The sequence below is a fragment of the Stegostoma tigrinum genome, chromosome 34 (assembly GCF_030684315.1).
Source record: "Stegostoma tigrinum isolate sSteTig4 chromosome 34, sSteTig4.hap1, whole genome shotgun sequence".
NCBI lineage: Eukaryota > Metazoa > Chordata > Chondrichthyes > Orectolobiformes > Stegostomatidae > Stegostoma > Stegostoma tigrinum.
The window spans coordinates 10,086,252-10,158,340 of record NC_081387.1 but is presented as its reverse complement, the minus strand read 5'-3'; positions in this window follow the sequence as shown (position 1 = coordinate 10,158,340).

The window sequence follows — 72,089 nt, the reverse complement described above, 5'->3', positions numbered from 1 at the left end:
TTGTTCATCACACTGTAGAAAGACAGTGATTTTGCTGGATGGGGTGTGGAGGAGATTCATCAAGATGTTGCCTGAGATGGAGCAGTTTAGCAATGAAAATGTGCTAGAAAAGCTTGGGTTGTTTTCTTTACAGCAGAGAAGGCTTGGAAGGGACCCCATTGAGGTGTATGAAATTATGAGGAGGTGGATAGTAGGCAGCTGTTCCTTTCATTTGGGTTGAAAGGTCAATAGCATGTTGCATAACTTTCACTGTTATGTGAAAGATATAAAGTTTACATGGGATTTGATTTTTAAAAAGTCTTTTTTTTATCACACAGAGGGTGCTGGGAATCTGGAGTGCAGTGCCTGGGAGGGTGTTCTGGCAGAAATCTCATAATCTTTTAAAAAGTACTGGGATGAGCACTTAAAGCATCACCGCACTCAGCTATGGGCCAAGTGTTGGAAAGTGGGATTAGTGTAAATTATTATAAATTTGGTGATATTGGCTCGATCGGCTGAAGGGCTGCTTCTATACTGTGTGATGGGTTTATTTTATTTTCACAACAAACCTACCATATTCTAAGTGCACTTCTTGTTTTGTTGATAGCTTTAGGTTCAGTTGTAAATCTAAATCTACAAGTAATTGAACATGGAACTACTGCCAGAATGAGGGATGTTCTGTAAGAACTTAAGGCTCATTGAACAGATCTTTGAAATAGCCAACACAGAATTGTTTGACCAAATAGCCTCCGACTGTACTGGATTATTCCAAGACACACAACGAAAAGATAAACACCATTCATTTATCTCACTTTTTTTCAAGATGGAGGTAGTTAAATCGGCAACATTAAGGCTCCTCAGCTCAGTCTCATCAGTCTGTCTGCTTTCTTCTCTTCCTTTTATTCCTCTTTTTTAGATATGGTTTTAAACTGTTTTATTTTTCCTGATAAGAAAACTTACTTTGGCCCAGCCAAGAGCCAGAGCAAAGCAGGCTGGAGGCCTGGAGTGGGGCTGGGCTGCTGAGAGCTGGAACGGAGCAGGCTGGGGGCTTAGTGTGGCTGCGAGGAAAAGCAAAGTGGGCTGGAGGCCTGGTGTGTTGCAGAGATGCTGAGAGCTGGAATGAAGCAGGCTAGAGGCCTGGAGTGGCTGAGTGCTGGAATGGAGCAGGCTGGAGGCCTGGAGTGGCTGAGAGCTGGAACGAAGTGGGCTGGAGGCCTGGAGTAGCTGAGAACTACAACGGAGTGGGCTGGAGGCCTGGAGTAGCTGAGAGCTGGAACGAAGTGTGCTGGAGGCCTGGAGTGTCTGAGAGCTGGAATGAAGTGGGCTGGAGGCCTGGAGTGGCTGAGTGCTGGAACAAAGTGGGCTGGAGGCCTGGAGTAGCTGAGAACTACAACGGAGTGGGCTGGTGGCCTGGAGTAGCTGAGAGCTGGAACGGAGTGGGCTGGGAGCCTGGAGTGACTGAGAGCTGGAATGGAGTGGGCTGGAAGCCTGGAGTGGCTGAGAGCTGGAACAAAGTGGGCTGGAAGCCTGGAGTGGCTGAGTGCTGGAATAAAGTGGGCTGGAGGCCTGGAGTAGCTGAGAACTACAACGGAGTGGGCTGGTGGCCTGGAGTAACTGAGAGCTGGAACGAAGTGGGCTGGAGGCCTGGAGTAGCTGAGAGCTGGAACGAAGTGGGCTGGAGGCCTGGAGTAGCTGAGAACTACAATGGAGTGGGCTGGAGGCCTGGAGTAGCTGAGAACTATAACGGAGTGGGCTGGTGGCCTGGAGTAGCTGAGAGCTGGAACGAAGTGGGCTGGAGGCCTGGAGTAGCTGAGAACTACAACGGAGTGGGCTGGTGGCCTGGAGTAGCTGAGAACTACAACGGAGTGGGCTGGTGGCCTGGAATAACTGACAGCTGGAACGAAGTGGGCTGGAGGCCTGGAGTGGCTGAGTGCTGGAACAAAGTGGGCTGGAGGCCTGGAGTAGCTGAGAACTACAATGGAGTGGGCTGGTGGCCTGGAGTAACTGAGAGCTGGAACAAAGTGGGCTGGAGGCCTGGAGTAGCTGAGAGCTGGAACGAAGTGGGCTGGAGGCCTGGAGTAGCTGAAAACTACAACGGAGTGGGCTGGAGGCCTGGAGTAGCTGAGAACTACAACGGAGTGGGCTGGTGGCCTGGAATAACTGACAGCTGGAACGAAGTGGGCTGGAGGCCTGGAGTGGCTGAGTGCTGGAACAAAGTGGGCTGGAGGCCTGGAGTAGCTGAGAACTACAACGGAGTGGGCTGGTGGCCTGGAGTAGCTGAGAACTACAACGGAGTGGGCTGGTGGCCTGGAGTATCTGAGAGGTGGAACGGAGTGGGCTGGGAGCCTGGAGTGACTGAGAGCTTGAATGGAGTGGGCTGGAAGCCTGGAGTGGCTGAGACTGGAACGGAGTGGGCTGGAGGCCTGGAGTGCAGTGGGGGTTGTAGTTCATTTAGGGCCTGGCCTGGGCAGACAGTGGCTGGCAAGGCCAGTCAGAGCACTTCAGAAGCCACTTCACTGCAATGTAGTGTTTATCTGTAATTTGTTTATCTGAGTGTAATGTTTATCCTTTTAACCATGTCTTATTTCAAACTTATACTATGAATCACTGTAAGGTAATAAAAAACATTTTCTTGTTATTATTTATTATTTCCTTGTGATATAATTATTCCTCTTTTTGTATCTGACATTTATACCAAGGTACTTTGTACTTATGATGTTGCCAGGAGAGGCTATATTGTAAATCTTTCACTGTACTGCTGTAATCCTGTACTTGATTACACATGACAATATATCCCATTCTATTCTATGCTGGTCTAAAACAAACTAGTTAACAAACTTAAATTCAAACTGTGCAGACACTGACAAATTGGCTGGAAGACAGATTGTAAAAAACTGTAGCGACTGGCTCATGTTAAGTCTGGGCCATTGTTATACAGCGGTATCCTCTCAACTCCGATGTCATAAGTCGAAACTTTTCTCAAGCATTATTGACATGAGGTGGCTGTACAAGGTACCTGAGGACAACAAAGGAAACATTCAGGGCAGAGAAGCAGCCACAGCCCATAGTTTGGTAACATTGGCATTCCCTATGCTGATTCAATTTGAACACGTGAAATTTAAATCAATGCATTTTGTGAGAAAGAATAAGGTGAGATATAACAAAATCGAAGGGAAATAAGCAAGAAAAACTACTTTGATGTCGATGGGAGCTAGTGGGGTGTGAGGGAAAGAGGATGACTTGAGGGACTCAATGTGCCTTGATCCAATTTGATAAAAATACTGGTATTCCCAGTTCAATGGGGGAAATTTTCTTGATTTACTTTTTTTTCTGCTACTTCTTCCCATTTCTGGCATCTTACTCACCATTTTATGTTGCAGATTGTCTCTCAACTGCTGATCCCGCTCATTGAGGAATCTGTGCAGAACAGAAAGTTGCTGTACAACACGGTCAAATGATTACAACGCCTTCCCCCGACTATTGAGTGAGTGCTGCAACATGTTAGCGTTACCCACGGCCGTTCGACTTCGAATATTCTCGAATCTGGGGTTTCTAAAACACACTTAAGTTTGCATAAATGAAACAATGTTGTTGAAACAGCGACACTTATTTTCTCTCACTGAGGCTGGAATCGTTCACGACAGCGAGCAACATTGAATTTGCTGAGCGGCCAGTTATTGCTAAAATAATAAAATGTGAGGCTGGATGAACACAGCAGGCCAAGCAGCATCTTATTACTAAAATGTGAGGCTGGATGAACACAGCAGGCCAAGCAGCATCCCAGGAGCACAAAAGCTGACGTTTCGGGCCTAGACCCTTCATCACCCTCTCTGATGAAGGGTCTAGGCCCGAAACGTCAGCTTTTGTGCTCCTGGGATGCTGCTTGGCCTGCTGTGTTCATCCAGCCTCACATTTTATTATCTTGGAATCTCCAGCATCTGCAGTTCCCATTATCTCTGATCTTATTACTAAAGTTTGCTTTACATAACAGCCAGCAGGAATCTAGAATGGAGCAGCGCAGAAAAACACCATTTATCCTATCACGTCTGTGACAGCTCTGTGAAAAAAAAACTAAATACTTTGGTCCAATTCCCCTCTTTTAGCAGAGCCCAACACTTCCCTTTTTCAGACTTACAAATCTCTGTCAAAACCGAACTCCCAGTTGTCTCTGAATTTGATCCTGGGCATGCGGGTTGAGGAAATTTCAGCGACAACAATATAGCACACTCTACAATCAGGAACTCGCTACTGAGAATGTCATGGAGTCTTGAAGAAATGAATATTTCAAAATTACGAATGATGAGGGTACCAAAAGGTATGGTACAAATACAGGTAAAAAATGTTGAGGCACAGATCTTCCATGATCTAATAACACGGCAGGACAGGCTTGAATGTTCGGTAAAAGCATTACAATCATTTTCATTGAAATTTGTGAGACCTAATTCAAAGGAACTTTAGAAACTGCAGAAAAATAAGCGAAAGGAAAATAGTTGGAAATGCAGTTCGGATCAGCTAGTAGTTGGTTTATAGAGGTGTTGGCAGGATGTAAAAAAACCTTCTGTCACGCCAGATCATACGATATTCTGCCAAGCAGTAACAGGTTTATTTTCAACTCTTGTTCTGCTAAATCTCAAATGCTAGCCCTATGCTAATCTGCTTAAACTGCGCCTCCAGCAAAACAATTGGTAACATTGGCCTACCATCTGGAAAGGAGAGAACAGAAATGCGAAGTTGCAGCAGGGTAGGGGGAGAAAGGGGATGCGGGTATTTCGAATGGCCATCATTGAGGCAAAGGATGGCTGGCTATATCAATGGTTCAGTTAAAGATCAGAGGTAAAGATAATAAAATATTGTAAACTCATTAAAGTTAGAGGGAGAACAGCTGAAATCTGCGTTCTTAGTTGGAACCGCTACGGACAGAAACGCAGATTGGGAGATTTAGTTACTGTGTAGATGTACTGCGTCTATAATTGGTGTTCTGATTTTGATAAATTTCGTAAGCCTACAGTCCTCAAGATGTTGCCCAGCCCTAGGACCTGGCGTAACGTAAGGCCATCTATTTCACATTATCCTAAGCAAAATTCATGCAAGGTGCACGACTGGCGCCAGTGGCGATGGGTGTCCCCAGACTGGAATGTTCATTTAAAAGAGACCGTGATCAATTTCTAGCCTACATATTTGCATTGCAAGTTGTGGACACCACTCCTGCTTGTTTCAGAACTGTAGGACATGTAATAGATACTGGAAAATTGCTGCTTTTGCATCATTAAGATGTTGCCATGGGAGGCTATATTGTAAATCTTTCACTGTATTGCTGTAATCCTGTACTTGACTACACGTGACAATATATTCCATTCTATTCTATGCTGGTCTAAAACAAACTAGCTAACAAACTTAAATTTAAACCACGCAGACACTGTCAAATTGGCTGGTAGACAGATTGTAAAAAAACTGTAGCGACTGGCTCATGTTAAGTCTGGGCCATGGTTATTCAGCGGTATCCTCCCAACACGGATGTCATAAGTCGAAAATTTTCTCAAGCATTATTGACATGAGGTGGCTGTACAGGGTGCCTGAGGACAACAAAGGAAACATTCAGGGCAGAGAAGCAGCAGTGGAGTTAATAGCTGTATTCTCCCTCTGAGAGGCATAAATGTTACATTGGTGACATTTATTCATCTTCCTGATGACCCTGTTCGCAAAACATAATTAGATCTTCTGTACCTTTTCTTTTCATTTATGAACCCCCCAAGTACATCTATCGTCTAACAATCTGTGAGATCATATTTTTGTTCCTGCTGTGCCTTGCTCTGGTGAGTAGAGTCATGCAGTCATACAGCTCGGAAACAGATCCTTCAATTCAACCATAGATAATAAAATGTGAGGCTGGATGAACACAGCAGGCCCAGCAGCATGTCAGGAGCACAAAAGCTGACATTTCGGGCCTAGACCCTCTCTGATGAAACGTCAGCTTTTGTGCTCCTGAGATGCTGCTGGGCCTGCTGTGTTCATCCAGCCTCACATTTTATTATCTTGGATTCTCCAGCATCTGCAGTTCCCATTATCACTTCAATTCAACCAGTCCATGCTGACTAAACTAGTCTCACCTGCCTGCACTTGGCCCATATCACTGCAAAGTTTTCTTTTTGATTTACTATTCATGTATTTATCCAAATGTTTTAAAACATGGAAACTGCACCTGCATCTACCATTTCCTCTGGAATACGTTAAAAATACTGACTCAACATTATATATCAGAAGTTAACATTTCTCACTCCTCATCTTCTACTCCATGGCATATCCCCTTCTATCCCCTTCTTCTACCAATCGTCATCTGCCCTCATTGTCGCCTTCCTTTCTCATTTGCCTTCCACCCCCATATGCCTTATTCCATTATCTATTGTTCCCTTTCTTTTGTGGCTTTGAATTTCCTTTCCAATACCCAGAATCAACCAGACGTCAATGCATTCTTTCTGACACTTTAATAGGTGTAAAGTTAGCTGGACGAGGTCGTGGAGATTATTTTTTTACAGCATCAGCTTCGACGAAGATTGTGCCACGATTAATCTTGTGTTGCAATTTAGAGTTTTGCTTTCAAATCTCAGTGTCATTCAAAAAGCCCTCACATTTGTATAAAATATCAAAGATACGCAATCAGAGAACTGATTGGTGGAACTGAAATTGCTTTTGGCCTTCAGTCGTATTACCGTGGCTCAGTGGTGAATTTTACACGTTAACCAAGCTTGTTTCGAGATGAGTTAACGAAAGTACCATCAGTTTTTTTTAAGTGATAATGGGAACTGCAGATGCTGGAGAATCCAAGATAACAAATTGTGGAGCTGGATGAACACAGCAGGCTAAGCAGCATCTCAGCAGCACAAAAGCTGATGTTTCGGGCCTAGACCCTTGGCCTGCTGTGTTCATCCAGCTCCACACTTTGTTATCTCAGTTTTTTTTAAGATCTGCTGCAGGGTTGATCAGCAGCAGGGAAATTCAGCATCCACTGATATAGAAAAGCACAGCTACAGGTCCCCATAGTACTCATTGCAAGATGGACTGGCTATAACTCGTAGTCACGCGCTTCAAAACCTCGCTCGCCTACATGTCTCCTCTTGAACTGATATCGCAGCAAAAATGACCCAATCGACACCTGTTTTGAAATGTATGACATAAAGTGCTTCAGTCTTCGCTATTTCCCATCCTCCTGTGGTCGAAGCTGCGAGTCTCAACTCCACCTCTGCATTGGACAGAGAGTTTGTTGGATAGGACCTTGTTTGTTTGTTTTTAAGTCGGGCAAATGGTTTTCACTGGTGCATCTGAATTCTGACGTTGATATTTGAAATCAAACTTAACAGAAGTGGTAAAAGTATCACATATTTAACAATTGCGTATTTGCAGGACTCATAAATGATACAAATAAACTGCATTAGGCCATGAAACTAACCTAACCAACCATTTTTGTTTTCATTCAGGTTGATACTAGTAATTAACAGATTAGTTATAATTAATTTAAGGCCATGCATTATGTGACTTTAAAAAAAAACAAAAGACTTTGCAGTTTACAAATTTACAAGACCCGATCTCTTTGTTTGAGATAACAAGGTGTGGATCTGGTTGAACACAACAGGCCAGCGGGCATCAGAGGAGCAGGAAAGTTGACGTTTCAGGTCTGGCCCCTTCTTCAGAAATCTCTTTGTTTGTTCTTGTCGGTCGAAATTCAATTAAGGGTCTGAAATCATTTTTTCCTCATCGTTTGCAATTTGCTTTTATTTTCAACATTCATGTCTGATCAGCACCAGTGACACGTCAGAGTTGATGAACGGAAAGTGAATGAATCTCTCAGAAACCTAGCGGTCTTATTTGACACTGAAAGAGCGAACGCGCACCAAACATTGGAAGTGATTTTCATTGGGATTGTAACAGGATCACTAAGTTTAGTGACCATTACTGGAAATGTTCTGATCATACTTTTTATTGACATCAACTGAGAATTAAAAACGATTCACAATTATTTTATATTCAACTTGGCTTGTGCTGATTTGATTGTTGGTGTATTCTGTTTGAATCCATACACAATGGATTTGAAACTGGATATTAGCTGCTGGTCCAGTGGCATTCAGGTTATAGTTTACGGTAGATCATTTTGTCAGCAATGTCTGGCAATGAACATCCCTTTGATTAGCTTGACAAGGTTCCTGAGCCACCTCGTGAGGAGAACATCGAAGATGACGGGGTTGGTAAACCCATCTGCTTGGATATTGCAATTTGTTGTGTGCCCTTCTCCCATCTCTTCTGGCAGTTCATTGTACATGTGCAAACAATTAGAAACGACAAATGCTATGTTCAGTTCCTAACAGGTTTCTACCGTTACTTTTGACACATCTGTAGATACATTCTCTTCTATGATTTCATGATGATTTCATACGGGCACATATCTCTTGCTTGCAACATTTGAATAAAGAAGAATAAAACAGAGCCTGAATCAAACAAGGAAACCGTTTGTCACAGTCAATGAAACTAGGTAATAACAAAACAGGTAATGTTTCTGATAGTTTTCCAAACAGCAAAAGGCAAATGATGAAACAGATGGTGAAAAGTCAAGTATTACTGTGGCCAAGTAGAGAAGGAGTTTTCTGTTCAAATAAGATCCTTTCATGTGATCCAAGAAAAAAGAATAAGGGAGTAGCAATGTGTTTTGGACCAGAGCAAATCACCTCAAGATATATTTAAAAGATAGCCTAGATCCTAACATTTTCTTATTTCAATTGGTCAAGATACTCAATTTTAAGCAAAACATACTTTATTTTTGCACCACAGTTAAAACACAGACAAAGTAAAAGAATTAGCATAAGTGTAACACTACTGAAATGCTTAACAAAATAACAGTTAACTACGACTAACTACGACTTATTAACTTCCAATATATTAATGGCACAGAAACACGCCCTTCACAAAGACAAAGCCATTGAAATAGATTGTCTTACATGCAACTCAACCAGCATGAAGATTTAGACTAGTGAACAAAAACAAAGTTGCTGGAAAAGTTCAGCAGGTCTGGCAGAATCCGTGGAAGAGAAAACAGAGTTAACGTTTTGGGTTCGGTGACCCTTCCTCAGAACTGATGGTAGCTGGGAAAACATCAATTTATATGCAGAAAATAGGGAGGTGGGTGGGGTAGGGAGCAAATGGTAGGATAGATCCCAAAGAGAGAGAAAGACCCTTGCACAGACAAAGGAGGTGCTAACCATCAGGTTGGGAGGGTGAATAGTTTGTTATTGGGGACTGTTAGTGACTAACAACAGGGGGTGTGTAGTGGCAGGCTATGTGGTAAAAAGACAGGGTGTGCGTGGTGGGTGGTTGGGACATGGGGAAGTTTAGGCCCTAAAATTATTGAACTCAATATTGAGTCCGGAGGGCTGTAGGGTCCCTAAGCGGAAAATGAGACACTGTTCCTCCAGCTTGCTTGGGCTTCACTGGAACACTAGCAAGCTGGAGACAGAGATATTGGCCAGGGAGCAAGGATGTGCATTGAAGTGACAGGCAAAAGGTAGCTCAGGGTCTTTTTGTGAACAGAACGTAGATGTTCTGCGAAACGGTCACCATGTCTATGCTCCATTTCCCCAGTGTAGAGGAGACCACATTGTGAGCAGCGAATGCAGGAGACTAGATTGTGGGAAGTGCAGGTGAAGTGTTGCTTCACCTGGAAGGTATGTTTGGGCCCTTGGATACTGGGGAGGGAGGAGGTGAATGGGCAGGTGTTGCACCTTTGCCAGTTGCAGGGGGAGGTGCCGTAGGGCTGTTGGGAGGTGTTGTGGGTGATTCTGCCCAGTGATTCTGTTTCAAGCTATTTTCATTGCTAGTATTTTCACACTTAAATACATGAGCCAAAGTTGTACACAGCAGTCCAGGTGCAGACATGAAAACTCTGTATAATTGCAACAAGACATCCCAATTTTTAAACGCTAAACACCTGTGAAAATTCTGTTTGTCTTATCAATTAATTGTTACATCTGCATTTTTGTTTCGTGTGTGTGTTTCACACATTTTGTCTCTTTCCATTTAAGAGGGATGAAACTGTACCTTTAAGAGATGTGTTCAATCCTGTTTCATTTACAGAGGGGTGTCATTACAATGGTGGAAAGTGTCTCTTTCAGATAGGCAATAGCTCAAGAGGTTTGCATTTTGCCCCAAGAATATTTTTAATAGAATCATGAATGGGCGGGGTCAGACTCACACAGAATGAGACGGGATTTTTACTTTGCTTTCAGTTATTTGGTGGCTTTTGCTGGTAGATTTTGTTTTCTCTATACTGGGCCAGTGACAGCCTAAACATGACAATAATAACTGTGTCGCTGAATTACTTTTGCTCAGGGTGCATTTAAGGGATGCTGCTTACGTTGAACAGTTGTTGATTAGTGGTTAAATGATCTTGTTAAGCATTTCATTAAAGTTATGCCTTTTCTTTTCCCTTTTTTGTTATATTTTAACTGTGCTGTAAGAATAAAGCTTATTTTGATTAAAGCTCAGTGGCAGATCAAGCAAATCAGATCTGGAATATAGGCTTTATACTTCCTTTTTTGAAAAGTTTATAAGGTCGTGTCTAGGCTGTCTCCATAAATATATTTGTAGGGTGGGGGCTACTTTGGTCCATTGCAAATATAATAGCCTGGTTTTTGATTCTTCCTATGACTATAGCATAATTTCCTTTAGAAAATCCCATCTGGCAAACTTTTGTCCAGTCACTCAACCTAGCAAAATCCCCTGATAGATTCCTAATGCCCGCATCATGGTATGCTGCTCCATCTATTTTTGCATCATCAGCAAATTTGAAAACCTCATATCTGTCCTTCCTCCAAATCATTAATATAGAGTAAATAATTGAGGTGCGAAGACTCACCCTTGCGCTATTCAATTAACTATATTTTTCCAACCTGAAAAAGACCCACATATCCCAACTCTTGGTCTTCTGTGTCGTAGTTCATCCATGCAATACATTATCCTAATTTCATACATTACCCCAATATAATGCATTATTCTGTTTCTCCCTCCAAGGATGCTGCCAGATCTGCAGAATTTCTTCATTTTTTTAGGTTGTTTCAGATTTCCAACATCTGTAGTATTTTTGATATAATCATTAAGATAATAATCCACCCACAGGTTCTTGGTTAAAAAAAAAGAAATACTGCATTGGGGCTGTGCAGGAGTTTGTTTCTCTGTTCAGAAACATAACTCCCACATTTCACCTACATGAGAGAATTCCTACAGTGTGGAAGCAAGTTGTTCAGCCTCTTAGGTCCCCACCAATCCTCTGAAGAGTATCTCACCCAGATCCACTTGTTTACCCTATCCCACAGCTAATCCACCTAGCCAGCACATTCTGGGTACTACAGAAAATTTAAAATGGCCAATGCATTGAACCTGTTCATCTTTAGACTGTGGGAGGAAACTCATCCTGATAAGCGAAGAACATACAAACTCCACACAGCCACCAAGGCTGATTAAACCTGGCTCCCTGGCACTGTCAGACAGCCATGCTAACCACTGAGCCACCATACCACCCATAGCCATCACATCAGGCAATTGCCAGTGTACGTTCAAGCACACCCTTGAAGAAATGGTCCAGAGAAATTACATCTGGTGTAAGCTTTAAATCGACAAGTGTTCTAATCAAAAACCAGTCGTGGGGACCCAAGCAGGAAACACTTTACATAGCACAATCCAAATAAGGGAAGTAGTATGAAGAAAATACTTCATCAATGACCAAGAGCTGCACTCAGGTAGAAGATTGACCAGTTACCTTGAAATCATACATGAAAATCAGATGATGGTTAGTTTGTCTTAAACAACCCTTGGACCAGATAAGTGAAATCATACTAACATTTTTTTTGTGGGCCATTGATATTTGAGCTAGAACATTTTGATACAAATAGTGTCACCTGCAGCCCTCACTTTCCCTTCAACCTATTTTATAGTTGCAGCCCTCACTTCCCATTGAACCTTCCCTAGCTTCTACAACCACATAATCCCCATGGAACCACCATCCAGTGATTGCAATGTTCCTATGTTTGTAAACACTTTCAGTCCACGCAACATACCCCCTATTCTGAAATCTGCTTCAGCCATTAAATCCCTCTGTGTGAAGATAACCTCCTCAACCCTATCCCCTTGACCTTTGTTTTGGGGTCCACCTCCTGCCCTACAGCAAGACTTTGATGTAAAACCTCCTCTAGATATTAAAACTTTCCCACCTCTTTTGATACTTTAACCTTTATCATAATGCAACTTCCTTCAGCTACCATATTCCTCTTAACTGTGTCATCTCCTTCTGTTCTTTTATCTTTTCTACTTTTCTGCCTTTTATTGGAGAAAATTCAGAGGTATTTTGTGCTTAGTGTGCTCGCCTAATGAGATCACCCAATTGCATCAAGTAATAGAAAAATGGTCATATGATCATTGCATCTTTAATGTTTGTTGGATTCTGTTGTGCACACAGGAAATGAAAGCACAAACTATGTAGGAAGTGTGTGCTATGGTGACATTCAAGAAGATCGTGGATGAACAGATGAGGGAGATATGAATAGAAGGTACACTAGTGATGTGAGATGAAGAAAACAGAAGGAAGCTCATATGGAGCAGTAACACCAGTAGAGATCTGTTGTGTTGAAAGTTCTGTTTCTGCGTATTCTGTGTGAGACTCTTTGGGATGTCCTGAGGTCATGAAATATGCTGCACTTGTAAAGCAAGTTCTTGCAGCCATCTCTGAAATGGGAGAGCATTAAATCCTGCCTTCAACTGCTCAGGCTCTATGCACTAGAATCCCATCTCATAAATTTCCTTATAAACATCCCCACTCATGAATCAGCTTGTAATCATTTTCATCCTTCTCTCTGTATCCCTACTCTCCCGCTATCTCCCACTCTGGTCGTTTTTTTTTCTCTCTGTCATTGAGTCTTAGTTTGAAGACTTTTGCGAAAGCTTAGTAACCTTGACGTCAATAATCAGGAGACACTGTTTCAGGGTCAGGGATTTTAAAAGGGATTTATTTGTTTTTCTCCATTGAATACCCGAAGCTCACTGCCTGAAAGGGTATTACTGGCAGGAATCATCACAATATTTAAGAAGTAGTTTGCTGAAGACATGAAATGCCACAGTATACATAACTGCGAGCAAAGTTTTGGAATGTGGAACTAGAATAGGTAAATATTTGAGGACCAGCACAGACATAATGGTTTGAAAGGCTGTAAAATATGGTTGTAAATCTCAATAACCTTTTGGTAACATTGAGAGCAAAGTGCTGAGAATTATCAAGAAAAGCTGTCTGCACAAAGTATTACGTGCATAGCAAGTGATAAACTACACTGCATATAATTTGAGAACACTGTCAGAGATTTACCAAAACCACAAAAGAAAGTGTTTTAAATTCCATGCAGATTGCATTGCTGCTACAATTTAGTGAGTGGTGACCTGTCTAATTACTTTTATACTGCTGCCAATTGAATTTTTAAAAAAATATGCTAATTAAGAAATCATTAAGTATTTTATTTGAAAGTAATTCATTATTCAAATAGGCTTACTGCCAGCTAAATATTTTAGACAGATTATTTGTTGTTGACTATGACTTCACCAGTTTAAATATAGCGCTCATATATTTCTAATTTCCTTGTCCTTTTTAATAGGTTATCTCGCTTGCTTAAAAATTGCTCTGGGGTCTTTTAATCTTGACAAACCTTAGAATTTCTAAATGGCATAATCTAGCCCTGCCTACAATGCTGTTTATTTCTGTAACCTCCTTAGATTTCAATCTCATTGTTTCTATTAATATATTCAGACATGCAGGGCTGTTTTGCTATGTGTTCCCGACCAGGCACAGAGTTGTTTAATCATCAATAGTGGGTCACTGATCTAGAGATCAATCAGCTACTTGCGGTAAACCAAGGCTCCATTTCTGCAACCTTCTTGACTGCAGTTGGTTTGGAACTGGGCTTCCGCCACTGTTGGGAAAAGCAGCGCTTACCATGATTGTCAGATGATTTCCTCTTAGAAGTCCAGTAAAGCTTCAACAATCCTTAGTTTTTCAAACACTTTTTTTTCTGCTTCTATCCACAGCCAAAATGGCAAAGAAATGATATGGATATTGCTTCATCTTTTTTTTTAATCAACTCGGTTGTCTTGCAGCTGATTTCTGTCACTCAATTTTCATGACATAAACCTGACCTGATTTTGGCTTCAACCACTTCTTATAGATGATTGCCATGCTCTACATTGGTCTGAGCAGGCTTATGTCCCTTTGGATGTCGCACCTTGATTAGTAATAATCTTGCATAATTTAGACTAGTTATATGTTATAGAAACCTTTGAGCAAGTACTTCCTTCTTGTGCACTCTGCCCAGCATACAGTTACAATGGAATTCCACGCTGAGTGTGTGTCTTTTTCACTTTTATCTGTCTTTCAAGAAAAAAAAATCTTGTATTTCTGAATTTGTAGACAGTTGAATATGGGCATTGTCATTCACTCTACATATAAATTGAGCTGAGTGAAAATCCCTTCTCTATTGGTGTTGCACAAAATGTTGCAATCATACAAAGTCGTAATCTTGTGTTTCTGCTGGATTCTGCATGGTTATTGACTTGACAGAACACATCATATGCTCTGCAAACAACTTGATGTGGATAGGGTGATGACAAGGTGATGTGGGCTATTAAATGCACACGTCTTTCTTCAGTTTAACATTAAATATTGCCAGACATTATCCTTTCCAGGATTGCAAGCAAACAGAAAACGGATGAACTATTGTTACACCCATTATGTCTCTAAGTTGTTGAACAATGGGAAATTTGCAGAGAAAGTCCATTACAGGGGTTAATCTTCACAATGAACTGTTGCTATTTTCATATTTGGAGTGGATGGACCATCATGAGGATGTAGACAATCTTTCCATTGCTTAAGTTCATATGCTTGCATGCATTCACAAGTCACTGAATATTCTAATTTATCCTTGGCCAGTACATAGATTCGCGTGTTAGCCACCTAGATATTTTGACAAAATTTCAATATGTCCCTGATGTAACATAGACTTGTTTGGCCTTGAAAATGACTTGTCATAGAAAACTTCATTTATCTCTTTATGGCTGAAGCGATTGTGTTTAAGAGTTAATTTTGCAGTCAAGTCAGTAATAGTAAAATGTTAAACTAGAATCACAGATGTACAAAGGCAGGCTTGGATTGCAGGAGCTGCAGTATCAGGCTGGTGAAATACAGACAATGCCTGTGAATACTGTGGAAAAGATTAGATTTCATAAAACATCTTGAGGAAATGCCACGGGAATTGCAATATGTAATATTGCAACATTTTTGTCAAGCTTTTGGAAGCGTCTGTAACCTCCAATGTTGATTTTACATCTCACACTGCTGAAGATAACTTTTCTGGCAATGCATAAAAATAGATGATCTTTGACCTGTTTCTGAGTATTCTCCCAGTAATCGAGATGTGTAAAATCAGAATCTGGTGTAATCAGTAGAATCCCATGTCACTTATCCAGGACCAAAACCACATTTTTATGAGTACATTCCATTTACTAACTGCAGAACAGTTAACGCAGAGAGTCATACTAGACAGATGGTGATGCAATCCAACAAAATCTGAAGGAGGAATTAGATAGTGCCATAAGAATATAAAATATCGGAAGATACTTAGGCCATTCTGCACCATCAGATCTACTGTACCATTCAAAACTATGGCAGGAGACAGACAACAACCCAAATAACCCACCCCCCCCCCCACCCAAATTGACTTGATAATATCTGGAGAGAGATATGTTTTATGAGATATCAGAAGGCATCGCTTAAAATTAAAATAAGAGGTCAGTTGGAATAGCTAAGGCCATGCTGATAGGCTGGTTAACATCTGAAGAAAGACAACTCCTTTTCTCAATTCCTGGAAAGCAGCCAGAATTATTGGAAGGCATCCAGAAGACTTAGCACAAAGGACATGCGCTGAATTAACACGCACACAAGTCATTTCTATGGAAACAGCAAATTCTTAGAAGGGAATTTTCAGTCATTTTAGTCTGAAAAACATTGAGATGTAAAATGTTTAAAGGAATTTAGCAAATCACTTTGGAAAACCTGTAATATTTAATTGTGAACAATTAACTTATAAAAGATTTTAATACCAAGAAATTATTAGAAATATTTTATTTCTGTTTTAATAATATTGTAGTTTTTTTTGGACACAGAGTTTTCCCAGACTCCTGTGTGGCACAGAATGGTATCTCAGAAAACAAGGTAGAAACAGTAAGCACGTTTTACTTTGTAAAATTGGAATAATCTATTAGAACATAATCTGATTGAATATGTCTATTTGAGATTTATACAGGTTATATTGAGAGAAAAATGCAGATGAAACAATGGCAATTAGAGATTGTAGACATGGCAAATTTACACAGAAGGTTGGAAGATGAAGAATAAAAAGGTGATGGGAAAAACAAGGAGCAGTCAATATGTTTATGTCTCTGGTGAAAGGAGGGATAGAAAACATCAGAGTGCATTTGAGGTCTGCTTATGAAACCATGTCATGGGAATGCATGCCACGTGAGGATTATCAGGTGTTGGTGGCGGTAAAGAATGGAAAGGGTGATATCCCTGGCATAACCCAGGTGGACCAGTCTATGTCAAAGCAGACATTGGAGCAATTACTGACACATTTGATAGCATGCCTCCCACCAAGTCAGGGAAATATGGGTTGTTTGGTCATTAGTTCCCAATTTACGAGGTGTCTGGAAGCTTGTACCACACAAAAGTTGCTCGGCTACAATTTTTGTTCAAATAACAGCAGCAAAGGTACCAGACTGGCACAGGATGATACAGGGAACCTTTATACAAGTATGGCAGAGGGACACTGAGGTTGAGATTATGACTATATTCCCTGCCCTGAACTGAATAGTATACAGCTTTATCCTCAGCTGATCTCCAACGGGAATCACCCCTTTCATTCCCTAGTTTCTGCCTGGATCCCAAAAGAACAGCAAAACTCGCTCTGGATGGAAGCCTGTGATTTCAAGGCATCAATTTCATGTTGGTATTTATAATGACAAGTATTCTACACTTGTTGCTCAAGTTGCACTTACACAGTAGTTTAAGTGCTATCTGGAGATCTTTATATTTACTTTCAAGTTCCTGAGTCTTAATTTCTGACTCTTAAACCTGCCTGTGTGCCTCCACAGAATGACTGTTCACTGTTTGAGAGGTAAACTATCCTCACTGGATTGGCAATCTCTAGGGATTTAAGGTTTTCCAACTGAAAATTGTTTTTTTTCCTGACTGAAACTTTGTAGGGTATCAAGTTTCTGTTTCAGTTCAGTATTTTCTGACTTCAGCTCATGTATTTCAGCATTTTTTTTCCTTTAATGCTTATTTCACATACCAGGTTTCTGCAAAATAAAACCAAAATCCAACAGCCTGTCCTCTTTGGGATATGTTCTTTCCTATAGACTTCCTGACTTATGCTCACAAATGATCCAATGCCCCAGGACTTGTAACATCACAGGATTCCCAATTCTTTATCCACTTCAGCAACTTTCTATTCAAATGTTCTCTAACCAAACTCTCCCATTCAAATTGATTTTCTGCTCTCAAGGCGAAGTTACAATGCCAAATTCAATAACACAAAAAATTATATGCTCCAATTAAATCTGAAAACTGTTACTCCCATTTTCATCCACCTACTTCAATCCTGACCCATCACATGGGAGATGCCCTCTTAAAGGCTCAGGCAGGATTTCTGAGAATACAAGTCTAGTAGGTTCAACATTGGAGGATCTTAAAGTCACCTCTCACCGAAGTTGACCCAGGAATACCAAATGCAATGGATTAATTCACCACAACTTACCTTTAATTCAGCTACTTATTAAGAAATCTCACAGACAATCAAGGGATGAAACAATGATTTAAACTCCATTGCATGCAGCAACCAAAATAAGATCACTCACCTAAGCAAATTAAGCCTCACAACTCAGTTTGGCTATTGCCTGAACAATGGCGGAATTAAGCTATGATTCCAATCAAGTGTCTGTCTCTGGATGTATACAGGGCTCGACCCTTGTGCATGTTGATCTCCAGAATTCTTAGAGAGAGTTCTGGATTCAATTTCTCATACAGTTTCTTGTCCGTCAGGTCAATGATGTGATATTATTGGTGATCGTTTGGATTTTGTTCATCCAAAACATTGATTACTCTTTTAGAATACTTGAGACTTTACATTTATACATTCAGAGGATGAGGGAATTTCTGGTTAGGCCAGCATTTTCCCACTCCGAATTGCCTGCAGAGCAGTTGAAAGTCAACCACATTGCTGTGGGTGTGAGGCCATACATATGCCAGGCCAGGTAAGGACATAAATGAGCCAGATGGTGTTTTCTTTTCCCCCAAGAATCAGCAACTGATTCATGGTCATCTTCTGACTGTTAATTCCAGATATTTACTGAACTCAAATTCTACCATCTGTCAAAGTGGAATTTCAACACGGATCTTTCGATCATTTCCTGGGTCTCTGGATTAACAGTCGAGTGATAATGCTATTGTACCATTGCCTCCCCTACAGCTTGCACCCTGAACAGAAGTAACTTTTTTTGTTCCTTGCTACATTTGGCCTTAACTGAGTGTTTGAAGACGCAGCTTTCCTGCAATTAACTCTTTAAATTCTTCAGCAGGGCAATCATTTGTCCTTGTGACATGAGGCATCCAGTTCTCAAGCAAGTGTCAAAACAGTTTTATTGATGTAACTTTGACTCCTTATTTTCTCACACATGACTGATTGTTTTCAATCCCTATGTAATACTTCGTCTTTGTTCCTCAACAGCTTATTCCAGACACACTTATTGCTGCTTCTTTCCATATGTAACACATTTTCTTTGTTGATTCTTCCAACCCATGAACTATTATTAAACTTCTGAAGTTTATAATATCACACCAAGATATGGAATGAAATTACAGATGCATTTGGAGCAGAGAATATATTTTGCAGGATGATTGTTGAAGGAATTTTCCAGCATCCTGTGAATCAAAGCAAAATTTCACATCCTCTGACATTTGCAGATCTCAGGCATGGTGGAGTGAGTAAATAAGACATTAAAGAGAATATTCGCTGAAGGCATCCAGGACTCAAGACAGGGATAAGCAGAGCTGTCATCTAGTGTGTTAATTAGATTCAGGGCAACACCCATGAGAGCAACTAGATTAACATCATAATGAAGGGTGATGAGATTGCCAGGCATTGTTCTCATTGATAGCCAGGAAGATGGATACAGAAGACAAGTTAAATAATTTGCAAAAAGGCTGTGCAAGCAATTGCATGTAACAAGACAAAAATGTTAGGAATCAGCAGACCATACATGACAGAGAAACAGAGGCCTAAAAGGACCACATTGAGATGTCAGGTCTGGAACATAAGATCAAAGTTTGCACCGAAGGTGTTAGGATTCTCCACAAAATGTATTTGACCTTTTAAGGTGACCATAGTAAGCCATATGTGTGCCCACATCAACATAAAAGGGAAAAATCATTGGAAACACTGGTCATAATTGGAACAAGCACTCACCAACGTATGTTTTGCAGAATAATTAGTTATGGAAATAATTGGAACAATGTTAGTGGCATGCATTGCAGGGTTATTAATTGCTCTTCCTTTAACTCCTGAGTAAAAACCAACAATCACAGAATTATTACAGGGCCGATGGAGCCCATTCAGCCTTTTGTTGCATGCACCAGCTCTATTGTCTAGTCTGGCTCTATTATCTAGTGCCAACATCTTGCCACTTTTCCATTTTTCTGCTTAACATTTCTATCCAAAAATACACCCTGTACCTACTTGAATGCTTTGCTTGTGCAAACTCTCACTGCATTTCTAGGTGGAGATTTCCACACCCTAACTGTTCATTGTGTACTGCTAATATTGAAGGGAACTGCTCACTGCCTGGAGAAAGAGCAAATTAACTTTTATTGAACTGTTTATTGCGCATGACTTGTGACAATTTCCTTTATGTTGTACAAGTGAAAGAAGGAGGAATGAAGGACTGAAGTCAATGTGTGTTGTCTCGTGTCATGACTTTGATAGGGAATTGTGTGCAACTTATTTGTACTGCTGTTACATTTTCCTGGAAGTCGGCAGCAGAATTTGGACACAAAGCCCAAGGATGGTCTGCTTGCTAAAGTGGCCTAGTTGTAAGGTTAGCAACACCGAGAATGTTAATGGAAGAGTGGTGTATATGCCCACAGAGCAAAGAATTTACCACAGTGGCAGAACCTCGAACTCAAAGAAAAATAAAATCACAGCAGGCCATTGTGAATAAGAGGAGCAAGCAATTGACTCATATTTTCCAGCTTTAGCCCAGGGCTAGAATACTCGCCAGTACTGGTATAGAATAATAAATATTCACATGATAATGTATACCATGAGCTGGTACCTGGTGTTCAAAATATTGGTTTTCTGAGGTGGTGCTTAATTGAGTGGCGAATTCATCCCACTTTGGTGAAACAAGTAATAACATGGCTGCATGGTCAAGGACAGCCAATGGCTGTATCCCCACTGAACTGAAGAATTGAAGAACTGACTGAAATGCAGTCTGACCAGCAACATCACAACAGCATTTAACCTAAGGATCTCAATCCTAATTCTATTGATGGGGCGACAACAGGCTAAAATGTTTGGACTTTAAGTGCTCAACTTAAGAAAATGTTGGAAAATGACAAGGGAACCATAGCAGACAGCTCAGAGTAGAAGAAGACCCGACACAATCTATTCAACATCTGACCACAGTACGAGGGAATCCTGATAGGTTCATCAATACAGTGATCAATATCTAGAAAAGTGTTTCAAATGATGTAATGAAAAATGATGTCTCCATTATCTATGAATCATAGGTACTCAAACAGATGAGGGGAAAAAAACAGACAAATCCAGGAGGGTGATGTAGCATTATGGATAACAACTGCTTAAGCTGTCATGGCACAGGGAACATGGTGTGAACAACGGCAAACTCAATGATTTATACAAGACTGATGCAGTACATGTTATACATGATAATATGTTAATTGACATTGTCGTGGCAATCCCACCTACAACTCTGGACTGAAGTCCATCTGGTCCTGGCAATTTATCTGCCTTCAGGCCATTGAGTTTCTCTAGCACCTTCTCCTTGGTGATGGCCACCATACTCAGCTCTGCCCCCTGACTCTCTTGAATTTTTGGGATGTTACTCATGTCTTCCACTGTGAAGACTGGCATGAAGAAATTATTCAGTTCCTCAGCCATTTGTTTGTTCCCCACAACGATCTCTCCAGTATCATTTTACATCTGTCCGTTGTCCACTCTTGCCTCTCCTTAGCCTATTATATGTCTAAAGAAATGTTTACAGTCCTCCTTTATATCACTGGCTAGCTTACCCTCATATTTACCTTCACCCTCCTTATTTTTTTTTGCCCTCTGTTGATCTTTGTCAGCTTCCCACTGCCCTTTGACACATTATATGCTTTCTCTTTTGCTTTTATGATAGCCCTGATTTCCCAAGTCACCAAGGTTGCCTCATCATCCCTGTACCATACTTCTCTTTCCTAGGGATGAATTTTTGCTATATCTTCTGAATTACTCCTAAAAACTCCTACCATTGCTCTTCTACTGCCTTTCCTGCTAGGCTTCTCTCTCAGTCAATTTTGTCCAGCTCCTCCCTCATACATCTGTCGTTGCCTTTATTCAGCTGCAATACTGTTACCTCTGATTCTATCTTTTTCCTCTCAAATTGCAGAGTAAATTCAATCAGTTTATAATCACTGCACTCTAAGGGTTCCTCACCTTCAGCTCCCTTGCTAATCTGCTTCATTGTACAACATTAAAACCAGTTTTGCCTGTTCTCTAGTGAGCTCTGTCACAAGCTGCTTTAAACAGACAACTCGTAGACATTCCACAAATTCCTCTTTTTGCAGTCCACTACCAACCTGATATACCCAGTCCACCCTCATATTGAAATCTCCCATTATCACTGTAACTTTGCCTTTCGTACACACCTTTTCTATCTCCTGGTTTATCTTGCACTCCAGCTCTTGGCTACTCTTTGTACGCCTGTTAATAATTCTGGCTATAGTTTGTTTTTACCTTTGAGGTTCCTCAACTCCACCCACACAGATTCTATACCATCTGACCTTACTTCGTCTCCCACTATTGATTTAATTTTATTTCTTACTAATAAGGCAACTCAAATCCCTTTGCCCAGTTGTCTATCTTTTCTATAGGAAGTATATCCTTGGATATTCAGCTCCCAATCCTGATCTTCTGAGCAGCAATGTCTCTGTGATGCCCACCATGTCATATCTGTAAATTTTGACCTGTGCCAGAACCTCATTTGCCTTCTTTCTTATACTGTGTGCATTCAGATATAACACTTTCAGTCCTCTGTTAACTGTCCTTTTTCTCATCGTCATTCGTTTATCCAGTGTGCTTGAAGTTTGATTCTTAGCTCCTTCCAAACACTCTGTACTATTTCTGTCTGTGCTGGAGACTTTAGTAACCTCTCGTGAGTTCTCCTTTCCCATTTTTTTTCATATTTTCTCATGCATGAGAATCTATCCCAACAGATGTTAAACTTAGAGTTCTTAAAGATGTTTCTTTATAAGTGCCATCACTGCTAACCATGATGTGCATTTTGTCTCCAGCTATGTATCTTTTTTCTTCGTGGAAAATGCTGATGCTATGTCTCATAGCTTAAGATATTAATAATTAGGAAGTAGTATTGAAGGATCAAATAGATATCCATTACAATTCATTGATATATAAATATTACATTCACAGGTACATCTATCGTCTAATATCAATTATTTGTTGACAAGAAGTAGTATGCTTCCATTAGTGTGTCATGCTTCAATTGACCTAAGTTAAGATGGAGTCTGAGAATTTTATTGATACAAATGACATGCCAAGGTTAAGTGATTATGTCAGGAGTATGGCTTTTAAAGTTATACTGACATTTCAACTGTGAGACATAACACTAAACAGCCATCCCTAATCATGCAATCTCCTGCAGCTCTTACAGCTATCCTTATCTCTCAAACCTCTTCCAATCAATACTACTACTAACTTACTAAACCTCCTCAAAATTCCACACTTCTTCTTATGTAACTTTCTGCAATCTCACCTCCCTCCATATGTCTGTACCTGCAGTCCATAAACCCCTCATTATCTTAACAATTCCAACCTTACACACTCCTTGTGTTGTAACCTTCTCCAATCCTACAATCCTTCTAATTTCAGTATCCTTCTCCAGCCCTGTAATAGTCTCTGTAACTGAGTCCTGCTCAAGACCCATCCTTTTTCCCTCACAATGGTTTCATGGCCATCATTAGACTCTTAAATCCAGATTTTTTTTATTGAATTCAAATTTCATCATCTACTGTGGTGGGTTTGAAATCCCTTCCCCAAAACATTACCCAGCTCTCTAAATTAACAATGCACCAATAATATTATTGGTTTATTATTTATTGCTAAGGAATCTTGCTGATCACACTGCTAATTGCCAAATTGCTTCATCATGATAAAGACTACACTTCAATGTACTTCATTGATTGCAAAGTTTAAACTCCATCTTATAAAATATTATAGAGCTCTTGGGGAAGCACAAGAAAGATTCAGACATAGGACACCGAAACCAAAGGGTTTGGCCTCATTACAAAAAGCTGAATAGGCTTTTGACCTTTTTCATTTCAAAGGAAATGTTGAGTGTGACTTCATAAAATCTTCAAATTCCTGAAAGGATTAAAAAGGTTGGACCCCTTTTTTTGTTTCTTTTTCCTTCTCGATAAACAAGAACTAATAACCATAAACAGAAAATAGTCACAAATAGATCCTAAAGAGAGTTCCGGTGAAAACCTCTGAAGAGCTTAGCCAGATAGTGAGCTTCTCCATGTGAAGTAATTTGTGTCCAGAAGGCGATTTGCTTTCCAATTAACGATGGTGGGTAGAGTGTCAAATTAAGAGGCCACACTCCAGTATTGAAGGAGTTAGAGGCATTCCTTGCAGGTTGATTTGTGAGAAGATATCTCAGTTTTGAAATGCCTCTTCGCCAAGATCCAATTTTAAAATTAAAACAAGATGTACTTAGCAACCAGCAACATTGTGGAGGAGAGCTCCCCCTACAGGAAGACCTGCAGGTGTCAATGAAGTCAGGTATGAGAGGAAGTCCCTTAATCTATCTCAAACACTACTCCCATGTTTAGGTGTCAGAGATAATGGGAACTGCAGATGCTGGAGATTCCAAGATAATAAAATGTGAGGCTGGATGAACACAGCAGGCCAAGCAGCATCTCAGGAGCACAAAAGCTGACGTTTCGGGCCTAGACCCTTCATCAGATGAAGGGTCTAGGCCCGAAACGTCAGCTTTTGTGCTCCTGAGATGCTGCTTGGCCTGCTGTGTTCATCCAGCCTCACATTTTATTATCCCATGTTTAGGTATGCTGGACTGGTCCCTAACATCTCCGGTTGTCTTGACAGCTTCAGGATTATCCCATTTTGACCCTGGCAAAAAAATAAAAGCTTTAACAGGCTTCTAAACAGGCTTAATTGTATCAGGCCACTTGCTGGTGTCCTGGAATAACTCAGCTCAAGATAGTGTTAGTTTTGGAGAACAAGTCTTCAGTTGTACACAAGTGATACTATCAGAGACCCTAATCTTTGCTGAATGCATAGTATCCAGCCGTTGCTTGATATTATTTAAACTGAGACAAGTTGAATCAAATGACTTGGCTTAAGACTGGCACCTATGATGCTGGAGGAGGAGGCTGAAGAGGAGCCTATGAGGCTGAAGGTGTGTACCATTGTGATGATACTGTGACTTTAGGGATGTGTTCTGTCCTGTTTCTCTCGCAGAGGGTACTTTCACAATGGTGCCGAAATATCTCCTTCAGACAGGCAGTTCGTCCTTCTAGGTGATTTTTTAAAAAAAGTATGATAAAAGAATTATGAGTGGGTAGGATCAGTCCTAAGAGGATTTTGGTTATGCTTTTAATTGTTTAGTGGTTTTTGCTGGCTGCTGGAGCTGAAAGCTTGAGGTCTCTGCTGCTAGAGTAGAAGAAAATACAACAGAAATTTATGTCACATGTACTTTTACATAAAAAATACAGTGAAAAGTGGTAAAAGATCCCCCTACCGCAGCACAGAATTCATAGCTAACAATATGAAGTTAAATTCAGACAAAGTTTATCATAGTTTGGTTCATGGCTCCTGGGCTCCGGGCATGTCAATTTAGGGACAATTGAATACACTGAAGATGCAATTGGGATGAGATCGCAACACCCGGTTGTTGGATACTAGGCCAGAAGACATTGCCAAAGAAGGCCGCCATGCCAGACTGAGACCACCATTCCTGGGCATTACCATGCCAGGCTACTGGAATACCTGGATGGTGAAGATAAAGTAAACCTCTACATGGAGACAACATCTCCACACCGCCATGCCATGACAAGACCATCACACAGGGGGACCGAAACACCAGGAGACCACCACGTTGGACCAAGACCACATTTCAACTCCTTCAGGTGCCTGGGCCTAGCTGCAGACCTGGAGATTCTATTTGGCCTGTGGGTCCTAGCCAGGGGAGCCTGGCAGGGACCTGCTCCTCACGCGCCTTGGCGTTGCTGCCACTGCAGTTGCCACCAGAGGCTTAAAAGAAAAGAAAATGAAGGGAAAAATGGGGGTTAAAAAGAAAATGGCAACGATAAAAAGAAGAAAAATAATAGAAAGAAAGCCAACAAAAGCAGTTGAGCCCAGGCTCAGACACCACTCTACTGCCACCTGGATGCTTTATCAGAGTGAAGTCTTAAAAAGAGAGGTTTCCTCTTAAAAATAAGTCAAAAGGAGAAGATTGTTTCTTTCAGTGTTTTTTTTCTACTGGATTGGTGAGAGACAGCATGCTAGAATAACAAATGTATTGCCAAACTGTTTTTCTCAAGTGTGTGTTGATGAAATGCTGCCTAATTGGAACAGTTGATGATTAATTGTAAAATAATACATTATATTGTTAAGTACTTCAATAGAGTAATGTTATATCAATTCTTGCTTTTGTTGTATTTTAACTGAAGTGTCGTTGTAAAATGTGTCTTGATTAAAACCTAGTGGTGGAACAATAAAATCATACTTGGAACACAGCATCTCACACTTGCCCTTAAAAAAAAGAAGCAAAAGTTATGGTCTAAGCTATCTCAATAACATACTTCAGGGGATTCAGGGTCTGGCCTGGTCCATGACAAGATAGCTCAGTCTTCGGTTTTGCCATCAGGAACAAAAACAGAAATGTTGGAGAAGTTCAGCAGGTCTGGCAGCATCTGTGAAGAAAAATCAGAGTTAAGATTTCAGGCCCGGTGATCCTTCCACAAAACCATGGTGCCATGGAGTGTTGATCTCTCCAATAACTGATAATGCATCTCATCACTGAACCACCACCTAAAATGGTCTCCTGCAATCTCCATTCAACCATGGTTAGTTCTCATGTGATTGCAATTGTATTGTGAGAATGGTCATGAGGTTACACCCTGGGCTGAAGAGAATTCCACAAATGTTGCTAGCCAACTGTACCCCATACCTACCCATTATTAAGCTGCTACATCTGCTCTGAACGTATTGCATGTTTCACAGTGGTCAGAAAAAAAATATAATGGAGGATGTCCTCAGTGTGAAAACAGCCTTAATCTCCTTGTGAGCTGTGCAGTAATCACTCCTCCCAATATTATTCCAGCTAATGCATGTGCTTTACTAGACTGTCATTCTAAATTAGATGATCAAAATTGTTTGCCATTTGTCTCAACCATTCCTGCTGATGGGAATTGGATTTCTGCAATGACCAGCAAAGAGAACAGTGGGACATATTGGGGAAAAGGGCACAAGAGGACACATTGAAAAGAGCCCAGAAACCAGAGTATGATAGACAGCAAACAAGAACATCCAGAAAGTAATGTTTGTAAATAGCATGGGAACCGTTGTGCTATCTCTGTATCTCAAACAGAAGATGATACAACCAGACAGAAAAATAAGGCACAACAGGAGGGGGAGACAAGGGGAGAGGGAAGATGGCGAACTGTTTTATTTTTCATTTAATCTTTGAATTTGGGACCTTCAGTTGAAGTAACAAATCAAATATTAATTGATAATAATAACTAATATTCAGTTAGATTTTAAGTGCTGATTTATTTTATCTTTTATGTTTTGATAAAGCTTAATATTCAGATAGATGTTTAGACATTAAAGGGATCAAAGGGCACAGAGAAAAAGCAGGAATAAGACATTGACATACAGGATTAACCAAGATCCTTTTGATTGTGGAGCAGGTTGGAAGAGCTGAATGTCCTACTCATGCTACTAGCCTGCATTTTTCCATGTTTCTGATATAACAGCCCAGGAAAAAATTTTATCCATTAGTCTAGTCATATATCAATGTGGATAATTTTAGATTGTTGTGATCCAGTAATATATCAGTCCTGTATAATGTTAAATCTCATTTGTCGCAGTAATATATTAGTCCTGGATTCTCTTATCTATAATATATATCTGCAATGCCAGTCACAGGTAATCTTATCTCTGCTATGTCCCAAAAATATATCAGAACTGGGTAATCTTATCTCTGTTATGCACCACTAATATATCAGTTGTGGATAATCTTATCACTGTTTTGTTCCAGTAACATGCCAGAGAAACGTAGAAAATAGAAACAGAATATACAATTCAGCCCTTCCAGTCTGCCCTGCCATTCGATATGATTATGGCTGATTATTATATACAGGATACTGTTCCTGATTTTTCCCCATATTCTTTGATCCCTTTTGTCCTAAAAACTATATCTAGCTCCTCAAAATGATTTTGCCTCAATTGTTTTGCATGGCAGAGAATTCCACAGGCCCAAACTCTTTGGGTGAAAACATTTCTCCTCATCTTAGTCGCAAATGGATATGCTAATTTCCAGTATTCTTGCTGGTCATTAGGAATATCCTTACTGTTTTTGCCCTGTCTAGTCTGATTTGAATTTTATAGGTTCCATGAAATCCCTTACTTCTGTAAATACAGTCCTACTAGATCCAATTTCTCTTCATACATCAGCCATATCATTTCGGGAATCAGTCTGCTGGACTTCAGTAAGGCATTTGATAAGGTTCCCCATGGTAGGCTCATTCAGAAGGTCAGGAGGAATGGAATACAGGGGAACTTAGCTGCTTGGATACAGAATTGGCTGGCCAACAGAAGACAGCGAGTGGTAGTAGAAGGAAAATATTCTGCCTGGAAGTCAGTGGTGAGTGGAGTTCCACAGGGCTCTGTCCTTGGGCCTCTACTGTTTGTAATTTTTATTAATGACTTGGACGAGGGAATTGAAGGATGGGTCAGCAAGTTTGCAGACGACACAAAGGTCGGAGGTGTCGTTGACAGTGTAGAGGGCTGTTGTAAGCTGCAGCGGGACATTGACAGGATGCAGAGATGGGCTGAGAGGTGGCAGATGGAGTTCAACCTGGATAAATGCGAGGTGATGCATTTTGGAAGGTCGAATTTGAAAGCTGAGTACAGGATTAAGGATAGGATTCTTGGCAGCGTGGAGGAACAGAGGGATCTTGGTGTGCAGATACATAGATCCCTTAAAATGGCCACCCAAGTGGACAGGGTTGTTAAGAAAGCATATGGTGTTTTGGCTTTCATCAACAGGGGGATTGAGTTTAAGAGTCGTGAGATCTTGTTGCAGCTCTATAAAACTTTGGTTAGCCCGCACTTGGAATACTGCGTCCAGTTCTGGGCGCCCTATTATAGGAAAGATGTGGATGCTTTGGAGAGGGTTCAGAGGAGGTTTACCAGGATGCTGCCTGGACTGGAGGGCTTATCTTATGAAGAGAGGTTGACTGAGCTCGGTCTCTTTTCATTGGAGAAAAGGAGGAGGAGAGGGGACCTAATTGAGGTATACATGATAATGAGAGGCATAGATAGAGTTGATAGCCAGAGACTATTTCCCAGAGCAGAAATGGCTAGCACGAGGGGTCATAGTTTTAAGCTGGTTGGTGGAAAGTATCGAGGGGATGTCAGAGGCAGGTTCTTTACGCAGAGAGTTGTGAGAGCATGGAATGCGTTGCCAGCAGTAGTTGTGGAAGCAAGGTCATTGGGGTCATTTAAGAGACTGCTGGACATGTATATGGTCACAGAAATTTGAGGGTGCATACATGAGGATCAATGGTCGGCACAACATTGTGGGCTGAAGGGCCTGTTCTGTGCTGTACTGTTCTATGTTCTATGTTCTATAACCATTGCTGTGCTCCCTCCAAAGCCAGATTTACACTCCCTCAGTTGAGACCAAAACTAATGCAATACTCCGGGCTTGATTTCACCAAGGTCTTGTATAATGGCAGCAAGGCATCCCTGTTCTTATATTCAAATCCCCCTGCTATTACACTTGCCTTCTATACTGCCCACTCTATTGGACTCCTTACTTTAAGTGACTGGTGTATATAGACACCCAGGTTTCATTGCACCTTCCTAATCTATCACCTTTCAGCTGATAATCCGTCTCCCTGTTTTAGCAACCAAAGTGGATAACCTCTCGATTCTACATCACCACATTAATCCACATTATAATGCCTCAGACATATATTTGCCCACTCACTCAACTAGTTCAAATTATATTGAAGCATTTCTGCATCCTCCTCACAGCATGCCCTCCCATACAGTTCTGTGTCATCTGCAAACTTGGTGATATTAGGTTCAGTTTCCTCATCTCAATCATTAATATATATTGTGAATAGCTGGGATCCTAGCAGTGATCCCTGCAAAACCCTACTAGTCTCTGGCTCCCACTCAGATGAAAACTTTCTTTTACCTAGTCTGTTTTTTGCCTGCCAACCAGTTCCTTATCCATTTCAGTGCACTGCCCCAGTCACTTGCACTTTCATAATGCTAATCTCTTACACTGAACATTGCTGAAAGTTTTCCAAAATTCCAAGCAAACCATTACCACTGGTTCCCTGTGACAAACTTTACTAACTCCGTTCTCCAAAACTTTCAACTGATCTGTCATGCATGATTACCCTTTTGTGAATCCGTTATTGACTCTGCCACTGTGATAGTGGTCCTGTCTTTGTTTTTAAAATACTTAGCGATTTTTTTTTATGATGGACTCAAACTGTTTCCCCACAATCAAAGTTTATCTCCTTTTCTTAAAATTGTGGGCTTACATTAACTGCACTCCAATCAATAAGAACTGTTCCAAATTCGATAGAATCTTGAAAAATGACTACAAATGCATTTGCTATTCCTCAGACAATTTATCTGAGTATACTGGGATGCAGATTATCAGGCTCTGAGGATTTATTGACAATTAATCCCTCAATTTCTACAGCATCAGTTCCCTGTGAAAATTGATTTTCTTCAGTTTTTACTTCTAACTATACACCTTGTTCCCCAATATTCTTGTGAGGTGACTTACATCGTCCTCTGTGAAGAGATAACCAAATATGTATTTAATTGGTCTGCTATATCTTTGTTGCCCATTTTAATTTCCCCTTGTTTCTGAACTGTAGGAGATTTACTCAGGTCTTCACTCGTCTTTTTTCTCTCTCACTGTACTTATAGAAACTTTGACAATCAAATAGCATGTTGCTTTCAAACTTACTGTCATTTTCTGTTTTTCTTTCCTTAATCAATCTTTTTTGTCTACCTTTGCTAGAATTTGTGCTCCTCATCCTCAGATCTGCTGCTAATATGGCCAATTTACAATAGAATCAAATCCCTACAGTGTGGAACCAGGTCATTTGGACCATCGAGCCTAAACTAAGCCTCCAAAGAACATTCCACCCACACCCACCCTCTCTACCCTATCACTCTACATTTCCCATGGCTAATCCTCAATGCCTGCTCACAATGGGTAATTTAGCCCGGCCAATTCACATAACCTTTTTGGACTGTGGGAGGATACCACATCACCCAGAGGAAAGCCACAAAGACTTGGGGAGAAATGTGACTCCACACAGACAGTCATCTATGGTTGGAATCAAACCCAGGTCACTAGTGCTGTGAGGTAATAATGCTAACCACTGAGCCACCAGGCCACCCAACTTACATGGTCCTTCCTCAGATCTAATGTTATCCTTAATTACTCTTGTTTGGGGCCACATTTCCCATTTTATTTTGTGCCAGACAGGAATGAGCAACTGTTGAAGTTCCTCCATGCACTCTTCAGATACATGCCATTGCCTATCCCTTCAAGTAACTGTCCCCATTTTATCAGAGCCAGCTTGCACCTCATAACATCAGTTTTCTTTGTTTAAATTCAGGATCTAAGTCCCAGGAACAACCTGTCCATCAAAATGAAGAATTCTATCATATTATGTTCACTCTTCCCTAAGGGCCCTCATACAGGTACACTGCAAATTATTCAATTTTCATTAAACAGTATACTGTTGATGATGGCCTTTACTCGAGTTGGTCAATCAATATGTTGATCCAGAAAACCAACACTATCAGCCTGTGTACACTATCAGTCCTGGATAATCTTGCCTCTGTTATGTTCTAAAGATATATCTATCCTGGATAATCTTATCTCTGTAAAGTCCAGTAATATATCAGTCCTGGATAATCTTATCTCTGCAAAGTCCAGTAATATATCAGTCCTGGATAATCTTATGTCTGTCATGTCCTAGTAATATATCTGTCCTAGGTAATCTTATTTCTGTCATCTCTAATGATAAATCAGACCCAGATAAATTCATCTTTGTCATATCACAGTGATATATCAGTCCTTATTATGCAGTAAAGATTTAAATAATCTCCATTTATTGGATCTTAATTGTCTTGGAGCTTACATGTTCAGTCGAACAGATTCAGTCAATTTATTCTTTGAGAATACAAATCACTAAAATGTACACTGTGTGAATGATAATTGAAACCACTTCACATTAAACATAACAGATGCCACTTAGTTACATTTTAAAGACATCACTTAATTATAATAGTCTCACTGTCGTTCTCATTTGATGTCCTCATGACAGGTGAAGACCACTGCAGAAGATCAACCCCAAAGTCTTCCGACTGGAAGTTGATCTGAAGTCTGGAGAATCAGGATCATCCCAAATACTAGCTCTTTTTTTCTTCATGAGACACTACTAGACTCTTACCTTAATTTCAGTGAAGTTAAACTTTGTACATGTCCTGATTTTGTTTTTTAATAAATTAACTACAGAACAAATCATCACCAGAAGTAATGTTGTATGATCATTGTATTCAATGGCTGAATTATTAATGCTGGATATTGTTTTGTTTGTTCCTGACACATGAGCATCACTAGCGAGACCAGCATTTCTTGCCCATTCCTAATTGCCCTCGAGAAGCTTGTGGTGAGATAGCGTTTCAGACCAATCCCTAACTACTAATACAGATATTAGCACTCAGTATCTGAGTAGTCACAAATGATGCTGAACTATACATGCATCGGGTAATAGATGTTTGGAAGTCTCTTCCACAAAAGGGAGAGTTGGTTGTTAATTTTAAGTCTGAGAGAAATAAATTTTGCTCAGAAAAAGTATTAAGTGATATAGGCCAAATGCATGCTTATAGAGTTTGGCAAAAAATCAGCCATGATCTCATTAAATGGTGGAACAGGCTCAAGGGGCTGAATGGCGATGCCTGTTCCTATATTCCAATCATCATTGAATATCCCTACTTCCGATATTAACATGGAAGGGAGATCAGTCAACAAAGCAGCTAAAAGTGTTTGGGCTTAGGAAACTGCCCTGTGGAACTCCTGCAAAAATTTCTCAGGACTACATTGATTGTCTCCAGCAACCATTAATTTGTACCTGATATGATACCAACCAAATGGAGAATTTTCTCCCTGATTCCCATTGACTCCATTTTCACTTGGGATCCTGGATGCCACACTCGGCCAATTACTGCCTGATGCCAAAGGCAGTCACTCTCACCTCCTTTCTGGAGTTCAGTCCTTTAGTCTGTTTTGAGCTGGTATGAGACCAGGCATTGACTGAGCATGGCACATTAACTAAACATAAATCAGCAGGTTGTTGCTCAGCAAGTGCTGGTGAAAGCACTATTGGTGACCACTTTCCATCATGTCTCTGATGATCAAGAGCAGAGTTTGAAGGTGGTAATTTGCCAAGTTGGATTTGCCCTGCTGTTTGTTGATGTTAGATATCTAGTCAATTTTCCACTATGTTACATGGACGTCATTGTTATAGCTGTGCTGGAACCGCCTGGCCAGGGGGTTTCAGTAAGTTGTGGAGCACAATTCCTCACTGCCATTGTTCCAATGTTATCAGGACCTGTAGCCTTTGCAGTATCCAGTGTCTGCAACTATACCTTCCTATCATGTGAAGGGAAGTCAACTGTGATGCAGGGGACTTTGGGAGGTACATTATTCCCTCAGCATCTGGTTGAAGACAAGAACAGTCACACACTGGGCACTTCCATTACTAAGAATTTTGATATTTGTGGAGCTTTGTCTGCCTGTTTAATTGGCCACCCACCATTCACGACAGTAAGTCAGCAGAACTTAAATAGAATTTGTTGCTTTTGGAAATATTTAGCCCTGGACATTGCATGCAGTTTCTACAATTTAGCTTGCAAGCCATGCTATTTTGCAGCTTCACCACATTGGTGGCTTATTTTTTAGGTATACCTGATGCTGTCCTGAAGATGCCTCCTGCACTCTTCTTTGAAGGAGGGTTAATCTCCAAGTTTGACGGTTCTAGCAGGATGTGGGATAAGCTGACAGATGAGGTTTCAGATTGTGATTGAATGCAATTTTTTCACTGCTGTTGGTTCTCAGCACCTCATGGATGGGCCTGTTTTGAGTTCTCAGGATTGCTCACAATCTATCACATTTAGCAATTGGTCATGCCACTCAAAGTGATGGAGAGTAACCTCAAAATTAAGGTGGGGCTTTGTACCCACAAAGACCAAATGTTGCTCAAGCCTACTGCTACTGTCCTAGATGGACGCAATTTTGACAGTTTAGTTGGTGGGGACTAGGTCAAGTAGGATTTTCTCCCTAACCCCAGCCTGCCATAGATGCAGTGTAGCAGCTATGGACTCGATCAATCCGGGCAGTGGTAGTACTCTCAAGCCAGTCTTGGTGGCAGACATGAAGTGCATCCCCAGAGGACTTTCTTGGCCCTTGATACCTTCACTGTTTCCTTCAAGTGGTTCCGAAAATAGAGGAGCACTGATTACTCAGGCAAGGCTACACATTATGTAGCATTCAGTGGGGTTTGCCTGGCCCATACAAACATATAAATTAGGCGCAGGCTTAGGCCACTCAGCCCCTCCAGTCTGTTCATCATTCAGTATGCTCATGGCTGAGCATCAGTAGCCTGTTCCCACATTCTCCCCAAAGCCATTGATTTGTTTAGCCCTAAGAACTGTATCTAACTCCTTATTGACTAAATTCAACACTTTTGGCTTTGACTCATTTCTGTGGCAGAGAATTCAACAGGCTCACCATTCTATGGGTGAAGGAATTTCTCTTCAACTCTGTCTGAAATGGCCTACCATGCATCCTTGGACTGTGATGTCCTGGTTCCCGCCCATGTCTGACCTGATGCCATGAGATTTTATGGATCTGGAGTTAATGTTGAAGAATCCTGGGGTAACTTCCTCCCGACTGATAACCACTGTGCCACCACCTCTTATGGGTCTGCCCTACTCAGGGGACAATGATACCCAGAGATACTGATTAATGGTGTCTAGATTATGCGCAAGGTATGATTCAATAAGTATGACTATGACTGTTGCTTGACTAATCTGTGAGGCAGCTCTTCCAAATTTGGCACGAGTGCCTTGGATGTTAGTAAATTGACTTTGAAGGTCAACTGTCCTGGGTTTTCCTTTGTCATTTTTGTCCCTGTGTCAATAATGTGGATTCACAGGTTTCATTCCACAGATTATCCAATTTTCTTCATCGTTACGCAATTCACTGTATTATTCGTTGATACATTGAGCTTTGCAACATTAGAACGTGCAGCATGCTGCCCATTGTTATTCTTAGCCTGTCCTAACCTGATCATTTTTGCCGTAACTCCTATCCTAACCACACTGTCACTCTGTGTTTCTGGTGTATATCAATTCTATGGTGAAATAGCCCATATTCTAGGAATTGACAATAATTTTGGTGTTTGAATGGCAGAAAATATTGAAAAGAGGTAGGATCATAAGGAGGTAGCAATGAGGAAGGCACTTTCCAATATTTTCATTCCCAGTGCTTCTAATGCCACAGACACTGCCAGTCTAGAACCCATCCTGGTCAGCAACATTAACCAGCTGTTCCCTGTCAATCTCCAGCAAGTGACAAAACAAATTAAAATCCAGGAATCCCTTGAGGAGAAAATCCATTTTCTACAAACTGTCCATTTAATGAAAAAAACAAAGTACCTTTTAATTTGAAACTGCTTCCAGCGGCAAAAGCCATAGGTAGCCAGAGGACACAGATTGTTGATAATTAAGAAAACCTGCAGAGTTGAAATGAGAAGAGTTTTTATTTTTTTAACACAGCGAGCTGTTGTGATTGGAAATGTGCTATCTAAAAGGCTGGTGCAAGGAGATATCAAAATTGATTGGGGTAATAGATGTAAAGGAGGAAAATATTAACAGATTTAGGGAACCAATAGGGCTGCGGCAATAATTGGATAACTTTCTCATAAAGATGCAAAAAGGCTTGAAGGACCAAATTGAATTCTCCAATATTTGAGGAGATATTAATGGAGAGGTTTGAAGCCCCTCTTGGTAGGTATAGTCCAAGCTTGTGTTCAGTTTACATCGTAACCCCTCGCTTCAAAAGCAGCTCTTATAAACAACTTAGAGGGTTGTTAGAAAAAGCACGGCTCCTGGATTCTTACTGTGTGCGTTGATCGTAGGCCTGGAGCAGTGACTCAGTCCCTCTGTCCTGGAGCACTCTGGAGGTGAGGTTTAGTGAACAGGAAGATCAGCCTGCCTACTCGAGCCCTGGAGTGGTTCTTTGATTCAGTCACTCTATTCCTCAGGCACACTAAGGACCAAGTTTAATGGACAGAGAGAGTTCAGCCTAAGTACACCAGTCTTGGTCCACATCTGTGAAACCATAAAATTCAAAGCAGTTTAATTTTGCAAATGAATCTAATGTGCCTCAGATACATTTTAAAAAATAAGATATTTGTTTGTTTTAATCACTGAGAATCGCTGACTGGAATGTAGCACTTGCAAACTGAGGAACAAAAGTGTGTGTTTACATTGCACTGAGACTGACAGAACCTTACAAAAGGGGATAGGCAACCCTTGAACTGTGAATGCCCTGGCTTCTCAGAGAAACTGAAGATTCACATTCAACATTGCCTGGCATTTTCAGAGAGTAATTCACCTGAGTTTTTGGCTGCAGCTCAGTGAGTGGCACTGTACTTCTGAGTGTGAAGGCTGTAGATGCAAATCCCACTCCAGACACTTGAGTACAAAATTAGAGAATGGGTTTGCAGATCAATATTGACTCCATTCTGCAAAGAGACAAGGTTACCTTGATCAAAAGTCATTCCCTTTTGCATACAGCAAATCCTCACGTAGTACTTACAAGCCGGCTTCCTTACATATTAATTTTGTTTCTGATAAAACAAAGTGTTGCCAGAAAATTGAATTTTGAAATCATTGATTGTGGGCAGGGAGTGAATAAATTCTGCTAAAGATTAATTCCAAATGTCCTGCCCTGTTTATTAAAGGTCTAGTTGCAATGTTAAAAGTCATACTAATTTTACTTTTTACCGACAGAGAGTAAATGTAATCAGCGCTGACAACTGGAATTGGTGAGAGCAAAGAACTGGATTAGAAACAAATCAACATATCCGAAACTTATGACCTCTTGGCCCAGTGATGACAGAAACATCCATTGAACCATTGTTAGCACTGATAGTTTTGTCAAATTTTATTTTTCACAAGTGCACCAGATGAGAGAAATAACACCAATGGCTAAACTGGAAGATAAAACGTGTATCAGATAGGTACAGAGTCAGTTTCATTTCTCCCAGAACTTGGATAGGCTCAAAAGGGTTAATAGAACATAGAACATAAAACATAGAACACAGAACATAGAACATAGAACAAAGAACATAGAACAGTATAGTACAGTAACAGGCCCTTCGGCCCATGATGTTGTGCTGACCTATTATCCTACACAATCAATCGACTCTGCCTACCCTACATTTTACGATGCTCCATGTGCCTATCCAAAAGTCGCTTAAAGTCTCTAAAGTATCTGGCTCCACTACCACTGCCAGCAGTGCATTCCACATGCCAACCACTCTCTGTGCGTAGAACCTACCTCTGACATCTCCCTTATATTTTTCTCCAATCACCTTAAAATTATGTCCCCTCGTAGTAGCCATTGCTGCTCTGGGCAAAAGTCTCTGACTATCCAAATATCTATGCATCCCCTCATCTTGTAAACCTCTATTAAGTCACCTCTCATCCTTCTTCGCTCCAACGAAAAAAGCCCTAGCTCCTTTAACCTTTCCTCATAAGATCTGCCCTCCAGTCCAGGCAGCATCCTGGTAAACCTCCTCTCTACCCTCTCTGAAGCTTCCACATCTTTCCTATAATTAGGTGACCAGAACTGAACACAACATTGCAAGTTTAGTCTAATTAGAGTTTTATAGAGCTGAAGCATAACCTCGTGGCTCTTAAACTCAATTCCCCTGCCAATGAAAGCCAACACACCATATGCCTTCTTGACAACCCTAACAACTTGGGTAGTGACTTTGAGGGATCTATGGACTTGGATCTTAATATCCCTCTGTTCCTCCACACTGTCGAGAATCCTGCCATTAACCCTCTATTCTGCATTCAAATTTGACCTTCTAATTCACACTTTTCTGGTTTGAATTCCATCTGCCACTTCTTTGCCCAGCCCTGCTGCTATGATAATGTTAATGTTGCCTCAAGCGCCATCCAATCTGATGTGATTGGCCCAGTCTTTGGGCAGATGCAGTAAAAATTTGTAGATTTACCTGAACAAATGCAGGCAGTCCCCAGATAGTGAATGGGTTCTATTCTTGAGTCGATTCATGAGTCGATTTGGACCCAAGTCTGAACAAAATGCAGGGCAGCGTAAAGCAGCTGTTTGTAAATCGGAAAATAGTCCTAGGCTGTGTCTTTAAAATTATACCCCTGTATAGGATCACGTTCGTAAGGACGAACATTCGTAAATCGGATATTTGCGACTCAGGGACCTGCTGTAAATGTATTATGTACAACTCACAAAGTTCTTTGGGGCATTTGTGCTTGACTCATAATATTAGTTCACTTTCTACTATCCGGCAATAACTTACTGTGTCATGTAAGAAAAATGCTTCCTCTCTTTAAACTCATGAGTGGCCAGTCTTGCATAACTGATAATTAGACAGGCCCTAGGTTGAGTATAGAGGAATGAATATTGAAAATGTAGGGCAAGAAAAATAACCTCTCAAAAAAATCTAGAAATTAGAAGCATGATGGGAACATTAATAACCTGCCAGATTGAAAATTTTGAATCTCTAATCCTGTATCAGAATCTATTGTGGCAATCATCCCAGTTATTAGAGGAATGAAACTGACACTATACCTGTGTGACCTACATTTCATTCTCCGATCTACACATTGATATTAGTTCCCTCCATTGGTGCATCAGTGAAAAAAGACTAAACAAAATTATCCATGCCAGCAGTGGATGCCACTCTCTTTACAAGATAAGAAGATTACAGGCTTGAAAGCTCATTCCAGAGATTTGATTCCCCAACCCAGGTTGACCCTTCCAATCCTACCAAGTGGAGGTCCTGTATTATCAGAGAGACAGTGCTGACAAGGTGCTTCACGACTGTAAGTTCGTTCATGATACAGCACTGTGCCGTTAAATATCAGTACTCAGGGAATACTACATGGCAGAACTGAAGGAGTATTACATTGTTAGACTGACTTTACTGAGGCATTACCACATTGCAGGAGTGGCAGTTTTGAAAGCACATATTGTCAGAAGGGTTCACAAAGGGATCGATGCAGGGAGGCATCTTTTTCAGAGATCTGTCCTTAAATTGAGGTGTCATCTATTTCTGCAGGGCTTGTATGTGATTCCATATCATTTGTTTGAAGAAAAGTAGGGAATATAGATCAGCCAATATTTATCTCTTGAGCAACATGCTTGAGTAGATAGCCTAGTTACTGACTTACCATTGTTCCATTATTTCAATACAAATAAGCAATAGTTTTTTCATACATTATAACAGAGACTGATTTCAAAAAATAACATTGTTTATAAAGCACTTTCGGTCATCCTGAGGTCATGTGTCATAGAAACGCAAACATGTCTGCCTCTGTATGTCTGTCACATTCTGTTTCTGTCTGGTTGCCAGGATCTGTCTGTCTCTCTGTGTCACCTTTCTTCTCTCTGAGGAATCTGCAATGGGACAAGAGATAAGATGAGTGATTGGGCTAATGGTAATCTGATGGATTTAATTCAGGAAGTCTGGCATTGCACGCTTTGTAAGGAAGAACTAAAAGGCAGGAAGTGATATAAATTTAGAACATCTCCAAAGTGGTTAAGCACAGAGGGATCTGTGTGTTCTAGTGTATGAAACACATGAAGTTAGCATGCAGGTGCAGCGAGTAACCAAGAAGAGTTGGAGTTTAAAAGTTGGAAAGTCTTGTTACCATGGTACAGGTTACTAGTAAGGCTAGACTGTGCTGCTTTGGTTCCCGTATTTAAGAATAAATCAACTGGCAATGGAGGCCATTCAAAAATGATACATCGGGCTGACTTCTGGGCTGAAGAGACTGACATCTCAAGAATGACCAAAGGGGCTACGTCTCTATTCATTTGAGTTTAGAAGAATGAGGGGTTACCTTTTTGAAACTTGCAAGATTTGACAGAGCTAGACAGGGTAAATATTGAGAAGAAATTTCCACTAGTGGGTCTTCTTGACCATGCTTTAACATTATAAGGGGACACTCATTTAAAACAGACACAGGTCGTTTAATCTCTCAGAGGGCAGAGAATACTTGTAATTCTGTGCTCAAAAAGAATTGTGGCAGCTAGATCACAAAGTATTTAAAAAGGAGATAGATTTTTGAAATATTGAGAGGTTGAGGGTAAAAAGAAGCTGGCATGGAAAAAAAAATGTTGAGGACTGGGGCAGATTAGACTTGGTCTTAAAGATTGGTGGGTTAATTTTGAGGGGATGAATGTCCTTTTCCTTCACTTATTAGTTGTGTTTTCTGTCTGTTTGTTTCTAACAGCCTTCCTTTCTTTTTCTTGATGCCTCTCTCATTCTGAAATCTTCAATCAGCCTCCAGGGATTCAGTCAATCAGTGGTCGCAGTTGCACTGTTAAAAGCTTTACAACCTGGTGAAACAGCTTGCTATTGACCTAAGTTGTCACTTAAAGATATCAAAAAAATGGCCCAGTACACCTTCCCTGTGACTGAACAAATAGTGCACAATTTATGTCAGTCAATCCACAGCACAGTGACTCGGATGTTGTATGGCTTCTGTCATTCATTACATAGCACCCTGAATGAACGATCATTGCACAGTACCTGTCAGTCATTACACAACACCATGACTGAATGATCCTTGCATGGTTTCTGTCAGTCATTATACAACACATTGGCCAAAAAAAAGCAGCCTTTACAAATAATTGTCTGAAACTTGGGACAATGTGAATGGAATACTCACCACAGAATTCTGGTAAACAGTGAGGATTATCCAATGATTAACAATTGTCAACATGTATATGTGTATTACTTCGAGTGACACGACTAAACCAGACAGCGAAATATTGAGTGAAATTGAATCCTCTCTTATTTGAGTAATTATATGTAACGTTCCTGCACTGGTAAATGTAGAGATATTCTCTTTATTGATATTCTGTTAACACAGCCCGTCAGTATTATGGCTCAGTGTATTGATACCATTGGTGCTGTGGCAATACTAGAAGATTTAAAGATCAGTACAATCACAGTGAGCATTACAGGAATCCTAACTGTGAGATATCCCGTTAATCCTCAGATGTGCAAGCAACTCACTGCTTCTGGAGAATTTAGGGGTGAATTCATACCATTATTAACTGACAGATATGCTTTCTCACAGAAATTTTTCATCATTCTGGACAAAGACAAAGAAGAAGTCATGGTTTTACAATAAGGCTTGATAGATTTAAAACAGAGATGAGGAGCGATTGCTTCTCTCAAAGGATCGTGAATATATGGAATTCACTGTTCCTGAGTATGGTGGATGCTGGGGCATGGAGTAAATTTAAAGATGAGAGAGATTGCACAGCGGCACAATGGTTAGCACTGCTGCGTCACAATACCGGAGACCTGGGTTCAATACTAGTCTTATCTATGTGGAAATTGAGTATTTTCCACATGGCTTCCCTTCAGGTGCTCTAATTTACTCACACAGTCCAAAGATACGCAGCTTAGGTAGATTGGCCATGCTAAATTGCCCATATGGCCCAGGGATGTGTAGCTAGGTGAATTAGCCAAGGTAGTTTTAGGGTTACAGTGAAAGGTTGGAGTGGGATGCTCTTCAAAGAGTTGGTGTGGACTTGATGACCTGAATGGTCTTATTCTGTGCTGTAGTGATTCTTTGACAGATTTTTAATCCGTAATGGGTTGAAGTGTTTGGGGACCAGGCAGGCAAGTGGAGTTCAGGCCAACATGAGATCGGCCCTGACTATATTTAATGACAGAGTAGATTTGAGGGGCTGAATTGCCTACTCTTGTTCCTATTTCCTATGTACTTAAATCAATCCACTTCCTCAGCATTTCACCCATTATCTTAAACAATCACTCCCTTCACCAATGATGCTAATCTCAAAAGTATGTGACATTTACAAGAAGAACTTCAGTAGCTTTGCTTGGTGTGTTGTAGGGGCAACATTGCTGGACTAATCACTCCACAGCTCAAACTCTGGGATTGCACATTCAAATCTCGCTGGGGCTGCTTGTAGGCTTTACATGAATCAGTTAAATTTGGGGTTTAGTGGCAGAATGGGGTCGCAGTGGCTAGCACTGCTACTGCACAACGCCAGGGACACGGGTTCAATTCCAGCCTCAGGTGATTGTGTGGAGTTTAACACATTCGCCCAATGTCTGTGTGGGTTTACTCTGTGTGCTCCGGTTTTCTCCCACAGTCCACAGATATGCAAGTTAGGTGGATTGACCATGCTAAATTGCCCATAGAGTCTAGGGAGGTTCAGATTAGGTGAGTTATGCATGGGAAGTGTAGGGTTACAGTGATAACGTAGGAGGTGGGTCAATGTGAGATGTTCTTTGGGTTACTGGACATTAACACCAAAACATTAACTCTGACTTTTTCCTTGTAGCTGCTGCCAGACCTGCTGAGCTTTTCCAGCAACTTCTGTTTTTGTTCATGCTCTTTAGAGGGTTGGTGTAGACTTGATGCTGAACAGCCTGCTTCCACACTGAACCCAACAGACTGCCTTCAAAAGCTCCTTCCAAAATCATATCCCCAATGAACTAGAAAGGCAAGGATGGCAGGCACATAAGGATACCACCAATTGCCAGCTTCTCCCAAGATACACACTATCTTGACCTCAAACAGTATTGTTGTTCCTTCATTACACAGGTTGAAAATCCTGGAGCTGCTAATGGCACGATGGGTCTACTGATAACAAACGGACAGCAGCTAAAACAGTGGAATTTATTCATGTGACTGTGCAGAAAATAAGTCAGGTATGTCCTGTATACACAATAAGCAGGAAAAATGCAATCCAGAAAATACTTTCCGTTGATCTACTCTCAACCCTCAGTGATATGGTAAAGGTGTCATCAACAGCACAATAGAATACTCCCCACTTGCCTGGATGAGTGCAGGTCCGACAACACCCAAAAAGCTTGACACCATCCAGGACAAAGCAGCCCACTTGCTAGGCACCACATCTACAAACATCCATTCCTTCCACCACCGATGATCAGCAACCGTAGTGTGTACTAGCCCTGCAGAAATTCTTAAAGACCGGTTAAACAGCATCTTCCAAACACATAAGCACAACCACCTGAAAGAATAAGGATAACAGATACATGGGGACACTACCACCTGCAAGTACCCCTTCGAGTCACTCAACGCTCTGACTTGCAAGTATATTGCAGCTGTTCCTTCATTATCACTGAATCAAAATCTCAGAACTTCTTCCCTAATAGCATTATGGCAATGGACTGCTGCAGATCAGGCAGGCAGCTCACCAATTTCTTAAAGGCAACTACGAATAGGCAATGATTCTCAGCCCAGCAATGCTCATATATATGAAAGAATAAAAACAAGGCAGATCCTCACCAGCTTCTCAAGGGAACCTAGAGATGGGCAATCACTAACAGTCTGGTCAATACTTAAGTTGAGAAATTTAGCATTTCATGCTAACAACTGGAATAGCTGCTGATGTTGGGAAGAATAATGGGGAGGGAGGTCAAGAGTCGAGAACTACAGAAGCCCAGAGACTTCAGACAAGTGTTGTGTGGGAAGACCATTGAGAGATCTGAACAAATGAATGAAAATATTCAAGGCTAAGTGTTGCGAGACTAAGAGCCACAGTAGGCCTTCAAGTGTTGAGGTTGATTGGTGAACAGGACTTGCTGTGAGTTAAGACAGATGCAGAGAATTCACAGTAAGTAGAAGGTAGTGACTGAGCCAGGATGAATTGAAATCGTCATGTCTAGAGATTTTAAAAAATGCCAGGGATGACGGCTTCAGCAGCCGATGAGATGAGACAGAGTGAAATCCGTGATGCCATACAAATGGAAGCAGGCATTCTGGCTGCTGCAGAAGGAGATGTGACCAGAAGCTCAGCTCAGAGACAAATAGGTTTTCAAGGCTGTGAACAAATCTGCCCGAGCTGCAGCTGGAGAGAAGGGATGCAGTAAATAATAAGGGAGTGGAAGTTGTGGTGTGGACCAAAGACAATACCTTCAGCCTCCCAATATTAAAATGTTAATTTCAGTGTAAATTCCGTTCTCTAAACACAAGACCTGGTGTTGGGATTTTCACTAATCCCACATGATAACAATTTGAAGAAACCCAATGGATATTTAACAAAGTATAACCTTCACTATCCTCGAGCATAATTCTTGGCACTTTGCAATTTCTCCACAAGGCCTTTAACTCTTTTACTGATCACAATGAAGCTCTGGAGACAGACACTTACTGGGCTGAAAATCTGTTCTATCAAACTATTGCATTGTTCATAAACAAAGCATTTCCTATAAATCTTGACTTTGCTTCTGAACCCAACAAATGTGCAAAGCACAAAGAGACAAGTTAAGTCGTTGCAAAATCAAATAACTTTCTTGATAATAAAACAGGCAATTAATGAATTAATCTCTCCAAAGCTGACTTGCCCCCCGAAGACACCTACTCCTGTTCTGCATTACTGTGGTAGAAAGAGTGAGTTCAAAGAACTAATTGACATTCTGCGGGAGAAACTGTTTTTGGAATGATGGAGTTGTCAGATCACTTTGAAGCCAGACTTCACGTGACATCAGGTGTAATCTGCCCCTGCTAAAGGAGCTGCACTCCAGAAGCTTGTGTGATCACAGATAAACCTGCTGGGCTATAACCTGGTGTGGTATGGCTTCTGACATTGTCCACATCATGGATCACTTTGAAAATGGAGTGCAATAACTCAGGAATGTTTTATAGAATCTGTTACATTGACTCTTGAATCGAGTAATGAGAGTTGAAGCTTGGAAGATTTGGGATTTGGCTGATTGGTTTAAATCAAAGGCTGAATATTGGTCTTTAAAGCATTTCCAAAATTTCAGTTTGAAGATTAAGTCATAAAGCACAGATTAAGGAAGAGATCCCTCAGTGGAGCAGTTTAGGTTTGATGAGGTTGTTACTGACTGAGATCTTGGATGTATATCTAATATACGAAGATATGAGCACCAGGAGGCCACTCAGCCATTTAAACCTGCCCCCAACTCAATTAAATCATGGCTGATCTGATTTTAACCTCAACTCTCCATTCCAGCACAGTTCTGGTAATATTTTATCCCATTGGTTAACAAGAATCTATCTACTTCAATCTTGAAAATATTTAAACACCCTGCATTCATAGCCTTTTGGGAGATGGAATTCAACCTTAAGGACTTAAAACCATCTGAGAGACCTTTCTTTTTAACTCACCTCTGTTTTAAACAGGCACCCCCTGATTTTTAAACAATGACACCCAACTTTAGATTCTCCTACAAGATGAAGAAGCTCTTCCACATCCATCCATTCTGGGGAGGTGATGGCCCAGTGGTATTATTGGTGGACTGTTAATCCAGAGACGAGAAAACATTCTGGGGACATGGGTTTGAATCCTGCCATGGCAGATGATGGAATTTGAATTCAGTAAGTACCTGGAATTAAGAATCTAATGAGGACTGCGAATCCAATGCTGATTGTCAGGAAAACCACATTTGATTTACTAAAGCCCTTTTGGGAAGGAAACTGCCATCCTTACCAGGCCTGGCTGATATGTGACTCCAGATTCTTAACTGCCCTTTGGGAAATTAGGGATGGGCAATAAATGCTGCCTGGCCAGCAATGCCCTCATCTCTTGAATGAATTAAAGAAAACAAGATCTTGGCCAAGTCCCATCAGGATGTTGTGTGTGTCACTTAAATCATCTCCATATTTCAGCAGATGCAGGTTTAGACTGTCTATCTTTCTACAAAATCTCAATATTTTCCCAAAATCTGCGTGTTCCATGTGCTAATCATAGACATCTATGATTAAAAGATGTAAAAGATATTACCTAGGTAAGAACCCTTACTGCAAGTAGAACATGGAACTGTCAAAATGTTGCCAACCATAAATTTACTGCGAATCAGATTTGATCTTCTCTCTGATTTCAATATTAAGAACATTGTGAAGACGCGAGAATGTTTTCAAAATGACACCAAATGATTTTTGCCACAAGTCCTATTTCAGAACTTGTGATGAAGTGCCACACTGTCAGAAGGTCAGTACTGAGTGAGTGTCACACTGTCATTGGGTAAGCACTGAGGGAGTGAGGCATTGACAAAGCATCAGTACAAAGGGAGTGCTAGACTGTTGGCAGATGAGTAATGAGAAAGTATGGCACTTTCAGAGGGTGAGTACTGAGGAATTATGGCACTGTTTGAAGGTCAGTATTGAGGGAGTGTTGCACTTTCGGAAGGTCAATACTGGGTGAGCGCTGCACTATCAGAGAGTTAGTACTGAGGAATAGCCACATTTTCAGATGGTTTGTAATGACACTCAGTAGCAACAGTGTGTACCATCTACAAGATACACAGCAGAAATTCGCCAAAGATTCTCAGACAGCACCTTCCAAACCCACAACCACTTTCATCTAGAAGGATAAAGGCAGTAGATACAAGAGAGCACCACCACCTGCAGGTTCCCGACAAACTGCTCTAAGTTTGACTTGGAAATATATCATCCCTCCTTCATTGCCGCTGGGTTAAAATCCTGGAATTCCTTCCCTAATGACATTGTGTGTCTACCTACAACAGATGGGCTGCAGCAGTTCAAGAAGTCAACTCACCATCACCAGCAACTCAAAATCGATATAAAAGTTGGCTAGAGTCAGCAATGGACATGTCCCATGAGTGAATTAATAAAAGGCCCATGTGGTGATCTCGCAGTGTTGTTAGAAACAGAGTTCCAGGAGGTTTGCAATGTCTAAGTTAAGACCTGGGCAATATCCAGACTTGGGCTGACAAATGACAATGAACACTTACACCACACAAATAAGTTATTTGCTTATCAGGATTAGGCGCAATCTAGCAGGGAACTTGGAAGTGATCATGCTCCCATATACTCATTACCTTTCTCCTTCTGGGTGGTAAAAGATGCAAGTTTATGAGATGGGTGAAACTTTAATGAGGCACTGCAATTAATACTGTAGATGGTACATACTGTCATTACTGAGTGCCAGTGATGGCGAAGTTTGTCTTGTGCTGCTGAAGGCTCCCTTAGCGAGTTTCTTTCCTGTTGTACATTGGAAAGGAACAGCCATGTTGAATGGGCCACATGGAGAAAGTGGTTAAAGATGTTCCTACCCTTTTCTGATCATTTTCCCACCTCCTTCTCTGGTTTTAAATATTGACTTATTGCAACGAAACTTCTTGGTTTTAACCATGAAAACAGAAGGTAACAGCGAGGATACTTATTTTACAGTGTACCAGTGATGCCTAATATTGTAAGCCATATGTGACCATGACCTGAGGGAAGAAGGACCTAAAAGAACCCTGCTCAGGTTTGATTCAAAACATTGTAAATTGTCATTGAATGTTTAGTAGTTTGCACTGGTTTGTAATATCAGGTGGTGGGTTGATCGCTATACTTAGGAGCATGCTATGTCAGAGTTTTGAGTATTAGAAATTACTTGTTATCCACTTCTTTGATCACACAAAGAACTTTGGCAACATCCATTGGCAGTCACTGCAATACTAAGACATCTCAGAGTGGTATGTCAGCATCTACAACATTTTATACCTGACTTCACCTGTGCACAAAACCGCACAGGTATTGCCACAGACTCCTTCAACATTGTCACAAATCAATAACAAGACTGCAAATTGTTCCAATCCCTTTTCTGCTGATTACTGACGCCATCAAGAACAATTTCATGGTAGGTTCAGAATTTGGCATCGTGCTAAAAAATCACTAACTAACAACCACACACAATGCAAGACATGAGCACCAGTTAGTTAATGGCTGGTCAACACATTAACTGAGGAATGATGACTGGGCAGCAACAAAGCATCACTAGCATCATCATCCAACAAATATATCAAGGATATCAATCTCTTCCTTTACCGAGGCAGCAATATTTCCAGTGACAATGCTTTGAAGATCGACATTCTTACAACAAAAACAGCAAAGCAGTATCAGCCTTGCAATGACTCCAGTGTGAGCATCTAATACCATCAACCTCAACCATTCAGTTCACACTCTATTTTGTTGCACAGTTGTAATTTACACCAGTGAGTTATGGAAGATAACAACAAATGTTAATGTCAGATGAACAACAACCAAATAAAACTCAAGCCATTGTTCAAATGTGTAAAATTGGCAGTTGTGCCAATGCCATTTTAAAAAGAGCATTTGTCATTTGATTAAGGGTCATGCTTAAGAGTTTGGATTCAAGAAAGCCTGGTTAAAAAGGAGTTAAGGTCAAGGATTGTGGTCAAAGATAATGGGAACTGCAGATGCTGGAGAATCCAAGATAACAAAGTGTGAAGCTGGACGAACGCAGCAGGCCAAGCAGCATCTTAGGAGCATAAAAGCTAATATTTCGGCTTTCGGGCCTAGACCCTTCATCATGGAGGGTCTAGGACCAAAACGTAAGCTTTTGTGCTCCTAAGATGTTGCTTGGCCTGCTGTGTCCATCCAGCTCCACACTTTGTTATCTAAGGTTGAAGGATTGTGTTCAATCTTAGGCTTCTGCAGAACTCAATGTATTGCATCCTGACACGGTATGCAGTTAAATGTGGTAATATGACAATAAAACCAAAATAATTGGAATTTTCAGCTGTTTTCAGCATAAAGCTCAGATTCTCTTTACCAATATGTGTTTCTGTACAAAAGAATGAAGATATTCCTTTCCAAGATGACTGGAGGAGTTCTAAAGATCCCTGGGTAGAAATAAGGTCAAAATGGCTTCAATAAATAAGATTTAATGATTCTTCGACTGTATCAAAGATGTCTGCCTTGTTCTGAGAAGGGTCAACAGACCTGAAACATTAACTCTAACTTTAGCTTCACAGATGATGCCAGAACTGTTGAGCTTTTCCAGCAACTTCAGTTTTCGTTTGTTGTTTATGGCTGCCACGATGTCATTTTTACCAATTTCTTTTGCATCTGCAACATTTTTGCACTAAGTTCAACATCATGTGATCAGATTCACACTTTTTCATTGGCTCCAGTGCAAAGTTTTAAGAATTAAACTAGACAATATTTCATGGTTTCCAAAGGAACTTTCATTTCTTGCCCAATCCAGGGAAAAACCAGTTTTACTTGCAAATGGTATGTACTGTTGCAACTAGTTTTGCATGCTTCAGAGCAGTGCTCCAAGTATGGCCAGGACATTAATTTCCGAATATTGCTGTTTTTTTTTCACTGTTTTCTTTCCACAGTGGGAAAAAAAATCAAAATAATAAAGATTTTACTAATTGTAACTGCATTTGTTATTTCAACATCAAATTAATTTGATAGCTAGCGAAATTGGTAATGCTGCTGTTCCTTGTCTGCAAAAGACATCAGGCTTCCATTTTGATGACAATGTGGTATTGTTGATTAGAAAGCGAGCTAGGCATGCAGAAGTAATATGTGCATTGAAATCAACGTGGGTGGAAGAAATGTGCTTGTAAAGGCATCTTCAATAATATTCCATTTTTATCAATTTCATTAATGCAACACATTTTCCAGTGTAAGGGGAACGGAAATATGGTACAATTTATTTTGCAAAATTGCTAAGGGACAGATGACAAAGACTGATTATTTTTACTCTTTCATGGGATATGAGTGTCAGTGACAAGACCAGCAATTTTGTTGATCCTAAATCATTCCTGAATTGAGAGATTTGTTCCAAATAATTTTCAAAAGAAAAATAATCATTTACATGGCTGAAGGTCTGGAGTCATAGACCAAACTGAGTAAGAATGGGAAGTGATTTCCCTAAAGGGAGTTCGACAACTGGATGCGTTTTTATAACAATCAATAATAGCATCACTCTGCGACTAGATTTCAATTCCAGATTGACATTCACCCAGCTGCCATGGTGGAATTTAAACCAATGCTCCTAAGTCACTTGCCTCAGCTATGTTGGATTACTGACATTACCACTACACCACCATCACTCCAGGGTTAATAAATGATAGAATATAATTGATTCTTCAGCCAGTTAGATCTTTTAGAATGACGGCCAACAAACACATCCTTGCAAATATGAGGTGCAAATCTTACCCAGAAAAGGCCATTGAAGTAGGTCAGTTTAAATTTTCAAGGTTTTATATTATTGATATTCATAGAACATAGAACATTACAGCACAGTACAGACCCTTCGGCCTTCAATGTTGTGCCGACCTGTCATACCGATCTGAAGCCCATCTAACCTACACTATTCCATGTACGTCCATATACTTGTCCAACGATGTCTTAAATGTACCTAAATGTTGGCGAATCTACTACCGTTGCAGGCAAAGCGTTCCATTCCCTTACTACTCTCTGAGTAAAGAAATTACCTCTGGCATCTGTCCTGTATCTTTCACCACTCAATTTAAAGCTATGCCCCCTTGTGCTCGCTGTCACCATCCTAGGAAAAAGGCTTTCCCTATCCACCCTATCTAACCTTTGATTATTTTATATGTCTCAATTAAGTCACCTGTCAACCTTCTTCTCTGTAATGAAAACAGCCTCAAGTCCCACAGCCTTTCCTCGTAAGACCTTCCCTCCATACCAGGCAACATCCTCGTCAACCTCCTCCTCACCCTTTCCAAAGCTTCCACATTCTTCTTATAATGCGGTGACCAGAACTGTACCCAATACTCCAAGTGCGGCCGCACCAGAGTTTTGTACAGCTGCAGCATAACCTCATGGTTCCAGAACTCAATCCCTCTATTAATAAAAGCTAAAATACTGTATACCTTCTTAACAACCCTGTGAACCTGGGTGGTAATTTTCAAGGATCTGTGTACATGGACACCGATATCTCTCTGCTCATCTACACTACGAAGGATCTTACCATTAGCCCAGTACTTTGCATTCTGGTTACTCCTACCAAAGTGCATCACGTCACACTTGTCCACATTAAACTCCATTTGCCACCTCTCAGCCCAGCTCTGCAGCTTATCTATGTTTCTCTGTAACCTACAACATCCTTCGTCACTATCCACAACTCCACCGACCTTAGTGTCGTCTGCAAATTTACTAACCCATCCTTCTACGCCCTCATCCAGGTCATTTATAAAAATGACAAACAGCAGTGGACCCAACACCGACCCTTGCGGTACACCACTAGTAACTGGTCTCCAGGATGAACATTTCCCATCAACCACCACCCTCTGTCTTCTTTCAGAAGCCAATTTCTGATCCAAACTGCTATATCTCCCACAATCCCATTCCTCCGCATTTTGTACAATAGCCTACTGTGGGGAACCTTATCGAACGCCTTGCTGAAATCCATATACACCACATCAACCGGTTTACTCTCATCTACCTGTTTTGTCATCTTCTCAAAGAACTCAATAAGATTTGTGAGGCACGACCTTCCCTTCACAAAACCGTGCTGACTATCCCTAATCAAATTATTCTTTTCTAGATGATGATAAATCCTATCCCTTATAACCTTTTCCAACACTTTACCAACAAGTGAGGTAAGGCTCACTGGTCTGTAATTACCAGGGTTGTCTCTACTCCCCTTCTTGAACAGGGGAACCACATTTGCTATCCTCCAGTTGTCTGGCAATATTCCTGTAGACAATGATGAATTAAAGATCAATCGTTAGGTATGAGCATCAAGAGATAATGAAGAAGGGTCTGTAAATGAATACAGATTAGCTGTATTTAACTGAATGGAAACAACATCAAATGGCTGAATGACCATGTCCCCTGTGAATAATCTACTCTTGCATAGGTCTAGATCAGCCAGGCAGCATACCTTTAAAACACAGTAAGACATGTGATGCATTTTTAAAGATATCCTTGATTTCAGTTAACCCTATCTCAGTGCAAGGGAGGCAGTTAAGTATGTGATTCAGTGAAATTCTCTATTCCAGAATATGGTAGATGCCGGGACATCGAGTATATTTCAAGGAAGACACAGACAAACTTTAAATTTACAATGAGTTAAAGGGTTATGGAGAATGGGCAGGAAAATGGAGTTGAGGCCAACCGTGTCGGTGTGGGTTTTCTCCAGGTGTTCCAGTTTCCTCCCACAGTCCAAAGATGTGTAGGCTAGGTGAATCGGCCATGCTAAATTGCCCGTAGTGTTCAGGGGTGTTTGGGTTGTAGGGGAATGGGTCTGGGTGGGATGCTCCAAGAGGCGGTGTGGACATGTTGGGCTGAAGGGCCTGTTTCCACACTGTAGGGGATCTAATCTAATCTGAATCTTGATTTTTGAAAAGGATCTTGTTGTGCTCCTGGAAAAAAAAAATCAGCAGAGACACCAAAGAACCCACAGAAAATATCGATTATCTTGCTGTTAATCTCTACTGTGCACAAGCAACTGAGCATATGGGAGGTCCTTTAGAGCAAATACAACAAAGCAAAGCAGGAAGGAGCAGTTGTAATCACCACAGTTGTCCAATGCTTCTATTTTGGCAAAAGCCACATCACTGCCAAGGCTGTCTAGCCTTTAATGCAGAGGCTTAGGAAGGAGAACATTAAACAGTATGTCACAGCAAGGAATATTAATTTTATGCTGAAAAAATAAAAATAAAAACATCTCTCGCATTTCTGATGATGGGACATTAGGAATAAGAATGAAAAGACTACAAGAATTGCAGATGCTGGAAGTCTGTAGGTGATGGCTTGTTAGTATGTAATGACACTGGTCACAAGGTAAGCTCTAAACTGGATACTGGAGCGGGATTATCCATTCTGCCTGCTCCCTCCTCTGGCTGAACCTAACTTTGATCATCCAATCTCAATTCCATTACATGGCCTGGGGTGAAAATAAAAGGCGTAAATGTGCCCATTATTTTATTGCAAGGGAAAAAAGATTGCTGAAATCCTCCATGCTCCCACAGCCAGGGGAGCTCCTTACTGAACAGCAGAGCCTGCACAAACCTCGATCATACCTCTTAAGGTGAATGAGCTGGGCAATCAAGACAAATCAGGGAATGCAAGTCTGAAACTACCTGCAGGATAAGGAAAGGTGCAAACAGTTTATCATGTCACTGTAAAGACAAATGCCAAGCCAATATGTCGAGTCACCCTTAGAAGGTTCCACATTCTCACTTACATTCAGTCATAAAGGACAGGCAAACTATTCAACATCAGCGAGTGCTGGTTCCAGTGGCCCAGGCAACTTCACCATGCTTCGACATGATGCTTATACCTAGATCTAATGGATGGTTACACATACACATCGATCTCACAAAATACATCTCACATAAGGATCCTAAAGCATCTATTGACAAGAGTTCGACAATGCTTGTGAAGTATTCAGCCTCTATGCTGTTAAATGTTACCAGTGGCCTTCCAGTAGTGCCCACTGCATGAAAACTCCAAACTTTTAGCCGTATTCATTACTAACTTTAATTATCAATTATTTGAATCAATTTAGCACCGAAGACATTCCAATATTTCAGAGGGTATGCCATAAAATATGCCATTTTAGAGGGTCTTGAACAAGACATATGCCATACTTAAGATAATCTCATACATTGTTCCATGAGACCATAAAATATGAAAGCAGAATGAGGCCATTCAGCCCATGGATTCTCTTTCACCTTATGATCATGGCTGATATCTTTCTCAATCCCATTCGCCACTTTCTCCCCATAACTTTTGATTGCTTTAATAATCAAGAGTATATCTCCCTCTGTTGTAAATACGTTCAGTAACTAGGCATCCATAGCCTTCTGTTGAAAAATGTTCCACAGATACACCATCCTCTGGCCGAATAAATTCCTCCTCATTTCAGTTCCAAATGATTGTCCCTTCACTCTGAGATTGTTCCCTCAGGTCCAAGGATCTTCATCCAGTGGAAACATCTTCTCCACTTTTCCTCTATCCAGGCCTCTCAGTTTCTTGTAAGTTTCAATGTGATTCACTCTCCCACCACCACTATACTTCTAAACTCTATCGAGTGCAGACCCAGAATCCTCAACCACTCCTATTATGATAAGCCCTTAATTCCCAGATCATTCTTTTAAACCTCCTCTGGATTCTCTCTAACCAGCACATCTTTCCTTAGATATGAGGCCCAAAGCTGCTCACAATATTCTAAAAGCCATCTGATAATGTCCTTAGATAATAAAGTGTGAAGCTGGATGAACACAGCAGGCCAAGCAGCATCTCAGGAGCACAAAAGCTGACGTTTCGGGCCTAGACCCTTCATCAGAGAGGGGGATGGGGTGAGCGTTCTGGAATAAATAGGGAGAGAGGGGGAGGCGGACCGAAGATGGAGAGAAAAGAAGATAGGTGGAGAGGAGAGTATAGGTGGGGAGGTAGGGAGGGGATAGGTCAGCCCAGGGAAGACGGACAGGTCAAGGAGGTGGGATGAGGTTAGTAGGTAGGAAATGGAGGTGCGGCTTGGGGTGGGAGGAAGGGATGGGTGAGAGGAAGAACAGGTTAGGGAGGCAGAGACAGGCTGGGCTGGTTTTGGGATGAAGTGGGGGGAGGGGAAGAGCTGGGCTGGTTGTGTGATGCAGTGGGGGGAGGGGAAGAACTGGGCTGGTTTTGGGATGCAGTGGGGGAAGGGGAGATTTTGAAGTGGGTGAAGTCCACATTGATACCATTGGGCTGCAGGGTTCCCAAGCAGAATATGAGTTGCTGTTCCTGCAACCTTCGGTGGCATCATTGTGGCACTGCAGGAGGCCCATGATGGACATGTCATCTAAAGAATGGGAGGGGGAGTTGAAATGGTTTGCGACTGGGAGGTGCAGTTGTTTATCGCGAACCGAGCGGAGGTGTTCTGCAAAGCGGCCGCCAAGCCTCCGCTTGGTTTCCCCAATGTAGAGTTCCCACTATCTTTAATAATATCCTTAGACATCCTCTGAAGCACATTGCTGTCCTTATATTCTAGCTGTCTTGAATAAGATCCTTTTATCCCTAATCTCTGCTTTCTGCTAGTCAATAAATCTTCTGTCCATGCTAGTACCTTGCGCCAAATAGATAATATTTAGTGGTTCTCCTTTACCTTCATTCTTGTTTCCCCTCAAAGAATCTTAATAGACTTGTCAGGGATGACCTCCCCTTGATGAAGCTGTGCTGACCTAGCCCTATTTTACCATGTTCTTCCAAGGACACTGCAATCTCATCCTTAGTAATAGATTCTAAAATTCTACCAACTACAAAGGACAGACTAACTGGCCTATAGTTTCCTGTCTTTTGCCTCTATCCCTTCTTAAACAGGGAGGCTGCATTAACAATTTTCCAGTCCTCTGGGGCTCTCCCTGACTCCAGTGATTCCTGAACAATCACCATCAATATCTCTTCAATCTCCTTAGCTATCTCCTTCAGAATTCAGAGGTGTAGTCCATCTAGTCTGGGTGATTTATCCACCTTCAGACCTCTCAGCTCCCGAGAATTTTCTCCTTAGTGATGTCCATTACATTCAACTCTGCCCTGAGGGTCTTTTGAAATCCTGGTATACTCTTAGTGTCTCCCATCATGAAGACTGATGCAAAGTGTCTATTCAGTTCTTCCAGCATTTCTTTATTTCCCATTCCTCCTTCTCAGACTCATTTTCCATTGGCCCAATGTCTATTTTTGCTTCTCTCTCACCTTTCATATATAGGAAGAGAAGCTCTTGCAATCTTCTTTACATAACTAATAGCCTGCTCTCATATTTCATCTTCTCCCACTTTATTGCTTTTATTTTTTGGTTATCCCCTGCTGATTTTTAAAGGCTTCCCAATCCTATGGCTTCTCACTAATCTTCATCACATTGCTTGCTTAATCTTTTCCTTTTGTGCTGTCCCTGACCATGGTTGCCTTATCTTCCTCTTGGAATGTTTCTTCTTCCTTGGGATGAATTTCTGTCTTGCCTCCCAAATTACCCCCACAAAATCCTGCCATTGCTGCTCCACTGTTTTCCTTGCTTGATGTTCCATCCAATCAACTCTAGTTGGCTCATTTTTTTTGCAGTTACCTTTACACAATTGTAATACCATTACATCTTATTCAAGCTTCTCCCTCTCAAACTGCGGGGTGATTTCTATCATATTTTGTTAACTCCACCAAGGGGTTCCTTAGGTTATGCTCCCTAATCAAATCTGCCTTATTGCACACAACTAAATCCAGAATTGCCTGTTCCCGAGTGGATTCTACCACAAGCTGCTCCAAAAAACAAATCCATCCTGTAGGCATTCCATCAATCTCTTTCTTTAGGATCTGCTACCTGCCTGATTTTCCTGATCCATCTGCCTATTGGGGTCCCATGATTATTGTAGTAGTTTCTTTCCTCCAAGCTTTTCTATCTCCTGATGTATTTTCTGCCCTGTACCTTGACTATTGCTGGCAGGCCTCCCATCAATGTTATTTTTCCTTTGCGGTTCCTCAACTCTACTGACACAGATGCTATGCTTTCTGACCTGATATCGCTTCTTGCTCTTTATTTAATTTCATTTCTCACAACCAAAGCAAGCCTGCTCCCCCTTCCCATCCACTTGCCCTTTCGAAAATTCACGCATCCTTGGATATTCAGTGCCCAGCCCTAATACCCTTGCAACCTTGTTTCCGTGATGCCCATAACATTTTAGCCCACGTTTTCTTGCTGACTCCTGTCTAGGCTATCTTCTCAATCTATTTTGAGGGTTTTTTTTGTCTGATCTATAACACCCGGTGCCAATAGCTCATGGCTTAGGCAGTTATCCCGAGAGTATTATGTTTTTAGTTCTTTTGGATATTTCCTGCCCTATTCCAAATCTGTCAGAGCCTTTGCGGCTCACAGTACCATTTCTATTCCCCTGATTATGCTATTCCTGATTACAACTTCATTGCTGTTTTCTCTCTGCTTCATGAATGGCTCCCTGTATTTCCGCGTTTTGTTCAGTTTGCTCATCCTCCCTAAAGACCGCGCTGTGCTGACAGAGCTTGACTCTCAAACCTGTTAGAGAAGATCAAGAGCCAAGGTTCTTTCACTATTACCTGCTGGATTCCTCTATGTGACTTTCTCGTAGTCAGACGCTCCTAGTTCCTGCTAACTGACCAAATTGGAGGTAGTTAATCTAACAGTATGGCTGCCTCCTGAAACATCCAGGTAGCTCTCTCTCCTCCCTAAAGTGTTGCTGTGGTGTCAGACTCCAGATCATCAACTCTGAACCATAATTCCTCAAGCAACCAACACTTGCAATAGTGGTGGCTGCTACAAACCACAGTGGCATTCATTAGCTCCCACATCATGCAGCACAACATATCGCCTGGTTCAGCATCTCAATTTTATTTACATAGTTCTTAATTTGATTTTTAAAAAATTTCCATTGCTCTTTTTGTTTGTGAACTGTAAGTATCTTCTTAACTGTAAGTACCTTTTTATCTTCAATCTGGAAGTAACCTCTAATAGATAGTCAAATTAGCAGCCTTTACCAATCAAAAAATGCATGGTTTTCCTGTGATGTTACTCTTTGCTTTGTGCTGTGACCATGATCTGGGCCTCAATTTATCCTGCTTTGAAGAAAAAATTATAAAACTTTAAACTAAAAATGCAACTTCCCCTCTGCACCGAATTCCCATGCTGCCTGTAAATTCCCTGAACTATATACTCATTTGGCCCCACTCCAGATGTGTTTGCTCCTTCCTACCTGCATAAAGTTTAGCACCAACAAAGAAAATATTGCCAGGTTACAGATGGTGGCATGATTTTTGGTGGCTACAGATTTTATATATAACACGTGACTGTTTGGCAGGCCCACCATCACCTACATGAGCCGGATTTTTGGTGCATCAGGTACCAAGAAATATCCATGGAAGATAGTGTACATCTATAAACGTCTATACTTTACTCTCATGGAACCAACCTGGCTGTGATTTGAGTCCCTTGTTTTATTCATGCCTTCCTTAGCTAACACTGATCACAATCTCCTCAGATGCAGCAGATCAGTATTGGGGTCTAACAGCAGGCAACCTAGACAGACCTGGATTTATTAACCAGACAAAAGGGAAGTTAACATGGCCACCTCAGTAGGCACTTTGTGCTCCAACTCTATAAAATATAATCCACCAACTCTTTCAAAGGCAATAAGATCAAATTCCGACTGATTTGTGAAGCGATTGCAACATCTCTTTCCACTGATTTTTGGGTCGTGAAATGGCCATATGGGAGGAATAGATTGAGAGTGAGATTACTGTTGAAATAAAGGTAAACTCAGCACTGCCTTATGAGATGATAAGGCTGCTCTCTCTTTAGAGATAGAGAAATAATTGGTGGCGGTTTAAACTGAGAGTTACCAGACCTCAGGCAAGGCAAAAGGTTGAGATGGCATGTAGGAATTGACCTCATGCTGTTAATATCAGCCTGCATCACCAACCAGCTATCCAGCCAACTAAGCTAACCAATTCTCACTGTCTGGATGCTCCATAGCAGAACATAAAAACTTGATAGTTAGTATATGGGGGTTAATATTTATTATGCAGAAGGTTAGAGTGTTGCATCATTGATGTCAGATTATTGAAGATCACATGAGAAGACTTTTATCGTTCCAAGTTTGGAGCTGCCTTGGTAAATGGTGTAAATTGTCAATGTTTGCTTGATTGCACCAATGTACTTTCCACCTCAATTCTATTGAAGATATGCAGGCTCCAGTCATGGTGTTCACATATTCAATGTTATTGTATTGTATTGTTTTGATCTGACCCCAGCCGACCCACAATAATCTGTTTTAGGCTTCTGGATAGTTGGAGCAGTATACAATGTGTTAACATTACCTTTAAATCTCTCCTTTCAAAATTTTTTCTGCCTCTGGCAGCTCATCAAAATCTCAGCCCATGATTTGTGATCCCTGCACTCTGCCTTTGATACTTAGCTCTGTTTCTATACCACATTTGACTAATAGTGATCTGTTGCCGCTCAGACTAATTCGTTTTCTAATTGTGTTAACCCAGGTCTCACACACCATCGAATTTAGTGCAGCACTCAGCGGTGTGTCAAATCCTCAAACATGGCTCAGTATGTGAACAGAAATATCTGGCAAAACACTCAGCTGCAAAGAAACTTAACCCCTTGATTGCCACCTCCTTCTGACATGACCATCCCTAGCTTATTAACCAAAGCGATTAAAACCAGCTCAGTTGGGAGAATTATTGAAGCCGCTGGGGTCAGTGAGCTGTCAATCAGCATCAGTAACTTGATATCAAGGGTCTGACTGCTGATGAATGAGTTCTCACTAACAATGTGAACAGGGCCTGGAGCAGAAACTAAGTTTATCAGAACAATCATGACTCTGCCACTCAATTTGTCCTTGGGAGATTGGGATCTCAGTGTTTAACTAGATTGTATTTTCTCTTTCATTTGAAAGTTATAATTGAATTTTCTTCCACTGCCCTTTCAGGCTGTGTATTCTAGATCATAATAACTTGCCACGCAAGAAACAGCCATGTTCATCTCACCTCTAGCCAATTTTGCCAATTATCTTCAGTCTGTGTCCTTTCGTTCCTGACCGACTGATGATTAGAAAAAGCTTCTTGTGACTTAATCGATCAAAATACTCTCATCCGTTTATGACTAGGACAGCCTGGGAAAACTGGAATTGTTCTCCATGAGTGCAGAGAAGCTGAAGGGAAGTTTAATAAAGCTCATCAAATTTCATTCATCTGAATGAAGGGCTATGGCGGAAACAAGGAGTCGAAGATTATCGGAGATAATAAAATGTGAGGCTGGATGAACACAGCAGGCCAAGCAGCGTCTCAGGAGCACAAAAGCTGACGCTTTGGGCCTAGACCCTTCATCAGAGAGGCCCTCTCTGATGAAGGGTCTAGGCCCAAAGCGTCGGCTTTTGTTCTCCTGAGATGCTGCTTGGCCTGCTGTGTTCATCCAGCCTCAAATTTTATTATCTTGGAATTCTCCAGCATCTGCAGTTCCCATTATCGCTCGTCGAAGATTATCAGATTAGTTGTGATCTCATTGAATAGTGGAGCCCACTCCTGTTCCATTGTCTTCTGGATCAATTGAGATTCACAATTGACAGTTTCATGGCCATTTGTCTGAGGCCAGATTTAGTTTACCCACAATGTTTAATCAAGCTTTAAATTCTCAATTTCCCCAAGTTTGAGTTGACCCCATATCCTCTGAATTGCTAATCTTGTACCAGAGTCACTAGATTTACATAACATTTTAATGAAATCTCAGTATTAAGGGGCAAAATCTCTCAGGAGACAATATTGCTTCTCACGGCTGTAAACATTGAAATGTTTCCTCGATGTTTGTTGGATCCTGCAACTACTGTTCCTCTGTTGTAATCAATCTCATTTAAGAATCCTTTTCACCAGCCTGAAACCACTCTGCTTTTTGTTGCATATTGGTAGCTTGTTTATTTCTCCCTCTTTATCTCTGTAACAATCTGTTCCATCAGAAAATGACTCCCCTCAAACAGCACCAGATTTCAAGTTTATGTGCAGGCGAGTTCATGGAAAATTCATGCGTCGACCATTCTTCAAACAGTGAGCAGATTAAATATCACCTGCTGGGCTTTGTGCCTCAACAGTTTGTTTCTCTGTCAATGCAATAAGGAAATAAAAATGAATCCCAAGATGTGAGGAGGGGGAAGTAATTCTGAAATAATTTTAACAAAAAATAAACAGACAAGGCAAGTGAGTTGGGAGCTTTGTCCAGAGACAACAAGGGATTCACATTTGCATTCCTCTGCATTTGTCCATTCTGTCTAGCTCCTCTCCTCCTCCATTTCCAGTTTTCTTCCCTCCCCTCTCATTCCAAGCCTCCCCTCTTGCCAGTTCTCCATTCTCTTCATTTCCATCTCACTATCTCACTCTTTCTCTCTGTCTATCCTCTTCCTCCTTCACTCTGGAGTAAATATATTTCGAAATCCCCATTTCTTCTTTCTCCACTCGCATATGCTTAGTGGTCAGAGACTCCTGGTCTATACTTGATGGATTTTAGAAGGATGAAGGTGGGTTGGGGGCAAAATCTGACTGAGCTTACAAAATACTGAGAGGCCTGGATAGAGTGGACATGGAGAAGATGGCTTCACACATAGAAGAGACTAGGAGCCTAGGGCACAACCTCAGAGTGAAAGGATGACTCTTTAAAACTGAAGTGAGGAAGAATTTCTTCAGTCAGAGGATGGTGAATCTGTGGAACCCATTGCCGCAGAAGTCTGTAGAATCCAAGTAATTAAGTATCTTTAAGACAGAGATAGATCGGTTCTTAATTGGTCAGGGGATCGAGGGTTACAGTCAGCAGGTAAGAGAATGGCATTGAGAAACATTAGTCATGATCGAATGGTGGAGCCGACTCAATGGACCAAATAGCCGAACTCTGCTCTTATATTTTACGGTCATATGTTCTCTCTCCCTAACTCCTCCTCTATGCCCCTCACTCTCATATTACCCACTTGCATTCTCCCTTTCTCATTTTTTCATTCCCTCTGTTTCTGCCTTGCTGTCTTCTGGAGGCAGAGCTAACACAGTGTGGAGCTGGAGGAACGCAGCAGGCCAGGCAGCATCAGAGGAGCAGGAAAGTTAATGTTTTGGGTCCCGACACGATGCTTCAACTTTCCTACTCATCTGATGCTGCCTGGCCTGCTGTGTTCCTCCAGCTCCATACTGTGTTAACCCATTTATTCCTATTTCTGAATTCTGTCTAAACCAATTCCCAGTCTATACTTGTACATTTGTGCCTAATGTATCGCACTCAACTGTTATTTACTAACCTCCTATGAAGGACTTTATCAAAAGCCTGTCAATCCAAATCCACCAAACCATTGGTATTCCTTTGCCTTTGCTGCAAATAACATCCCAAAAATCTCCAAAATAGTTGTCAAACAAGATTTCATTTCTATAAATCCTTGTTGACTCTGCCCATTTTTGCCAAGATTTGAAATGTTTCGTTTCCACATTCCCTTATAACCATTTCTAATATTTCTTCACTTCAAATGCTAAGTCAGCAGGTGTGTAGTTCTTTCTTATTCATTGTATAGTGGTGTTTAATGAAGTGATACTTTCTGCCTTTCAGCCAGCAAGAATCTTCTACACTCCATAGAATTATGTAAGATTTATCATCCACATATCCACTTCCTTCCACACTAAGTGATGAATCTCATCTGATCCCAGAGATGTATCAAAACTCAATCCAGCTATTTTTTTTCAAGCACTCTATTTTTATTTGTACTAACTGCTTTTGCTACCCTCATGCACTTTGTGTGGTATGGTCTGTCTGGATAGCATGAAAAACAACACTTCTCACTGTATCTCAATACATGTAACAACAACAAATCAGTCAGTCAATCAATCAATTAACTGACTTACACCATGTCCAGCTTAATTCTCAATTTGATTGCCTGTAAGCATCTCCCAATGGTATTTGTTTGTCATTTCCTAGATTTACCCAAATTATTCTCCATCTTCATCTACTAATATTAGATTCTCTCTTACTAATAAACTGATTAAAACCTATATTTTATGACTGGCATCCCATCTTCTTTTCATTTTCGCCTACGCCTCCAAAAGGTCAAATATTATTCAATCTTGGTCACTTTGTGCCAAATCTCTGTAATGGTAATTAAATCAGACCCACTTACTTCAACTTGTACATTGTAAGCACTGGCTTTTATCTTTTTGCCCACTGTACACATTCAGACAGAATTAGAAAATAAAATAAAGAACTGCGGATGCTGAAGAACTGAAACAGAAACAGAAAATGCTCATCAGATCTGATAGCATCTGTGGACAGAAAGCTGTAGTAACTTTTCCAGCCTGATAACCAGGTCCTTGGTTGGCAAAGAGATCAACCATTATGGGGTGAAGTCAAGAGAATGGAATTTAGAAACATATCAATCACGATGGAATGGTGGAGCAGACTTGATGGGCAAGGACCTGCCCTGTACTGTTCTTTATGCGGTCATAGAGTCATAAAGTAATATAACATGAAAACAGGCCCTTAGGCCCAAACTAGTCCAAGCTAACCATAATGCCCACTGAGCTAATTCCAGTTGCCCACATTTGGACCATATCCCTCTAAACCCTTCCCACCCATGCACCTATCCAAATATTTTTTACATGTTGCTATTGTGCCTGTCTCAACTACTGTCACTGGCTTCCCATTCCATTAACGCTACACTCTCTGTGTGAAGAAGTTTCTCTTAGGTCCTTCTTAAATCTTTCCTCTCTCACCTTAAAACAATGCCCTCCAGTTTTTAAATGCCCATCCCTGGTAGCCCCTCATGATTCTATACACCTCAAAATGGTCTCACCTCATTCTCCTATGTTCCAAGGAATAAAGTAGTCTCCTGCCCAACCTCTCCCTATAACTCAGACCTACTAGCCCTGGCAACATCCTCGTAAATCTTCTTTGCACATTTTCCCATTTATCTCTGCCTTTCCCATAACAGAGTGACCAAAACTGCACACAATGCTCCGAGTACGGCCTCACCAATGACTTATAGAACTGTAACATAACATCCCAACTCCTATGCTCAGTGCCTCAGCTGATGAAGGCTTGCATGCTAAGTGCCTTGTTCACTACCTTGTCTACCTATGATGCCGCTTTCAACAAACTATGTGCTTGTATTCCTAGGTCTCTTTCTTCTAGTTTTGGGCTGACCTGCATCACCACTAGCGATTTCAACCTTGACCAGAAGATTAAATCTAATCAGACAGACTGGGAACAGGAAGAACAGGACAGGAGGGGCCATTATAACAAATCAGAAATATGGAAATAAAGTAATTCATTGCAGAAGAAACAAGTAACTCACTTAATGAGGAATTGGAAAGTACAACTGGAAATTGAATAATTGATCTGCAAACCTGAAAGCTGGAGTGCACTAGTACAAAGGTGAGGTGACTGTGTACCAGCATAGGATGGCGATCACTGGCGAGGGTTAGCACTTTGGCCCTCCAAACTTCCATAGCTTCCTTCTGAAAGGCCTCGAAGTCTTCAGCCTGGGCATTGATAACAATGAGGCAACGAGGCCTGAGACAAATGATCTATCATGCCATTACTGTCTGGGAACACAGCCATGGAAACATTCTCCAAGTACTTACCAACAGTAAGGAAGCAGCTGTGGAAAGCCAATTGCCTTGCCAGAAATCTGGATCATGAAGAAACTCAGCACTGAGCAGTGCACTATTTCAGTTGCAACCACTTAACTGACTATATACCACATCTGAAGAGCAGACAGCAATAGCAATCCCTATTCTTTCCCTCCACCTGTGAAAAGTAAGACCCCATTCTGTCTAGCATCACTTACAGAGAATTAATGAGAAGCAGTCATGGAGGGTTTGTGGCTACACAGTCAAAATTACATGTTGCATGTTGTTATGACTTACCTTTGAAGAAGTTGGGACTTCAACCTTGGCCTTCTGGCCACGAGACCATAGCTTCGCTGCCATTATCCAGGTAATAAACTCCACTTCACCGGGGAATTCTGCAGATCTCCCAGGTAGAGGTTATTCCCACTCTCCCAGGAAATTATGGTGAGAGACCATAACCTGTACTGTTGATGCTGGAAGCTATCAGCAATCAACTATAACTTAGAACATAGAACATAGAACAGTACAGCACAGTACAGGCCCTTTGGCCCATGATGTTGTGTCAATTTATTATACTACTCTAAGATCAAGCTACCTTGCATTCTTGCAGCTATGATTCTCACTCCAATCCTGTACGGGAATATCTATATCTAGCTGAGGATACATCTTACATTCATGACAAGCCATTGCTAAAATAGGCTGAAGTTTGCAAACATCAAAAGTTCATCAGCATCACTTTGAGTAAGAAGATTGGAAACAATCTGCATTTAATTTAACATGCCACAGGCTTCTATGCTAAGAAAATAAACATTAAATTTAAAGGGTGAAGAAGGGATTTTAGGAAGTATAACTGTACAAGTCTACAATTTATTTTCCAAAGTGATTGGATGAGTCTGAAGTCTAGGAGTATTTTGGCAGAAATCTGTGAGACTTTTTTTGGAAAAAAAATGGACAAGAATTAAAGAATAGCTGTTAAAATTCAAAATTGACGCATTTGACTGATTGTTTCTTTCAAATGCAATGAAGCACACAATTTCGAACTTGAAATTGTTTTGAAGGAGAAAAAAGATAAGCAGATGAGATATAGAAATGCCTCTGTTCCTTTTCCACAGCTAGAATGTATCATTCAGCTGTCGTTTTTACGAAGGAGGGTGAGCGCTTCTGAATATAGATTTCTGATTGCACCAAAAAGAATTCTTGGTGGTGGAACATCTGACAAAAAAAGATAAAAGATTTAGAAACATTGGAATTTAAATGAAATTCCAGTCAAGTTGAGGAAAAGATAACAAGGAAAAGACAGACATCAAAGACAATGTTTTAAAATTCAGCTTCTCTACCTTTCGATCAGGAAAGCTACTCTTAAAAATACATGAAGCAAGCAATTGTTTACATTTGAAAATGTTTCCCTCTGCCCCTTGGTGAAAAATGCTGAAAGTTGGATTTGTTTATACAATTTGCCATGCAAATTCTGTTTTATTGAATATATGTTTGCTGGGAATACAAAATAATAAATTAAAATTTAGACCAGGGCATGTCAGAGGTGTTTCTAACTGGAGAGAAAATAGATTTTGTTTGTTTTTACAGGATCGTTAGAATCATACAAGTAATGTCAGATACTGAAACATGAGATCCAAGAGATGTGTTAATTTAAGAACTATCCACAGACATTAGATTTGAACGAGAGGCTTTGCCTGTTGAGAGACTTAGATTTAATCAACCCTTCCATCTGTTGGTTAGCTTTGTTGGCTGTTCTCTGATGTAGTGTGAGGCCAACTTTGGATTCAAGTTCTTGCATCAGCTCAAGGTTACAATGAAGAACTCTCATTGTCACCTCACCGCTCGCCTAGGTTGTGGTGACCCTCAGGTTAAAATGTTGCCGGCTATCCCATGTGTGAGCAGCACTATGGTGGTGCCTTCACTGTTTGTTATCTTCCAAAGCAAAGGACTGAATCTTAGATTCTTTTTAGCTCAATGCTGGCTTCATTTGAAGAATTCATACATTGTGGAAAGCAGGTCATTCGCTCCAACCTCTGAAGAGTGTCCCACCCAGAAACATTCCCCTACCCTATCCCTGTGACCCTTCATTCCCCTTGGCTAATCCACCAAGCCTGTACATCCCTGGACACTGTGGAAAATTTAGCTTGGCCGATCCTCCTAACCTGCACATCTTTGGGCTGTGTGAGGAAACCGGAGCACGTGGCAGAAATCCACACAGATACAGGAAATGCATGCAAATTCCACACAGACAGTCTCCTCAGGATGGAATTCAAACCCGGGTCCTGGCACTGTGCAGCCAAAATGCGAACCACTGAGCCACCGCGCCATTCTGTTGTTGGAGGAATTCTCACTGAAGTCCGGAGAGATTTCTTGCCATAATGCCAAGCTCATCTTATGGAAAGGGAGTGCTGTTGTGGCAATGTCATTTGGCTAGTGATCCAGAACTGTAACTGATGTTCTGGAGGTATATGTTTGAATCCTTCCATAGCAGAGTGATAAAATTTGAATTCAATAAAAACGTAGACTAAAACACTGGTGAAATGTTAACCACTGGCAATTGTCATAAATCGTGCCACAATTCTTCCAAAAAGAAGTAAAGATCCCGACCAAGGGGGAGGTGAAAAGGACTGAGATCCCAAAAGTTCAGTAGCCCTTGACATGTATCCTCAAATCCTCCCAGGACCCCATCTGACTTGTCTGGTTAAACCTTCACTGCCTGGCCCAGGTACACTCACAATCTGCTTCTTCCAAATCCCCCTCCCCTGCTCACTTGAAACCATGGTGCTCCTAACCAAAGACAAACCACATTTCCAAATGACACCTTTTCTCATCCATGTTTTACGTTATCTCTCCCAACCTTTGCTGACACTGTTGCTCTCAATCACAATTGACATCTCCTTCCCAGCAGCCTCCAATTCTGAACAATAGACCTCCTCCCCGTTATCCTCTCTCCCTCATCTTCAAAAGAATCCATTACCCTCCAAACTTTCGCTTCTACAGATGGACGCAACAGACTCAATGTGGCCCACCCCCTTGACCAGATGAAAAGTGCCCAGAACCCTGACTGATGTCTGTATGTGGACTTGGGGTGCTGTGGTTCTACAGGACTCACTGTGACTCACTTCCTGGAATGCAAAGGCATGAACACCTCAAACAGACCCACCTCACCACAATCGGATCCAATGTTGGAGGCTGGTCTTGATTTAATGCCTTGGGACATCTTGTGCAGAGGAGGTCACACCTCACTGATTTGATTGCATTTTAGAAGGAAATGACAAAAATGATGAGGGAAAAGCATTTGATATTGCCTACATGGACTTCAGTAAAGCCTCTGATAAGGTCCCTCATTGCAAACTAGTACAAAAGGTAAAGTCATATGGTATCGGGGTGAGCTGGCAAGATGGATATAGAACTGGTTCAGTCATAATGAGACAGCGGACCGCAGCGGAAGGATGCTTTTTGGAATGGAATGTTGTGACTAGTGGTGCCCCACAGCGATCAATGCTGGGACTTCTCCTGTTTGTGGTTTACATAATTGATTTGGAGGAAAATGTCACAGTCTCATTAGTAAGTTTGTGGACAATACAAACCAGCAGCAGAAAGAGCGGAAGCTCTAACCGAGAAGGACTCTCATGTGTTGTTATGGTAAGGTTTTTCAATTTATATTCTTGTGTATTGTGTAATTGATTAAAAGTTTAATTGCTTAATTGAAAAAGAGTGTAGCAAAGAAGTACTAGAAGGCATTTAAGACATAAGTTGTAAAAGTTAACTAAAAAAGTAGTAATGGCTGGACAGGTGATGTGCTGTAGCTGTATGATGCGGGAGCTGGCTGATCCCATTGTGAACAGCAGCGACCACATCTGCAGCAAGTGTTGGTTGCTGGAAGAACTCCGGATCAGAGTAAGTGATCAGGAATCTGAGCCTCAAACTCTGCGGCACATCCGGGAGGGGGAGAGTTACCTGGACACTTTGTTTCAGGAGGCAGTTACACCTGGTAGATTAAATAACTCAAATTCAAAAAGTGTTCAGGGACAAGGTGTGACTGTAAGTGAGGCACGTAGGGGATTCAGAATTCAGGAGTGCAGGAGCCTCAGCCCCTGACCTTGAGCAACAGGTATGAGATTCTTGCTCCCTGTACAGATGAGGAAAAGGACTGTGGACAGGATGAGCCAGCTGACCATGGCACCGTGCTGCAGAAGGCCATTCAAGAGGGTGGAGCAAAAAGACAGGTAGTTGTTATAGGGGATACTATTATTAGGGGGACAGATAATATCCCATGCAAGCCGGATTGGGAGTCCCGCATGGTATGTTGCCTGCCCGGTGCCAGGGTGCGGGACATCTCTGACCGGGTTGAAAGGATATTGGAGCGGGAGGGGGAGGATCCAGTTGTTGTGGTCCATGTTGGGACTAACGACATCGGCAAAGCTAGGGTAGCGGGCCTGTTCGGGGATTATGAAGCACGAGGAAAGAAATTGAAGTACAGGTCCTCAAGGGTCATAAGCTCCGGATTACTGCCTGAGCCACGTGCTAATTGGCATAGGGAAAAGAAAGTTAGGGAAGTAAACACGTGGCTAAGGAATTGGCGTGGGAAAGAGGGATTCCATTTCATGGGACATTGGCATCAGTTTTGGAACCAGGGGATCTGTACCGTTGGGATGGTCTCCACCTGAACCGATCTGGAACTAGTGTTCCAGCAAAAAGGATAAATAGGGTGGTCAGTAGGGCTTTAAACTTCTGAGTCGGGGGGAGGGGAAAGTCAAAGAGACAGGGAGGATGGAGTTAAATGGAAAGATAAGCAACAAGATAGCATGTGTACAGGTGGGTTTAAGCTCGAGGCAGACTAGGAATACAGCAAAAAGGAAGGATAGCTTAAGATATTTTAAGATTTCCAATCTCTCCAATAATGATAAGAAAGTTAGCATTAAGGCACTTTATCTAAATGCTTGTAGTATTCAAAACAAAGTAGATGAATTAACAGCACAAATCCTCTTGAATGATTATGATGTGGTAGGTATCACAGAGACATGGTTGCAGGGAGTTCAGGACTGGCAGTTAAACATCCAAGGATTCACAACATATCAAAAAGACAGGAAGGTGGGCAGAGGGGGCGGAGTTGCCTTGTTAGTTAAGAATGAAATTAAATGTATGGCACTGAATGACAGAGGGTCAGAGGATGGGGAGTCTGTGTGGGTGGAGATGAGGAACCACAACAGCAAAAAAAACTATAATGGGAGTTATGTACAGACCTCCTAACAGTGATCAGGGCCAGGGGCGCAAGATGCACCGAGAAATAGACAGGGCATGTCAGAAAGGCAAGGTCACGGTGATCATGGAGGACTTCAATATGCAGGTGGACTGGGTGAATAATGTTGCCGGCGGATCCAGAGAAAGGGAATGCATGGAGTGTTTGCAGGATGGCTTTTTGGAACAGCTTGTGATGGAGGCCACAAGGGATCAGGCTATCCTGGGCTTAGTGCTATATAATGAGCCAGACTTTATAAAAGACCTTAAAGTAAGGGAACATTTAGGAGGCAGCGATCATAATATGATAGAGTTCAGTCTGCAGTTTGAAAGAGAGAAGGCAAAATCGGATGTAATGGTGTTACAGTTAAATAAAGGTAATTACAAGGGCATGAGAGAGGAATTGACGAAAATCAGTTGGAAACAGAGCCGAGCGGGGAAGACAGTAGAGCAACAATGGTAGGAGTTTCTGGTGTAATTGAGGACACAGTATAGAGGTGCATCCCAAAGAAATGAAAGATTATCCGGGATGGGATTAGACAGCCATGGCTGACAAAGGAAGTAAGGAAATATATCAAAGAAAAAGAGACAGCCGATAAAGTGGCCAAGAGCACTGGGAAATCAGAAGATTGGGAAGGCTACAAAAACAAACAGAGGATAACAAAGAGACCAATAAGGAAGGAGAGGATCAAATATGAAGGTAGGCTAGCTAGTAATATTAGAAATGACAGTAAAAGCTTCTTTCAATACATAAGAAACAAACAAGAGGCAAAAGTAGACATTGGCCTGCTCCAAATCGATGCTGCAAGGCTAGTGATGGGAGATTAGGAAATAGCTGAAGAACATAATAAGTACTTTGTGTCAGTCTTCACGGTGAGTAGTATGCCAACAATTAGGGAGAGTCAGGGGGCAGAGTTGAGTATGGTCGGCATTACAAAAGAGAAGGTGCTAGAAAAGCTAAAAGGTCTAAAAATTGATAAATCTCCTGGCCCCGATGGGCTATATCCTAGAGTTCTGAGAGAGGTGGCTGAGGAAATAGCAGAGGCTTTGGTCGTGATCTTTCAAAAGTTACTGGAGTCAGGGGAAGTCCCAGATGATTGGAAAATTGCTGTTGTAACCCCCTTGTTTAAGAAAGGATCAAGGCAAAAGATGGAAAATTATAGGCCGATTAGCCTAACCTCGGTAGTTGGCAAAATTCTTGAATCCATTGCCAAGGATGAGATTTCTAAATTCCAGGAAGTGCAGGGTCAGATCAGAACAAGTCAGCATGGATTTAGTAAGGGGAGATCGTGCCTGACAAACCTGTTAGAATTCTTTGAAGAGGTAACAAGTATGTTAGACCAGGGAAACCCAGTAGATGTTATCTATCTAGACTTCCAAAAGGCCTTTGATATGGTGCCTCACAGGAGGCTGCTGAGCAAGGTGAGGGCCCATGGTGTTCGAGGTGAGCTACTGGCTTGGATTGAGGATTGGCTGTGTGACAGAAGGCAGAGAGTTGGGATAAAAGGCTCTTTTTCGGAAAGGCAACCGGTGACGAGTGGTGTCCCGCAGGGTTCAGTGTTGGAGCCGCAGCTGTTCACCTTGCATATTAATGGTCTGAATGAAAGGACTGGGGGCATTCTGGTGAATTTTGCCGATGATGCGAAGATAGGTGGACAGGCAGGTAGTATTGAGAAGGTGGGGAAGCTGCAGAAAGATTTAGACAGTTTAGGAGAGTGGTCCAGGAAATGGCTGATGAAATTCAATATGAATAAATGTGAGGTTTTGCACTTTGGAAAAAAGAATACAGGCATGGACTATTTTCTAAACGGTGAGAAAATTCACAATTCAGAAGTACAAAGGGATCTGGGAGTGTTGGTCCACGATTCTCTAAAAGTTAACTTGCAGGTAGAGTCAGTGATTAAGAAAGCGAATGTCATGTTGTCGTTTATCTCAAGAGGGTTGGAATATAAAAGCAGTGATGTGCTTCCGAGGCTTTATAAAGCTCTACTTAGGCCCCATTTGGAATACTATGTCCAATTTTGGGTCCCACACCTCAGGAAGGACATACTAGCCCTGGGGCATGTCCAGCGGAGATTCACACGTATGATCCCTGGAATGGTAGGTTTAACGTATGATGAACGGCTAAGGATCCTGGGATTGTATTCATTAGAGTTTAGAAGGTTGAGGGGAGATCTAATAGAAATTTACAAGATAATGTATGGCTTCGAAGGGGTGGACGCTAGGAAGTTATTTCCGTTCGGTGGAGAGACTAGGACCCATGGGCACAGCCTTAAAATTAGAGGGGGTAAATTTAAAACTGAAATGAGATGACATTTCTTCAGCCAGAGAGTGGTGGGCTTGTGGAGTTCATTGCCACGGAGTGCAGTGGAGGCCGAGATGTTAGATGCCTTCAAGGCAGAGATCGACATATTCTTGAGCTCACAAGGAATCAAGGGCTACGGGGAGAGTGCAGGGAAGTGGAGTTGAAGTGCCCATCAGCCATGATTTAAATGGTGGAGTGGACTTGACGGGCCAAATGACCTTACTTCCACTCCTATGTCTTATGGTCTTAAAGTTTGGTGGAGTTGAGTATAGTGAGGAGGATTGTTAGAGGATACAGCAGGATATAAATCAGTTGGATCCATGGGAAGAAATTTGACAGATGGAGTTTAATCCAGACAAATATGAGGTGATAGATTTTGGAAGGTCAAGTGCAGGTGGAAATAACACAGTGAATGGCAGAACCCTTCGGAGGATGAAGATGCAGAGGGATCTGGGTATAATTGTATACAGATCACTGAAGGTGGCAGCACAGGTACCTAAGTAGAAATAGGCCGATGGCATGCTTTCTTTCATTGGAAGGGGAGTGAGTATAAGGATAGTAGGAACTGCAGATGCTGGAGAATCTGAGACAACAAGGTGTAGAGCTGAATGAACACAGCAAGCCAAGCAGCATCAGTTGAGCAG